The 72,089-nt window shown below is 39.5% G+C and overlaps 1 protein-coding gene across 1 annotated transcript; it reads right to left on the bottom strand.

Moving 5' to 3' along the window:
• Positions 1-39,689: 39,689 nt before the first annotated feature.
• On the bottom strand, positions 39,690-41,978 carry LOC149175119 (pectinesterase-like). Its single transcript, XM_089419520.1, has 2 exons — positions 40,827-41,978; positions 39,690-40,630 (listed from the first exon to the last, which is right to left on the bottom strand). Exons 1-2 carry the CDS (start codon positions 41,830-41,832, stop codon positions 39,945-39,947), a joined length of 1,692 nt encoding a protein of 563 aa, XP_089275646.1. The 5' UTR covers positions 41,833-41,978; the 3' UTR covers positions 39,690-39,944.
• Between the last annotated feature and the right edge of the window lie 30,111 nt (positions 41,979-72,089).

The raw sequence follows: 72,089 nt of genomic DNA, 5'->3' as shown, positions 1-72,089 counted from the left end.
CCTTTACAACCCCAATTCGCCAGGAAGTCGGTCGCGCGGTTCCTATTCCGCCTTACATGGTTAAATAATTTGTATTCTATCCTTTTTAGCAGACCCACTATCTCTTGGACAATTCCGGCAGTTCTCCAACTGCTGGTAATTCGTTCCCAATCTCTTCCATTGCTAAGTTTCTTCAATATTTCGATCGCGATCTGAGAGTCACCAACTATTTCCAAGTTTGTATAACCATTTATGATTGCGATTCTCAGCCCCTGGTGGATCGCCCAAAGTTCAGCCTCATTATTCGTCATTTCCCCGCCCCATTCAGCATAAATCCACCTTACCTTCTTCTGACTATCGCGAAATATGCCTCCGAAACCAGCATTGCCAGGATTCCCTTTCGATGCTCCATCAAAGTTTAATTTGATGAAGTTATCTCTGGGGTAGATAAATTTATCTTAATTTTGGGCTCACGCGCTATGCCTGATGTCCTGCTTATGATACACCATCTCATACTTTAAGTTTAAACTGTTCAGGATCATCTCCTCTATTTGATTAGCCTTCCAGTCCTCCACGTCCCATTTCTCCACCAAGATTGTTTCCCTCATTAGACTAACCGCTCGTCTCCATATAGTTTCCGAATCTTTTATTTTGTCCTGGAATATCCGACGGTTCCTTTCTTTCCATATCATCCATAGCACGAAGCCTGCAATAAGATCCCAAGCTCTGCTAACAACTTTACATTGGAATTTCTCCTTGTTCCATTGGAAAATTATTGCGTTAATGTCTCTGGGAACTATCTCAGATTTGCCGAATATCTTTCTTGTATCCATCCATAATTTCTTAGTGAACGAACAATTAATTAGGAGGTGATTTCGGGTCTCCTCTTCGTTTTTACAGAGACAACATCTTGAGGGTCCACTGAAGCCTTTTTTTTGAATTCTGTCCCAAGTTAGGATCTTGTTCTTAGCTGCAAGCCATATGAATAGGGAAACTTTCGGCCACCAGTTTCTTCCCCAAATAATTTTCCATTCGAGATTCTCCTCATTTATAGCCTGTGTGTCCGCTAAGTAGTATGCCTCTTTGACGGTGAAAGATCCTTTCATGGAGTTTCCCCATCTAAGAATGTCCCTTCCTGTTCGAGCTCTAATTTTCCTGGAATCCACCTCTTTCATATAAGCTTCTTGTTGCTCTTGATTTAGCTCGCAGTCCCATTCAATTGGTTCTATCCATTTTCTCCAGATTCCATCCAATTCATTATCTTTCCAATAGTCTTTGACACATTTTCGATTTCCCCCTATTCTTTCCTATAGCTGTTGGACCGTCTGAATTCTGTTCATTTTTTCCTTCTGCTGCCATTTTTCATCCCAGAAGTTGGCTTCCTCACCTCCTCGAATTTCCCAGAATGTATGGTTTTCTACTATATCTCTGTTCTGTCGAGCTAGATCCCAGATTGTTGAACCCTTGGGGGTTTCTCTCTGTCTCAAAATGTCCACTGTTGTGTCTGGCATATTGTATTTGAGTCTCCAAATGGCTTTCCACAGGTCATTACCCTCTCTTAACCATCGCCACCAGAGCTTCGCTCCTAACACTTTGTTGAGTTTTTCCGAGTCGCGTAAACCCAATCCTCCTTTTTCCTTCCTCTCTGTTAGGTGTTTCCAAGAAACTAGGGCCCATTTTTTCTGTTGATTCGCCCCTCCCCAGATAAATTTTCTCATGATCTCTCTAATCTTTGAACAGACTCCTAAAGGAGCCGCCATTATCGACAGAGGATATATGGGAATAGCTTGGAGGACTGATTTCGCCAGCACTACCCTTCCTGCCATGTTTAAAGTTCTAAAAGCCCACTTCGCTACTCTGTTTCTCAATTTGTCCAAAACTCCTTGCCAATTTTTCAATTTTTTGGATGTGAAGTCCAGTAAATTCCCCAGGTATTTCGTAGGCAGCTCTCCTCATTTAAAGCCCATCAGTCTTGTAAGATGAGTTTTAATCTGTTCCATAGTGTTAAATATAAATACACAGGATTTGTCTCTATTAATTTCCAGTCCGGAGGCTTCAGCGAATAAGTCCAAAATCCTCTTCAGCTGTCTCACTTCTTTTACAGTTGGTTCCCCAAATAACATAATATCGTCAACGAATTGCTGATGGGTTAAGGGCAGATCATTACCCCATAGCTTCAAGCCCTTGATTTTGTTCGCTGCTCGTTCTTTTTTAATATATCTACCAAGGCCCTCTGCTGCCAATATGAAAAGAAACGGAGATAATGGGTCTCCCTGTCTAATTCCTCTAGACGCATTAAAAGTTTTTGAGGGGGTTCCATTAACAAGTATGGAGAAGTTTGGAGTTGTAATTAGACTATGAATCCATTTTACCCATCTCTTACTGAAGCCAAAACTTTCCAGGACTTCTTCCAAGTATTTCCAATTCAGTCTATCATATGCTTTCGACAGATCTAATTTAATCATCATGCCCTTTTGTTTTTTCATTTTTAATGAGTGGATAACCTCTTGGGTTACTACTAGACCATCTAGGATTTGTCTACCTTCTACAAAACCCGTTTGTTCAGTAGATATTAACTTGTCCAACAGGGGTTTCAATCTTTTGGCGATCAAGGTTGTTATTATCTTGTAAATAACATTACACAATGCTATGGGTCTAAAACCCTTGGCATCTTCTAAATTATCATTCTTAGGAATCAAAGCATAGAATGTAGAGTTAATGGCAGGCCATACCTTCTGATTCATCCGAGATTCTTCTATCAATTCTAGGATTTCTCTTCCCAGAAAATGCCATCCCGCTTGGTAGAATTCGATCGTGAAACCATCTGGACCTGGAGCTGTACCTTTTTTCATGGATTTTACTACTTCTTCTATCTCCTCTAAGTTGGCAGCTCTCATCAGAGCGTTATTTTGGTCTTCTGTAACTAATCGTGGAATGGCCGAGCATATTTCCTTTATTGCTTCCGATCTGTCCACTAGAGGCTCAGCTAGGATATCTTTGTGATGTTCCACCAGCACTTGCTCAACTACTCTTTCGCCATTCTGGTCTTTGATGGATAATATCCTGTTTCTTTGTCTGTGTTGAATCATTGCCTGATGGAAGAATTTTGTGTTCCTTTCCCCTTCCCTTAACCATTTTATTCTTGACTTCTGCCTCCATAGAATTTCTTCTTGCTTTCGCCTTTCCTCTAGTTTTCCAAGAATTATCCCTTCTTCTCTAATGCTCTCCTCTGTCCTGCCTTCTGTTATTATCTTTTGTTGCAGTGATTCCATTTCTCCCTCTAGTTTTTGTTTGTCCTCCATAATGTTACCAAATTCCTCCTTATTCCATTTCTTGATTCTCCCTTTCAACTCTTTATGTTTCAGTTGGAATGTATGCATCTTACCGTGGGAAGTAATTGATCTGCCACAAAATATCAGGAATCACTCATCTACCAATCTACTTTTGAAGAGAGGTTCAAAAGTATGTATTTAATTTAAACGGATGGTCAACCTATTATATAAAATAGATTTTTAACATTTAATTTATTTTAATTTGAAGTTTATACTAAATTTAAAATAACCAATTAATTAAAGTATAAAATTTTAAAATTTATGTATTATTTAAATATTAATATATTTAAATAATACATAAATTTTAAAATTTTATACTTTAATTAATTGGTTATTTTAAATTTAGTATAAACTTCAAATTAAAATAAATTAAAGGTTAAAAATCTATTTTATATAATAGGTTGACCATCCGTTTAAATTAAATACATACTTTTGAACCTCTCTTCAAAAGTAGATTGGTAGATGAGTGATTCCTGATATTTTGTGGCAGATCAATTACTTCTCACGGTAATTTGGGCAAGATTTTGCATAAAAAAAGGATAAGAATAAGATGTAAATAAATATACTTACCAATAGTTACTTCCCACTATTATTTATATAGGAGTAAAATTGTAAATATGTATGCCAAATCAAGGCTATATAATTTGCTTTGCCTATCAACAAATATTAATTTAAAATTGACCAATGCAAGTTAAAATGTTTTATGCAATTTGTTTTTAGAGCATAATTATAACTTATAAGCACTAAAATGTCTTACAACACTTATTTTAAATAAATTATTAATTTTCCTTTCAATACACTTACGTTAACCATATTCAAATTTTAACCTCTCCTTTGATGTTCTCTTCTTCTACTTCCAAAGTATATTTGTCTACTTCTAAAGTAAAGTACCCTCAATCCACACAAAATTTTAATACTCAAATAAATATATTAAAATCAAATAGTTATATTTTTAACCCTTATTACGAAACTTCCACATTGAATAAAGATATAAGGTGTTGATTGTACAATGTGAGCTTCATATCTTTTAATGTGCAACAAAATCACTTCCGTTAGAAATTTCTCTTCTTAACCTTACTTTTTAGGTAGAAATTTCTCTTCCTCCCCTTACTTTTTAGGTATCATGTATTTTTGGGTTTGACGAATCGATAGCAAAAGCAAGAAAGTCCATTTTTATTAATTTTCTTTTTATAAAAAATTCTACCTCACCAAACCTATTTCTAAAGGTTATTAGAAATTTTCCATGGATTTTCGATGATTATTGTGTCCAATCAATTTAGCCCTGATAAGATCAGGATATACGACAAAAACATAAATTGTCAGCCCATGAAGTAAAAGTATGAATAGATTTGAGTTTGTGCCCCATCAAAGGCTAGAATATAGATTACATAATGTTGCATTGCCATCGAATGCTACACTAGAAATTAGCAGGGAATAAATGTAGTTAAAGGGTTTGTCGAAATAATTATGTAAATGTCAGGAATATACACAACAGAATATGCCGAGTCCTCAGGAATCCATAAATTTGTTTCAATCCTTCCAAGCATACCACTTGTCACTCTTGGTTTTTAATTTAAGCTTGCATTGAAGGGCACCGCCTGTATCCATGCATCATCAGAGATAAAAACCACATCACCAGGGATAAAATTAACCACAGTGAAATTTTGAGCATCAGAAATGTTCATGGTGTGATAGCCAGGCCATTGAACTCGCCCTGCAGTTCCTGCCCCTCGTCCCCAATTCATAAATTCGCCATAATACAGTGTGGTCAAGCCAAAGCCCCCAGACCATTCTAGCCAACCTGCAGGATCGACGACATCATCGATATATGATTTCATATAAATTGTGCGAGAGTACTGTTTCCATGGCCTCCCCAAGAATGTTTGGAAAGACGTGTTTACCGGAGCCAGATCAAGCGCAGCAGAGACGGTGCAATTTTGAATAGAGATTCTAGTGTTTTGATTGGGATAATATTTTTTTTTGATGTGGAAGGCCCACACTACATGTTTTTTCTAATATTGGAATATGTGCTTTTCCACTCAGGTTATTACTTTGCTTTTATTAATTTTTATTATATGGATTTTGACAAGAAGTTTACATCTGCACTGAAATTCTATGACAATGCCACTCCCAAAGTTTACACTGAAATTCTATCACAATGCCACCCCAAAGTTTATAGTGCAGTGGAAAATGTAGTTACACAACAAGGTATCTCTCGCTGTTCAAGTGACAATAAATACCATTTGTAAACAAAAATAATCGCATTGTAATTTTTTTGTTGTAGATGGGTAGATGGGTGATTCTTCATATACTTACCAAGAATTAATTCCTACCATGATTTATGTAGGAGTAAAATGTAAATCTGTAAACATTTTAATTTAGTAGTGCCGCAAATCAAAACTATAGGATTTGATTTGTCTATCAACTACTAGTAATTTAACATTGACCAATACAAATTATAATGTTTATTCAATTTTTTTTAGAACATAATTCTAACTTGAGTAGTAAGCACTAAAATAAATGTCAATAAATGTCACTTTGCTTTTCCAAATCCTTAGCCATTGTCTTTGCCAATTTCCATAGCCATAATAATAGGATGTTTTTCCCAACATTCAGCTTGGAATATGTATCTTGTGACCATGGTTATTACTTTGTCTTTATTAACTTTTATTACATTGATTTTTTGACCACGACTTTACACTTGCACTGGAATTCTATGGCAATGCCCGCCTCAAAGTTTATACTGAAATTCTATGACAATGTCGGCCCCAAAGTCCGCCTCAAAGTTTATAGCAGTAGAAAATGTAGTTACACAACAATGTATCTCTGGATGTTCAAGTGACAATAAATTCCATTTCTAAACGAAAATAATTGCCTTGAATTTTTTTGTTGCAATAGATATATTGGTAGATGGGTGATTCCTCATATATTTATCCAGAATTACTTCCCATCATTATTTATGTAAGAGTAAAATTGTAAATCTTTAAACATTTCAATTTAGTGCATGCCAAATCAATGCTATAGGATTTAATTTGCCTATCAACTACTATAAAGTTAACATTGACCAATACAAATTATAATATTTATGCACATTTTTTTAGAACATAATTCTAACTTGAGTAGTAAGCACTGAAATAACCTACAACACTTATTTTAAATAAATTATTAATTTTCCACTCAATACATTTACATTAATTATATTTAAATTTTAACCTTTTCTACTTTGATATTCCCTTCTCCTACATCTAAAATAATAATACTATTATTGTAATGATTATTAATACACAATCCACTCAAAATTTTAATAGTCAAATAAATATATTAAAATCACATAGTTATATTTTTAACCCTTATTACAAAGCTTCCACGTTGAATAAAGATATAAGGTATAAGGTGTTGATGGTACAATGTGACCTTAATGTTTTTAATGTGCAACAATATCACTGAGAAATTTTGCTGCCTAGCCTTACTTTTTAGGTCGAAATTTTCTTCTTAGCCTTACTTTTTAGGTCGAAAATTTTCTTCTTAGCCTTACTTTTTAGGTATATCATGTCTTTTTCGTTTGATGAATGGACACAATCCACTCAAAATTTTAATAGTCAAATAAATATATTAAAATAAAATAGCTATATTTTTATAGCATCACTTCCGTGAGAAAATTCTCTGTCTAGCATTACTTTTTAGGTAGGAATTTCTCTTCCAAATCTTACTTTTTAGGTATATCGTGTCCTTAAAAGTCTGAGACCCTCCTGGGACGCTTATAGGAGACTTAGCCCATAAGAATCAGGTCGACGGGCTGAGCAAGGTGGTACCATTCACTTGTCATCGTCAAAATTTCGAGTGGTCCCAAATTTTTTTTTTTTCACAGTAATGACAAGTGCACCGAATCTGTGCATGGTACAAACCAGAGCTCAAGCTATGGCCAATGAGAAGATAGACACCCTTGAAAAAAAGTTGGAGGAATTAACGAAGCAAATCCAGTCCTTAAATGACACAATCACAAAGGGCAAGTCGAGGGTACAATCGGAGGCATATGCTTTTAATGAAAACCATGAGGGCGAATCTAGCCATTCTCTCCACTTCTATGGAAACCACCAACAGTCCCATCCTTGACCACCCAAGCTGGACATGTATAAATTTGATGGCTCTCATCCGACCATATGGCTATCACAAATGGAGCAATATTTCACATTGAATCACATCAGAGATGACGAGACTAAGCTAAGTGTGGGAAGCCTTTACTTGGACCAAGAAAGATGGCAATGGTGGCAGTGGCATCAATGATGCTATGCAAGGCCAATGACTTGGCAGATATTCTCAAAAGTCCTTTCTGATCATTTTGACCATAAATCTAACTTTTTGGGTTGTCTTACTAAGCTCCGACAGACACGCACAGTGCAAGAATATATTAAAGCGTTTGAAGCATTATCCTTCCGCACAGGAGGTCTAGCAGATGAATTCTACTTGGAATGTTTTATCAGTGGTCTCAAAGATGCCATACAATCCCACGTCTGGATGCACCACCCATTCACATGGCTGGCAACGTGCACGACAGCTCGTGAAGTAGAATGCGTGTTAGTGGCCCAGTCGACTCGTCCAAATTTCATAGCCAAGGGACGCCCCACCTAGGCTTCGAGCACTACCCAAACACTTAAGGTTCAAAAGGTGTCACCAGCGGAAATGGCGGAAAGAAGAAAGCAAGGATTGTGTTACTACTGTGATGACAAATACTCCCCGGGGCATAAATGCAAGGAACCCAAATTCTTTCAAATTGATGCTACTGATCACAGTTCATCTGAGGAAGCTCCACCATTTGAGGGACCAGAGGAGGAAGATGAGGACAACCAGCAGGACAATGAGCTCCCAGCTACACCAGAAGAACCAATTATCTCGCTCCATGCTTTGGCAGGCATTTCTTCTCCCCAAACTCTCAAAATCAGAGGTTTTATTAAACATCGCCCTGTAGTAGTCTTGATTGATAGTGGCAGTACGCATAACTTTATCCATCAAAGGGTCGTTGAAGCAGTGCATTGTTTTGTCAGAGTAGTCTCTAATTTCCAGGTCTAGATTGCTGATGGGGGGACAATGAAATGTGACGGCCGTTGTGAAAATGTCAAACTTCAGATGGGGGATTATCACCTAAAGACCCACATGTTTGCCATCAACATGGGTGGGTGTGACATTGTCTTGGGTGTTGAATGGCTCCGCACACTCGACCCAATCACAATGGATTTCCAGGAGTTATATATGAGCTTTAAGCAGAATGACCACATGCATACCCTCCGCGGACTCCAAGCAGGTGCTCCTTCTATCATCAGCTCGCATAGGATGGAAAAGTTGTTAAAAAAGGGCCACCATGGAGTTATAGCCCAATTTAATGCCATCCAGGCCTTCGAGCCCACTTCTCTTCATATTCATCCTGAGATGCAACAGGTCTTAAATAACCATCTGCAGGTCTTTGACAAGCCTCATGAGCTTCCACCCTCGAGAGGGGAACATGATCATAACATTAATTTGGTCCCAGGGGCACAACCACCAAATGTGCGCCCATATAGATATCCTTTCGCCCAAAAGAATGAAATTGAAAAAATCATCAAGGAGCTTCTGGAAGCCGGTGTCATTCGTCCTAGCATTAATCCGTATTCATCGCCTGTGGTCATGGTGCTAAAGAAATATGGGGAATGGCGTATGTGTCCAGACTTCAGAGCCCTCAACAAGCTGACGGTCAAAGATAAATTTCCCATCCCGGTTGTTGATGATTTGCTGGATGAACTAAATGGAGCTCAATTCTTTACTAAGCTCAACCTTTGCTCGGGCTATCACCAAATTTGCATGAAAGAAGTAGACATTCCAAAGACTGCTTTCCGAACTCATGAAGGCCATTATGAATTCTTGGTCATGCCATTTGGTCTCTGTAATACCCCATCCACTTTTCATAGCCTCATGAATCACCTGCTCAAACCATATCTCAGAAAATTTGTCCTTGTTTTCTTTGATGACATCCTCATCTACAGCCTCACCTGGTAAAAACATCTTTAGCATGTAGACCTGCTCTTGCAACTGCTCCGAAAGCATAAATTATTTGTCAAATTGTCCAAGTGCTCTTTTGGCATGAAAGAAGTTGAGTATTTGGGCCACATTGTGGGGTGTGAAGGTGTCAGGGTGGATCCCAAAAGATCCAGGCAATGCAGGATTGGACCCAACCAAAGACCTTGAAGATTTTGAGAGGATTTTTGGGTCTCACTGGATACTATCACAAATTTGTCCGCAATTATGGTTGCATTGCTAGACCCCTCACTCACATTCTCAAGAAAAATTCATTCCTCTGGAATGATGAAGTGCAACAGGCATTTATAGCTCTCAAACATGCCATGTGTTCCACTCCCATATTGGCAGTACTCGACTTCACCAAATCTTTTGTGATTGAATGTGATGCTTCAGGTACAGGTATTGGGGCTATCTTAATGCAGGAAGGTTGACCCTTGGCCTTCACTAACCAACAACTAAGTGGGACAAATTTGGGACAATCTACCTATGAGAAGAAGATGATGGCCATCTTACATGTAATGGATACCTGGCGACCATACTTATTGGGGTGGCATTTCCAAATCCACACAGACCATCAAAGCCTTAAATATTTTTTGGAGCAACGCCTATCCTTGCCACAAAAAAATAAATGGCTAGCCAAAATGTTGGGATATAATTATGAGATAATTTACAAGAAAGGGCGTGAAAATGTCGTAGCGGATGCTTTATCACACCAATTTGAGGAGGAAAGCACCCTGCTAGCAATCTCTCTTCCCATTCTAGAGTGGATTGAAGAGGCTCGCAAGGAATGGTTTTCACATCCTTCGCTCTCCCAACTCATTAATAAATTGCAGGCAGATCCAAATTCCACAACGGGCTACTCTTGGTAGGATGAGATTCTTCGCTACAAGGACAAAGTAGTGATATCACCAACATCCACCCTCAAAAGTCGCATTTTGGCAGAGTTGCACTCATCTCCCACTGTAGGCCATTCAGGCTTTCAAAAGACTTATGCTCGCACTCGGCGTTCATTCTTTTGGACATGCATGAAAAAGGACATTCTTACTTTTGTAGATAAATGTGATGTGTGTCAATGCCACAAAGGAGAAACAGTAAAATCCCTAGGCACTTTACAACCATTTCCCATCCCTGCCTCAATCTAGATGGAGGTTTCTATGGATTTCATTACTAGTCTTCCGAAGTCAGGCAACAAGTCAGTCATCATGGTGGTTGTGGACAGACTTTCTAAGTATGCTCATTTTTGCACCCTACCCCACCCTTTTACACCCGCTTTGGTGGCTCAATCTTTCATGGACCAGATCTTCAAATTGCATGGCATGCCCACTTCCATTGTGTCTGATCGTGACTCGATCTTCACCAGTAACTTTTGGCAGGAACTCTTCAGGCTACAACGTACCCAACTACAACTCAGTACTTCCTATCATCCCAAAACTGATGGTCAAACTGAAGTAATCGACAAATGTCTGGAGACCTACCTCAAGTGTTTCACCTCAGAAAAGAAACATCTATGGGTACAGTGGTTACCTCTAGCCGAATGGTGGTATAATACTAACTATCATGCCACCACCAAGATGACTCCATATGAAGCAGTTTATGGTCAACTCCTACAGAATCGTGCAACCATGCTTGCCTACCTCAAATATAATCTCCATCAAGCTCAAAATCGCATGAAGCAACAGGCAGACCAACATCGTTCAGAGTGCACATTTCAAGAAGGGGATCAGGTATTCTTGAGGCTGCAACCATATAAGCAAACATCACTCAAAGACAAGGGTTTTCAAAAATTATCTCCAAAATTATATGAACCGTATCAAATACTTCAGCACATCGGAGAAGTAGCCTACAAGCTAGCCTTGCCAACCACTGCAAAAATCCATCCAGTCTTCCATGTCTCATGCCTCAAGAAAGTGGTTGGGAACAATTGCAGAATTCAAACTAGTCTACCGAAACTGGAGGAAGAAGTTTCAATCTGGCTCCAACTTGAACAGGTTCTTGACACTCAAGAATGACACCTGCGCGACTGCACGATCAAGGAAGTCCCCGTCAAGTGGAAAGACACCTCTCCAGAAGATGCAACCTGGGAACCAGCCACTGTTTTTCAGCAGTGTCCGTAGCTTCAGCCTTGAGGACAAGGCTATTTTTATGGGGGAGGGCATGTTACGGTCCAACCCTAACCCCCTTATTTATGTAATAGGGTTGAGTCATAGTTATAGTTAGTTAAAGAGTCAATAAAGCCCATATTAATAATTGTAAGTGGCTGACCCGCATTTAAAGAAGGGACCACAGTTAGTTGCAAATGGGCCATGGTATTAGATAGATGGTATTAATAAGAACCATGGTACTGACCCATGGTATTGCATGTATGAATCCTATAGAAAGGATAGAGACTCCCCATTGAGGAGCATCGTGTCTTATTTTGCAATCGAGCCCTTCTCTATTGGAGGTTGCCCCCTCGAAGAGGCAAGTGAACGTTGCTTTCCTTTCTGAATAATAAAATACATGCTATTATTTCTCATTGTTATGTGTTCTTGGTTATATTTCTTCCCATATTTGGTATTCTAGTATCTTCTCACAGGTTAAGAGCATAACATAGGTTATCTCTGAGAAGAGATGTGGCGGATACATGCCTCTGAACTGTCTTAGAATGAGGCTCGAAGGCCTATTTATTGTTGAGAAATAATGGAAGACCCTAAACATCCAAAAGCCTAACCCTAGGAGATGAAGCGCCAAACTATGGGCCCCGTTTTGGGTAAAGTGGTACATCAACTTCCCGGGGTCATAACTTTTGCATATGATCTCCGTTTGACGTGCACAATACCTCATTAGAAAGATCTATCCGAGGACTACAACTTTGGGAAGAGAAACATTGATCCATCGCCCCATGTTGCTCCTAGTTTTCCCAAAAAACGTCGTTTAGGGCCTCAAAATGGCTCCGGAAGTTTAGGACCCGAAAAACTGCTAAAAATAGTAAACTGTGCTACAATTAAGGAAACTGAAAAACTGAAAGAAACAATGGTGGGGGTCTAAGTGGAATTGGTGGGTGGCCACAAATATCCACCTGGATCACTCAATTCGGTCACCGCTCTCCCGTTCCTTGTGACTTGCTCTCTAAAATATAGAAAGAGCAAGTTTCACTGATTTAGTTTATTTTTTTCTTAAATTTATTAATTTTAAGATTAAAATAAATTTAATTATTTTTTGTTTTTTAAAGTATTTTCCATTTGTGAGACTAATCTATGATTTAAGAAAGTATGACTCAATTGTAATACAAACCACATTCATCTTCCACACCAACACTTAACAATGTGAATTTTTTTGGTATTTCTTTCATATGTTTCTGAACATGAACTTACAAAATAAAACCTTAAAACTCATAACCCTCACGAAATTTCACCTAAATCTAATGTACTAAATCAAACACAACACAAATTTATTGATTATTATTTATATAAAAAATATATAGTGGTTTAAATCTTTTAATACCTACAATGATCACTAATGAATCTTGTAAACAACCATAGTCGGTCATTCAAAACTTTCAAGGATAGGTTGCTCTTTATGAAATTCCATGGATGATAGGTAAAATATATGCTTCAATCATCATACTAATATAAATGATGACGATGCTGGAAGAGGCAAAGATGTTGAAATAATATTCTCTGACTATGTGCAATTGTTTTAGTTTAATATAGTACATCTTATATGAAAACATGGAAGATTCATTGAGGCACTCGCTATCGAAGTACGGAAAAATGAAAATTGGAAATGGCAATGCCAACAAATGAAAATTGGAAAGACAAGGATAACTCCACGATCCATACAATGTATGGAGATAAAATATCATCTAACTATAGTTGGGCATTAGAACATGTTACTATTTTATATAAATACTTATTTTGTAGTATCTCATGTGAAATGATTATCAAAAATATCGGCTATGATACTTTGTATGTTACTATTTTATATAAACAATTATTTTGTAGTATGGCATGTGAAATCATTGTCCAGAATATCGACTATAATACTTTATCTTACCTATAGAATGCAATTGTAATAGCTCCCATAGAGCCTTCTTTCCCACATTAAGGGGACAAGAAAATCCATTAGAAATATGTTTACTACACTTCCGAGTTTCTAGGTATTTGGTTGTGTATTTATATAAGGAGGTGGACTTGCACTAAAATTCTAAGACAAGGTCTACCCCAAAGTTTATAGTGCAGTAGAAAATGTAGTTACACAACTTGCTATAACACCCTCCTCCCACATCTACCCAATTAACCATCCCATTGTAGTAAACATGTGACGAAGAGTTACTATGATATCATTCTACTCCCCATTTAACAGTTAAGGAAGTGGAACCGATGGAACATAGACAACCAGACCTTCTACACATGCAACAGAACCCATGAAGCCATCTAACCCATCCAAGTGACCAACCCCTGAGAAAAACTGATATTTTGCTGCCTTAAAGCCCCAGTCACTCCCTTGACATCGGCATGCATGCGACTAGGACCCTCCAATCACACCCAGAGCAAGGCATGTGTGTGACTGGGGACTTTTCCAGGTAGTTATGTGCTAGCGAGTCCAGATTCTATGCCACATTTTCAGGGCCAGGACTCAGGCCATTGTCCAGAACTTCATGAAACTTCCAAAAAAGAAAGTTAACATCAAAACAATGATAACAATGAAAATACTTGAATAAGCACTTGACTAGACCCCTACTAGCCATGACAGGCATTTCGTCAAACATGTCAAAAATATGCTTTCTACAGGTTTAAACAATAGATCTGAGCATATGGGTCTCATACCTATCTGAGAATCACTAAGAAGCATTTATGCCTCATCAGAATAATTGAATTACCGTCTATTAAGCCATATATTCATTGTAAATTCAGTGATTAACCAAAACATGATGAGAGTCGTACACTATTACTGTCATAAAATTCATTCATAACCAACATATAACCAACTGAAATATCAAGGATATAACAACCATATAAGCCACACATACAAAAGTATATTTACCCATAAAATACCAAGGAGAAAGAGAGCTCTTATTGATGAATGAAAATGCCAACCATGTTCGAGACTTCCACATTCCACCAGACCATAGATTGGTTGAACCAAGTCTCTCTTCATCCAATCACCCTCATGCCATATTCCAAGCATGAATGTGGGTTTTCATAGAACAAATCCATCAAAATTAAACCAGGGTTTCCAAAGGCCAAACCACCCTAACCATCAACGAGTGATTCCACCTCACAGTTAAACATCACTAACCATCACCATATTGGTCTCTACCCAAGCTGTCTAGGGCTCCAGAGTGTTTGTTCCAACCAAGGCTCCAAGACTAATAACTCAACCCACAGTTGTTGTCGGGCTCTAGAGCATTTGTCCAACTAAGGCTCCAAGGCTAGAATCTCAACCCACTAAGGGGTGCAGATCGTTTGTCCAAACAAGGCTCCAAGACTAATAACTCAACCCAAGTTGTTACAGGGCTCCAGATCATTTGTCCAACCAAGGCTCCAGGAACTAATAACTCAACCCATAGCCAAAGGAATATGATAACCAACTAGAAAGAAGAAGGGAAAGATTACCACAACACCATGGCTTTCCAAGAAATGGCAAGGCTAGGCAAAACCCTTGTCAATCCAAGCAATCCTCCATGTCAATGATAGATCATGACCAAGAAACCACATGTATAGGCCATGCATGCCAAAACTAGTCAGGAAAGCATACATACAACTCGGTACCTACAAGCAAAACTCATTGTAGTTGTTGATCCCAATGTTCTCTTACACGTTTCTTCTCATTCTTTGCCTTCTTGCTCCAAATCCCAAGTATGCTGCACTCCTCCAGGAGTGCTCCAGGAAAGCTCTAAGTGTTTAAGAGTATGAGAGAGAGAGATAATATAATGAGAGCTCCAAAACTAAACGAATCAAAAGCCATGAATTGATGCTCAGAAGCCTTTTTATTAATGAGGCCTCTATTTTCTTCATTTTCCATTATTTTCCTTCATTTTCCTCCTCACATGCAACCTGTGACTTTTCACCTTCATTTTCTCCTAATTTCCATTATCTTCATAAATAAATGTCAATAAATGTCGCTTTGTCTTTACAAAGCCTTAGCCATTTTCTTTGTCAATTTCCATAGTCATAATAAACCGAATGAACACCCACACTAGAATGTTTTTCACAAAATTTATCTTGGAATACGTGTCCCGTGACCATGGTTATTATTTTTCTTTTATTAACTTTTATTACATGGATTTTTACCATGGCTTTACACTTGCACTGAAATTCTATGACAAGGCTTGCCCCAAAGTTCATAGTGCAGTGGAAAATGTAGTTACATAACAATGTATCCCTCGGTGTTCAAGTGACAATAAATTCCATTTCTAGACAAAAGTAATTGCCTTGCAATTTTTTGTTACAATAGGTAGATTGGTGGATAGGTGATTCCTATATTTTGTGGCATATAAATTACTTCCCACCAATATTTAAGCAAGTTTTTGCATAAAAAAATTATAGGAATAAGATGTAAATAAATATACTTACCAAGAGTTACTTCCCACTATTATTTATATAGGGGTAAAATTGTAAATATGTAAACATTTCAATTTAGTAGTCTGTGCCAAATCAATACTATAGGATTTGATTTGCCTATCAACTACTATTATTAATTTAACATTGACCAATACAAATTATAATGTTTTATGCAAAAAAAAATTTAGAACATAATTCTAACTTGAATAATAAACACTAAAACTTAAATAGTAGACACTAAAATACCCTACTACACTTCTTTTAAATAAATTATTAATTTTTTATTCAATACATTTACATTAACTATATTCAAATTTTGGCTTTGATCATCCTTCTTCTCTTCCTAGGTATGCAATTTTCTTCCTAGTATGCAATTTAATAATAGTAATGATTATTAATACACAATCCACTCAAAACTTTAATAGTAAAAAAATATATTAAGAAGCTTCCACATTGAATAAAGATATAAGGTCTAAAGTGTTATGGTACAATGTGAGCTTCATGTCTTTATATGTGCAACAAAATCACTTCCGTGAGAAATTTCTCTTCCTAGCCCTACGTTTTAGGTAGAAATTTCTCTTCATAGCCTTACTGTTTAGGTATATAAATCACTTCCGTGAGAAATTTCTCTTCCTAGACTTACTTTTTAGGTAGGAATTTCTCTTCATAGCCTTACTGTTTAGGTATATAAATCACTTCGGTGAGAAATTTCTCTTCCTAGACTTACTTTTTAGGTAGAAATTTCTCTTCATCGCGTTACTTTTTAGGTATATCATGTCTTTTTGGGTTTGATGAATCGATAGCAAAAACAAGAAAGTCCATTTTTTATTAATTTGTTTTTTTTATATATATATGGTTAAAGACCATCCTTTGAAATTTCCAAGGCCCGGAAACACATAAGATTCTACCTCACCAAACATATTTTTAAAGGTTATTAAAAGTTTTCCATGGATTTTCGATCATTATTGTGTCCAATCAGTTTAGCCCTGACAAGATCACGGAAATACGATAAAAAGTGTGAGCCCATGAAAGAAAATTATGAATAGACTTCAATTTGTGCCCCATGAAAGGCTAGAATGCAGATTACATACTGTGTCTTCTTATTGATGGTCCTTGGAGAATTTTGTAGCACCTAGCACCTTGGTGTTGGAATATTAATTCCAACTGCCGTGCAGCGTTGTCGGAAGCTGCCTGTAAACAGCAACTGCAAAGCCATTGAAGAAAACCACGAAGACTTCTTCGCACCGTTTTTTGCGATAAGTGGTATTTCCTGAAGGGCCTCCGACACAATCCGCTCCAGCCACGCGTCCACTGTACAAACACAAAACTGCCCATCTCCCGGACATTAAACTTCGATTAAGTTGTGTCGCTGAAGGATGCGAAATGCGTCCGATTTGGTCAACGCACATGGATCCGCCCAACCTGCCAGAACGTTATTTTTACTTTTATCACCGGTTTCATTTAATGCATTTATTGAATTGTCATAGTTTTAGGTAAAAGCTTTAAAGTTTTTCATACGGCATGTATTTTTTTTTTGTTGTTAACCCATATGGAGTGTATGCGTTGACTTGTATTGTATTGCACACGGGGATGAAAAAAAGCAGAGCACTGCAGTGCGAAAGAGTATGTATTATGTATTGTAACAAGGGATGAAGAGATGTTTTTGTAGCAGCAGATAAAGACCAGGAGATGCACAGAAGTGTAAACCTTGACCTTGTGTAATGAAGTGAAAAGGGCAGCACAGAAGTGTAAAAAGAAAAAGGGGTTTTGCAGCAGCGAGAATGAAGAACCTGAGGTTTGCACAGCAGTGCAAGGTCGAAGATTTGTAATGAAAGAAAGGGGGAACGCATATGTATATGCAATTTTTATGTTATGAGTTAACTATTGTGTGATGCAAGGCATATAACGCACAACAGTGCGAAACATAAAAAAAAGGGTTTGAAATGTAATGGCTGTTGGTTTCTCAAACGAAGGGAAGCAAGAGCGAATGAAGAATCACTGTGTGAGTTTTATTTTTGAGATTGAAATGTAATGTAAGAAATTTTTATAGCATATGTAAGAATTTTTTTTACAGTTGTAAATGTAAAAGCTTTTTTTACAGCAATAAATGTGAAAGAAGATTTTACACCGCAGTGTAAAAATCATTTGTAAAAGAGGCAGAGTATTTTGTTTTTGCTGAAAGTTTTTGGTGAATCCCTCTGTGAGAGAGAGGAAGAAAATTGTATTAGGCAGCTTATAAATTAATACAAGTTTATTTCCGCTGAGAAACTCTGCTTTGTTCAGAATTTTTTTTTAAGCTTCTCTGTGCAAAAGATCCTGTGGCAGAAACAGAGTATTTCCTCTGTTCAATATTTGTTTGAAATTACCAGAAATTTCCAACATTTGACTCGAACCGGACCCTGTTTGAGAAATCCCTCTACCGTGACTATGGTCCCTGACAAACTTGAAAAATCTCATGGCTCTCCTTTCCCAACAGACGGTGCTTAGTCATGACATCAAACACAAAAACATGGTTGCATGGAAGTAAAGAAAAACAGAATATATATATATATATATATATATATATATATATATTCGAAACAAAAGGAATTACGTAGATGGTTTCTCATAGCCTCTCACCTTGGTTCTACATTTGGATTGGCCACCCTCTGACATTGCCGATGGATTATAAAAAATAAAAATAGAAAACCGTGGACAGAAGAGGAATCTCATCCTCTGCCATGTCAACCTTCTAGAGGCTTCTAAAACATTTAAAATTACATAAAAACAAAGGTTTTTGTGTCCGCTGTTCAAAATTGCCACGTTGTAGTTCTAGAATCGTTTGGAAGCAAATTCAGTTGGGGGTGGAGGTGTTGATTCTCGGCTGGAGCTAACCAGCCTGCCATAGGGCATTAAATGCTCGGTTGGATAACCCGATAACACGCGCGCCCATTTCTTATTTATCTCGTCTCCCCGTGCGCGCGTGTTATCGGGTTATCCAGCCTGCATATAACCGGACATTTAATGCCCTATGGCAGGCTGGTTAGCTCTTGCTTCGATTCTCCTACATTACTTTCAATGTCGTTATCATCATTCTGTCCCATAGAAGGCATGTGTTTTACAACAAGATCGTAGAGAATTTCATTTAGATGTGTATCTGTATTTTTTGAAAATGGTTATATCTTTAATTTGTTTTTTAGTTTTTTTTTTTTTTTTTTTTAAGATATAATATCATTTTAAATTTATTTTTAAAAAATGCATATTAGATATTAGTTTAAACTTACATATAACTGTGATCAAATCCATCCCATACTTTTCAAGAAAATTTTAGATTTAGTTTACAATTTTTGCTATAAGATTTTTTATTGGGAGAAATTGTTTTTCCATAGGTCAATTAAGGTTTGATTTAGAATAATTTAAAAAAATATTAAGCTCTTTTTTTGTTAAGTTATTTGTGTCTTCGAAAGATGATTATAGGTTTAACTTTTGGCATAAGAAACCTAACCCAGGGGTATCTAAGCCTTCAAAATCACCCAAGGATTGCACTTGGCCTAAGCCACACGAGTAGTTAACATCACTGTATTTTTACCCAAAGAGTTTCGAATCTGCAACCTTCAAATCGTGAAGTGACTTAACAATACACCCATCACCATCTTTTATATGCGTCGTGAACAATAGTTTATTTGGAATAATTTTTTTTTTAATTTCAAATTTAGAAATAAAGGAATATTTTTAAATATATTAATATTTAAATAATATATATTTGGTTATTTTAAATTTAGTTTAAACTTAAAATTAAAATAAATTAAATTAAATGTTAAAAATATGTTTTATATAATAGGTTGACCATTCTTTTAAATTAAATACATACTTTTGAACCTCTCTTCAAAAGTAGATTGGTAGATGAGTGATTCTTGATATTTTGTGGCAGATCAATTACTTCTCACCATAATTTAGGCAAGCCTTTGCATAAAAAAGGATAAGAATAAGATGTAAATAAATATACTTACCAATAATTACTTCCCACTATTATTTATGTAGGAGTAAAATTGTAAATATGTATGCGAAATCAAGACTATATGATTTGATTTGCCTATCAACAAATATTAATTTAACATTGACCAATACAAGTTAAAATGTTTTATGCAATTTGTTTTTAGAACATAATTATAATTTAAGTAGTAAGCACTAAAATACCGTACAACACTTATTTTAAATAAATTATTAATTTTCCATTCAATACACTTAGGTTAACTATATTCAAATTTTAACCTCTTTTCCATTTTGATGTTCTCTTCTTCTTCTACCTCCAAAGTACGTTTTTCTACTTCTAAAATAAAATATGCTATTTAATAATAATAATGATTATTAAAACACAAACCACACAAAATTTTAATACTCAAATAAATATATTAAAATAAAATAGTTATATTTTTAACCCTTATTACGAATCTTCCACATTGAATAGAGATATAAGGTATAAGGTGTTCCACATTGAATAAAGATATAAGTGTTGATTGTACAATGTGAGCTTCACATCTTTAATGTGCAACAAAATCACTTCCGTGAGAAATTTATCTTCTTAACCTTACTTTTTAGGTAGAAGTTTCTCTTCCCCCTTTACTTTTTAGGTATATAATGTATATTTGGGTTTGATGAATCGATAGCAAAAGCAAGAAAGTCCATTTTTATTAATTTTCTACTTATAAAAAAAATTCTACCTAACCAAACCAAACATAAGATTCTACCTCACCAAACCTATTTTTAAAGGTTATTCGAAATTTTCCATGGATTTTCGATGATTATTGTGTCCAATGAATGTAGCCCTGATAAGATCAGGATATACGACAAAAACATAAATTGTCAGCCCATGAAGGAAAAGTATGAATAGATTTGAATTTGTGCCCCATCAAAGGCTAGAATACAGATTACATACTGTTGCATTGCTATCGAATGCTACACTTGAAATTAGCAGGGAATAAATGTAGTTAAGGGGTTTGTCAATATGTAAATGTCAGGAATATACACAACGGAATATATACTCCCGACTCCTCAGCAATCTATAAATTTGATTCAATCCTTCCAAGCATACCACTTGTCACTCTCGGGTTCTAATTTAAGCTTGCATTGAAGGGCACCGCCTGTATCCAGGCATCACCAGAGATAAAATTAACCACAGTGAAATTTTGAGCATCAGAAATGTTCATGGTGTGATAGCCAGGCCATTGAACTCGCCCTGCAGTTCCTGCACCTGGTCCCGAATTCATATATTCGCCATAATACAGTGTGGTCAAGCCAAAGCCCCCAGACCATTCTAGCCAACCTGCAGGATCGACCACATCATCGATATATGATTTCATATAAATGTGCGAGAGTACTGTTTCCTAATATTCAGCTTAAAATATGTGCTTTTTCACTAAGATTATTACTTTGCTATGTGCTTTTTCACTAAGGTTATTACTTTGCTTTTATTAATTTTTCTTACATGGATTTTTGACAAGAAGTTTACATTTTCACTGAAATTCTATGACAATGCCAGTCCCAAAGTTTGCACTGAAATTCTATGACAATGCCCCCTCAAAGTTTATAGAGCGGTGGAAAATGTAGTTACACAACAAGGTATCCCTGGCTGTTCAAGTGACAATAAATACCATTTGTAAACAAAAATAATTGCCTTGCAATTTTTTTTTGTTGTAGATTGGTAGATGGGTGATTCCTCATATACTTACCAAGAATTAATTCCTACCATTATTTATGTAGGAGTAAAATTGTAAATCTGTAAACATTTCAATTTAGTAGTGCCCCAAATCAAGACTATAGGATTTGATTTGCCTATCAACTATTATTAATTTAAAATTGATCAATACAAATTATAATGTTTATTCAATTTTTTTTAGAACATAATTCTAACTTGAGTAGTAAGCACTAAAATAAATGTCAATAAATGCCACTTTGTCTTTCTAAATCCTTAGCCACTGTCTTTGCCAATTTCCATAGCCATAATAAACCGAATGAACACCCACACTAGGATGTTTTCCCAACATTCAACTTGGAATATGTGTCTTGTGACCATGGTTATTATTTTGTCTTTATTAACTTTTATTACATTGATTTTTTGACCACGACTTTACACTTGCACTGAAAGTCTATGGCAATGCCCGCCCCAAAGTTTATACTGAAATTCTATGACAATGTTGCCCCCAAAGTCTGCCCCAAAGTTTATAGTGCAGTTGAAAATGTAGTTACATAACAATGTTTCCCTGGATGTTCAAGTGACAATAAATTCCATTTCTAAACAAAATAATTGCCTTGAAATTATTTGTTGCAATAGATAGATTGGTAGATGGGTGATTCCTCATATACTTACCCAAAATTACTTCCCACCATTATTTATGTACGAGTAAAATTGTAAATCTTTAAACATTTCAATTTAGTAGTGCATGCCAAATCAATGCTATAGGATTTGATTTGCCTATCAACTACTATAAATTTAACATTGACCAATACAAATTATAATATTTATGCAAATTTTTTTTAGAACATAATTCTAACTTGAGTAGTAAGCACTAAAATAACGTACAACACTTATTTTAAATAAATTATTAATTTTCCACTCAATACATTTACATTAACTATATTTAAATTTTAACTTTTTCCACTTTAATATTCCCTTCTTCTACTTCTAAAATAATAATACTATTATTGTAATGATTATTAATACACAATCCACTCAAAATTTTAATAGTCAAATAAATATATTAAAATCACTAGTTATATTTTTAACCCTTATTACAAAGCTTCCACATTGAATAAAGATATAAGGTATAAGGTGTTGATGGTACAATGTGAGCTTAATGTTTTTAATGTGCAACAATATCACTTGTTGGTTTCCCGTTAATGGCGGTTTTGAAGGTCAACGCTTCCAGTGTGTTTCGTAGCATGTCCTTAAATCTAGCGATGTGTCTGTTTACTAACACCTGCGGGTTTTGGTGTAACGGCAATCGTGACTCCAACAAGTGGTATCAGAGCCAGAGGTCTCGAGTGTTAAATTTGTAATTTTAAACAGCGCGGCAGTTTTGGTAAAACCGCCCCGGTCTCCCCGCACCGCCTTTGGCAAAACGCTGTTTCCGTATGAAGGGCTTCGACACAATCAAACTCCGCCACGCGTCCCTTGTACAAACGCCAATACCGCCTGCTCCCCGGCCGTTAAAGATCGTTTTGTTTGCGCGAGGTTGGCTTGCGAAATCCGTTGGATCGGGTCAGCGAGCTGATATCTACACGAAGCTGGGAGGACGTTAATGGCATCGATTTCCGCCGTTCGATCTGGGCGTTTGCTCTCCACCGTTGATTTCCGATGCTGCACCCCGCCGCGTCAAATCAAAGTTTCTTTTGTCGTTTTGTGTTGACCGCCGTAGGTGATGAACTTATGGTTTTTAATGTTTTTACGTAGATTAGGTGGAGGCGCCTTTAATATGGTTATGGGCATATTGTTATATATGTTTTTTTATATATGTTTTATATATGTCGTAGAGAAAAGTCTACGTGCGGCAGTTTTTGTGTATTGTGCCTGCGCACGATGTGTGTGTGATATTTTTTTATGTGTGTAGTCCCCGCGTGCAGCGGTGTATGTAATCTTTGTGGTATATGTTGAACGCACAGCAGTGCGAGATATCAAAAAAAATGGGGATGTAATGTTTTAGCTTGCCATTGTAAAACAGAGGAACATCATGAAATTCCTTTTGTAATATCCACAGCAGTGGAACCAGAAGCAAGTGAGACAGAGTTCTCCCGGTGAATCCCTCTCTGTGCAGAGGATGAAGTTTGTATCAGTTCTTTTGTTTTAAATCAATAGAAGTTTTTTTTGTGACTGTGTAATGGACTGTTCTGAGTTAATTAGTTTTTAAAAGCTTCCCTGTGTAAAGATTCTGGACAGAGGAAACAGAGCACTGTCTCTGTGGTGGTTATTTTGTTTGTTTTTGGTATTTTCCCATCAAAAATATCCAACAGTGGTATCAGAGCAGGTCCAGGCTCTTTAAAGAAGTTAAAGAAGCTGAAGGGAGAAGGTTGTTGCTGCAGCAAAACTTCTCAGGCAGACAGAAGACTCAGACAACGAAGGATTCAGGTATTTTTCATAGCTATCTTGTTTGTTACTGAAGAGACAGTCAGTGTTTTAAATACACAGTCAAGGAATGGCTAGCACAAGCACTGGTATGGGTATGTTTAATACCCAGCTCCCACAGTTTAATGGGAAGAACTATGACTACTGGTCAATAACTATGAAAGCCTTGTTTGCTTCCCAAGACTTATGGGAAATAGTTGAGGAAGGTTTTGAAGAACCAGCAGATGAAACTGAGTTCAATGCATTAACTCAGGGAGAGAAGGATCTGCTGAAGAGCAATAAGAAAAAGGATTCAAAAGCCCGTATGTTGTTGTATCTAGCAGTAGACCAGAGTATGTTTCCAAGGTTAGCAGCAGCTAAGACAGCAAATGAAGCATGGCAAACCCTCAAGACAGCCTATCAAGGCATGGAGAGAGTGAAGACGACAAAACTACAATTGCTGAGAAAAGATTTTGAGAATCTGAACATGAAGGAGTCAGACAACATTGACTCATTCTTCACACATGTAATTGGTTTGGTCACACAGATGAGAACTCATGGAGAAACCATTGAAGATAGAAGGATTGTGGAGAAAATATTGAGGGTCTTACCCTCAAGGTTTGATGCCATAGTCACCACCATTGAAGAGACAAAGGATCTCTCAAACTATTCAGTTGATGAGCTACATGCATCACTGATAACACATGAGCAGAGGTTGAGTAGGAATGAAAACTCATCTCTTGAGCAAGCCTTCAAGACCCAGATGTCCTTTGGAAGAGGAAGAGGTCAAGGCAGAGGAAACAAGAGAGGAAGAGGCAAAAGCCAGAACAGAGGTGGAAGGAACAGCCCATCAAATGCACAAGGAAGAGGCAGCAATCAAAATCAGAACCAAGGCCAAGGCAGCAGCCAACAAAGAGAACAATATCATGCTCAAGGACAAAGGTATGATAAATCTAATGTTCAATGCTATTATTGCAAAAAGTATGGACATTATGCAAGTGATTGTAGAAAGAAACAACATGATATGAACAGTAGACAAAATGCAAATGTTACAAGAGAAAACAGCAGTCATGAAAATGTCCTGTTAGCTTGTAACATGGCTGAAACACATAGTGAAGACATATGGTTTTTAGACTCAGGTTGCAGCAACCATATGACAGGGAACATAGTCTTCTTTTCTGCCCTAGATAAAAATGTGAAATCAGAAGTCACACTAGGAACTGATAGCAAAATTTATGTTATGGGAAAAGGAGAGGTAAAAATATTTACAAAGCAAGGAGAAAGGAAAACCATAGCAGATGTATACTATGTCCCCGGAATGAGATGTAACCTCTTGAGTATTGGACAGCTTGTCCATAAGGGGTACAATGTTTTCTTTAAAAATGATGTATGCACCATCATGGATATAGCACCCAGCAAAAGATGCATTGCTGAAGTAAAGATGACAAGGAACAGGATGTTCCCTCTCCGGATCAGGGCAGACTTGAAGAACAAGAAGGAAATGGCAGCAGTTGGTGGGCCCCAGTATTGTAGCAATAATGCTACAACTCCTGGAACTCCCTTCTTTAATTTTATCAACCCGGTAGTTCGTAACAAACTTGGAAGCGACGGTGCTGTATGCACAAGTACTAGCTCTTGTCGCAGCTGTCACTTGGTCAGCTGGCACAAGTCCGCTAGGGCTCAAGCCAACTTCTATATGCTCTCAAAAGAAGCTTTCTAAATGATGGACGAAGGCTATCTCAAAGGAAATTAATCTACTTTGCAAAAATGAACTGAAAGCCAACCAAAACATGGAAACCCTAGTAAACCCTAATCTGACTAGTCTAACCTCTATGATGCAATAGTGAGAGTGCAAATGTCTAAAGATGATGCCATTACTTCTAGTGATGTGAAATGAATGAAATTAAACTACTTGCATCTGAAAAGACATGTTTTTGTATTTTTTTCTTAAGTGGATGGAGTGATTGTGATTTTGTTCTTATTAGGGTTTGGTTGTGCAGAGGTGGTGCAGAGGGAAGGAAAGCTTGGGAAAGGTCAGGGAGGCTAGGAGAGGTCCGAAGGGATCCTTAGCATCAGTCCACAGAGGTTCCTCACGTTCAGATGCTCAGCAACCGAGTGTGTGGGCTCCTACAGGATGTCTGCAGGGGATCCTACAGGAAACTCAGGAATTTCTACAGGAAGTCTGTTAACTTCTACAGGATGTCCTATCGTGGGAGTTTTGGGTGATGGTGAAGTGATGGAGTGGTATAGGGGAATATGTAGGATGGAAATGAGGTGGTAATGGCTCAGCAACAGTGAGGTGAGGAGATGAGGGTGAGTGTAGAGGCATATTTGTCTTAGAGGAAATAGAGGGAATGGAAGGCAAAAAACAGGGGATATGAGTAGTGGGGTAGTTGAGGAACAAAGGGCTTCGTTGGAGGATGGATAGTTGGTCTGGGCACGGTTAGGGAAGGTAGGAGAACGATGGAGTAGCGTTGCACGGTGTAAATGAGACAAATCATCCAAGTCCTGCAAGTAAAAGTTATTAACTTATGCCAACAGCTTATTAAACCAATGAACAGCAATGTATTCGTGAAGGAAACTGATATATGGTACTGAAGCAATGAAGCATTCCAAGAAATTGACACTCATGGACACTTCTATCCATCACCAAGACTGAGTTCAAGAGAGCATTAACATGTAAGCAACCATTTTTGAATGGGCAGCACAGTCTGCGATCCCTGCCTCTAGAAAGAGGTGGATCATGAGCATACAGTCAGCCTGTTCTTTTTTTTTTAGCTATTATTCACTCTAATCTACTCAGCCTACTTCCAAACAACTACAGCAATTCTAACTGATAAAACCAATCTGTTTAACTTCTACAGGAAATCCAAATCAGCAACTGTTTAACCACTACAGGAAATCTAAATCAGCAGCTATACTCGAATGCATGTAAAGGAAAATGGAAACGAAATGCTAAAGGAACAATATTGATACAAAGGAAGGAGGCCTGAGCTCTCAGGTTGGGCCCAACCCCGAGAGCTTTAGGCTCCTTTAAAAACTTAGAATTTGATCCAAAACTACTTGCTTTTATTCATAATCAAAAGTCTAATGTCATGCCAAAACTGGCTTACAAAGAGCAAAAACCAAATTGACTAACTAGCTGCTACGAAATGACTAACCACTAGCTAAAAAAATGACTACCAACTAGCTAACCCCAAAATGACTAACTGAAATGAGGTCTCAAGCCCTCTTATTTATACAATTTGAGGACCCAACAGTCCTCCTAAAATTTAGGGACTTGGCTGCCCAAGACTGGTAGTTAACAGCAGTCCAACTTGACTTGCTTGGCTGCCCTTGTGCTCATTGATTTGGTGGCCTTTGAACTCCAAGCTGATGGTGGAGAATTCGAGGTAAGGGCCCATAAATGAGGGGGACACCTTCCTACAAATCCTCTAGCTTGTTCTCCCACGAATTTGGCTGCCAAGTGCTCATTAAGACCTTCAATTTTGTCTCCAAGTTGACCAAAAAGGCTACACAAAGCACCCATTAGACTTGTTGGCATAATGACTAACCAAATTCACTCTATTAACATAAAAATAATCAAAAACATGCAATAAACAAATGAGAATGGTGGACTAAGCCAAATTAGGAGGTTGAATGAGCCCAAATAATTGTACATTTTTGGGGCTCATCATCACCCCCCTACTGAAGGTGTTGCTCATCCTCTGAGCAACCAATCTCTCTCCTTGTCTTTGATGGCCCTGGTGGCTTCCTTGGCTAGCATCTCAGCCGATTTCTCCTTTGGCTTCCCTCTTTTCAAACTTTCCTGTAGAAACTGTTCGCTGGCTTCCTGTAGAAACAGTCCTCTGTCTTCCTGTAGAAACAGTCTGCTAACTGTTCTCTGTCTTCCTGTAGAAGCAATCTTTGAGTCCATCACCTTGATTTTCCTGTAGAAGACCCTGTTTTAGCCAATTTCGGGCTTCCTGTAGAAGCCCCTGTTTTGGTAGTTTTCGGGCTTCCTGTAGAAGCCCCTTTTTCAATGATTTTCGGGCTTCCTGTAGAAGACCCTTTTACTGTTTTCGGGCTTCCTGTAGAAGCCTGTTTTTGCTTTCCTGTAGACACGGGTGTCACCACCTTTGCTTGCTCTGCTGCATGGGTTTTGCTTTTTGGTTTGGTTGCAGGTGCTGATGAGGTACTTGGGCTGATGTGGACCACCTTAGCTTTGTCCGTTCTGCTCTTCAGCCTCTTTTCTCTTGCTGACAAGATGGGTGTGTCACCTTCTTCTTTATCATCCTTTTTCTCATGCTTCCTCTTTTGTTCTTTCTTCTGCACTGTGGTCGGGGTCTTCTGGCCTGTTTCTTTCTTTCCCTCGGCGACTGCTTCTTTTTCCTCACTGCCTGTTCCTTTTCCTAGTGAATTCTCGGCCTTGGTATGAGTGTGCAAGTATATTCCTGTAGAAGGCTGAACCATGATTAGATTATGTCCAGACCTTGAAATTTAAACGGCCCCTCTGAAAAATGGTAGCTGCATGCAGAGCCTCAGTCAATCTTCACTGATAAGTATATTGTCCGCACAAACCGAAGGCATGCATAGAAATCTATTATACCGGTCAGAACAAAAAATGAGTATGACATGATGGGCATGTAGCCAAAATATGAAATTCTAGAAACAAGTTTTGTCATCTCCAGCTTGGTGAAGAAATAGAATGTGGCATAGAGAAACAAGTAAAATGCTGAGGAGCCTGCAGTCACATAAGATCGCCACCACCAGTTGTAATTTTCACTGCACAATTCGAAGTAGCACAAGATAATGGTGATCTCTACATATGTAACAATGAGGATCAAAAAGACAATGAACAGGAACCCAAATATACAGTAGAAATGATGCAGCCATATTGAAGTTAATCTGAAGAACAGTCCAATGAATATAGCTCCGAAAGGCAGCATGCCTCCGATTGGTATTGAAAAAAAATGGGCTGCATATCAAGCTTGCTCTAGAATCTGCCTGGGGATTTGATTGGTCTTCACTGGATCTTCAATTGTAGGCTCATTGTAGCCAAAGTAACTGCTGGCACAGAAATTCCAAACCATAAAAGGACTGAGGCAAACATAGTCTCGAAAGGAACTACACCAGCTGATTCTTTCCCCATAGCGGTGCATTGAGAATAAAGAAAATGCAAAAGGCAATGCATAGAAACAAGAATGTGGTTTCAACGTGTTCCTCCTCTGTTCTGTGCTCTTGAACATCTTAGATAGACGTGACAATGCATACCCTGCAAAGAAACCCATAAACACCCATAATAGTAGCATAGCTGTCATTAAACTTCCACGGCTCAATGTTCGCATCATGATCATTGCAACAATTTCGGAGAGAAATAAAACAATCATCAAATGAGTTGATGATAGAGAACCAATTAACTGATTGTGCACACTTTAGTTAAGGACGTGGAAAGTGCAGATGAACAGCAGTTCATGAGTTTCAGCCAAGCCGTCTTTAATTTCTCCGTGATTTGTGATGAGGTGGCAAAAACATGTGCGCTAGATTTTTCAAACTGCAGTGATACATGTCTTCTTCTCTTTGTTAATTAATTGACATCATGTTCACTGGAGTTCAACACATCTACCATTAACTGTGTTTTCCAACTTCCACGTGAATGACCGATCCATGCATGATGCGCTGATGATCCCTGGATGAGTGCAATCATACTTGCTACCTTTCTAACTGAATCTCACCATCTCATTCATTCATGCAATGCTTTAGATTAGATCTATGCAAACAGATGAACAAGGTTTAGTCACGTACCTGAAGTCAAACGGCTGCCTGTGAAGCTTCTTGCTGCTGCATGCTCTGATCCTTTGATTGCATGAGGCTTGGCTAATGATTTTTGATTGCTTTCCCTTGTGCAGGTGTCCTTTGGCCGGATCTGAGCGGCATGCAATCGTTTCCACGTTCAACTCTGCCCGTTCAAGCTGCTGCTGCTGCATGGTCACAAAACCAGAACTTATTTTTGCCATTTCTCCCAAACGATAGATCGGATTGATCTGAAACTCGGTGAGCATGTTCCTACCATCATTATGCATCTCCCATAGTAAATTCGTGATCAATGGATGCACGGATTTCGAGAAAAATGGAAAATGGCTGAAGATTTCAGAGGTCAATTTCTCGGAAACCCTGCATCGGAATCAGCTGAAACTGCTTGGGTAGGCTACTATCACCCATGTGCATCTCCCCATGAAACAGGTTTTAAAACGGATGCACGGATATGGAGAAAATGCAAAAATGGCTGATGGTGATGGAGGCTGATTTCTTGGAAACTGTGCACCGGAATTGCATGAAACTGCTCAAGCATGTTATCATCAACCTTGTACAATTCCCCATAAAACGGTTTGTCAAATGGATGCATGGTTTTCAAGTTATGGCAAAAACAAATTCTGCTCTATGTGTTTTTGCTTCAAGGCACTTTGCATTTTGGTTGCATGGGATGACAAAATGAATTTTGGTTGTGATGCAGGTATAGAGATGATGGAGGAGGAGTTGGAAGACTGCATGAGGACTTCTGAACCCTTGAGGAAGCTACCATGTTCGCCAAACCACTTTTTGAAATGCATGCCTAGTTTCCCACAATTTCTACAGGAAGTTCCTGTAGAAGCACAATGAGAAGCACAAGGAGGTGAAAAAATGATGGATGAAGGCAAGGGATGGACACACAAGTGCTTGTAGGCCTAATCAACAGATTCCCACCATCAGATTCACTTTTGAAATTGGATTTGGCTCGTCCAAAGGTTCTACAGGATGTTTCCTGTAGAAATACAGAGCTTCCTGTAGAAGGCACAAGAAAGAGTCCTTTGACCTTGATTTGAGTGCTCCTCCTGTCATGAAACGTCCTTCTTTAACCTGCAATGTCATTGCTGCAACATGAAATGATTCAATGGAGATTAGCTTTATTTTTCTTTTTCTTTTTCTCTTTTTTTTTTGAAAAACAACTAGGGTGCCTCATGGAGGTTTTCACCCTAATTGCCTGCCTTGGGCGCCTCCAAGGGAGGTTTTCACCCAAAGATCTTATTCTCTTTTCTCTTTTTTTTTCAACCCATTGACCGCCTCATGGAGGTTTTCAATCAATGAGCCAATCTAAGGTGCCTCCGAGGAGGTTTTCACCTTAGATTTCTATTTTCCTCTTTTTCATTTTTTCTCTTTTTCTTTTTTCTCTTTTTTCTTTTTTTTCTTTTTCTTTTTTCTACCCTACACTACTTGAAAAACAAACTCATTTTCAAGTATAAGAATACTTCCAATGGAGCCATGTGCACATCGAGATTAGAGACAAAACGATGTGAAGGCTCGAAATGCATGCTTTGATAGGTATCTAGATCTCAGAGACCAAATGATCTGACTTTGAAGGGATCAAACATAGCTGAGGAAGAGAGTACCGCTGCAACTTAGTGACGATCTGAAACAATATCTCAATATAGCTCTGATATCCTTGGTTCTTTGGCTGATCTGGATCATGTTTCATGTCACCTTCTGACATGACTTTCTCATCTTCCTCTTTTTGCTGATCTTTCTCTTGAGTACATGGAGGATTTGATGGTAACCATGAAGGATCTTTCTTTATCTCTGCTTCTGATGTCTTCTCTTCATCAAGTGCAGCCCATGATTCCTCTTTTGAATCTTCTTTTGCCTTTGGTCCTTCAATGTTGTCAATAGATTCTCTGCTTTGCAACACTCTTCCTGAGCTTTGGTGAAGATCATTGGGCTCAAGAGGAGTTGTTTGGATATGTTGTGCCTCAGATTTGCAATGGGGTTGAGCTGCTCCATTGTGTGGCTTTTGAAATGGTACGGGTAGTTGAGTGGAAGTGTGAAATTGAGATGGAGGTGGATGGCATTGTGGTTGGGTAGGCATTTGGGGTTGCCTTGGTGGAGGAGGAGGCGATGGTTGTGGATGAGCAGGTGGTGGAGGAAAATGAGCGGGATGAGAGTTGTACTGGGGGCTCCACTCCTGATAAGGTGCATTCCACTGAGGCTGTGGATGAGCATAAGAGTGAAATGAATGAGCAACTGGTTGGGCATAATATGGATCTGTGAAGGAACAAGGAGAATATAACCAAGGAGGAGGTGTAGACCAGGAAGGATGAGCAGGGGGACCCCCAGAAGGCATGAAAGTGGCTTGATAGGGGTCATAATAGGTCTCGAATGTCCCTTGCACTTCCTGCTGATAAGATCTAGGTTCATGTGGCCAACTTTGGTTCATGTAATAGAGTGATTCAGTGGCTCCTTTGGCTCTCTGATATGCAGCTTTGAATCTGGGTAAGGAAGGGCACTGATCTGTAGGATGGTATTCTTCACAGATGAAACACACTTCTAGGGAGTGCATTGGACATTCATTCCTAGGATGCTTTCTAGTGCACCTAGGACAAAAAATGACCAAAGCCCTCTTGGCTTCTTCTTGCTTCTTTTGGATCCGCAAGGTATCCAGTTGCATGGCAAGAAACTGCCTCATATCACTCTTGAAATCTTTGATCTGATTTTCAAATTCATCTTTGGACAAGATGTTGCTCCCAACATTTCTACTTGTAGCCATTTGCTCCAGAGGAATGTTTTCTTCTTCTTCTCCCCTAGAGGTTCTTCAGATATGTCTTGATGTCCACCCAGGGGTTCTTCAATCACAGCCATCGAAGAAGAGAGAATCTTGGCTGTGTGAAGCAGTGGGGGTGTTGTGCAATCATTTTTCTAACTTATCTCTACTCCTACAAGGCATGAAATGAAATCTTTTTGGTTGATTTTTGTTTTTTTTTTCTACTTCTACTTGCAAAATTGAAATAGATTGAACTGCGACTAACTATCTTGCTAAAATGAAAATGCGGAATTGAAATGAAAGCATGAAAGGACTAATCTATTTTGCTCAAATGAAATTGCATGAATGAAATGCTAATCTACGCTTGCATAATTGAAATGCTAATCTACGCTTGCAGAAATGAAATTGTGGAATTGAAATGCTAATCTATGAAAGCGGGAAATGCTAATCTATGAAAGCAGGAAATGTCTATGCTACTTTTGCAGAATGGAAATGAAATAAACTACTTAGCAGAAGGTTGTAGTAGAAAATAGAAGAATAGCAACAATCACCAATACTCTGCCGCTTCCCCAGCAACGGTGCCAAAAAGATGGTGGGCCCCAGTATTGTAGCAATAATGCTACAACTCCTGGAACTCCCTTCTTTAATTTTATCAACTCGGTAGTTCGTAACAAACTTGGAAGCGACGATGTTGTATGCACAAGTACTAGCTCTTGTCGCAGCTGTCACTTGGTCAGCGGGCACAAGTCTGCTAGGGCTCAAGCCAACTTCTATATGCTCTCAGAAGAAGCTTTCTAAATGATGGACGAAGGCTATCTCAAAGGAAATTAATCTACTTTGCAAAAATGAACTGAAAGCCAACCAAAACATGGAAACCCTAGTAAACCCTAATCTGACTAGTCTAACCTCTATGATGCAATAGTGAGAGTGCAAATGTCTAAAGATGATGCCATTACTTCTAGTGATGTGAAATGCATGAAATTAAACTACTTGCATCTGAAAAGACATGTTTTTGTATTTTTTCTTAAGTGGATGGAGTGATTGTGATTTTGTTCTTATTAGGGTTTGGTTGTGCAGAGGTGGTGCAGAGGGAAGGAAAGCTTGGGAAAGGTCAGGGAGGCTAGGAGAGGTCCGAAGGGATCCTTAGCATCAGTCCATAGAGGTTCCTCACGTTCAGATGCTCAGCAACCGAGTGTGTGGGCTCCTACAGGATGTCTGCAGGGGATCCTACAGGAAACTCAGGAATTTCTACAGGAAGTCTGTTAACTTCTACAGGATGTCCTACCGTGGGAGTTTTGGGTGATGGTGAAGTGATGGAGTGGTATAGGGGGATATGTAGGATGGAAATGAGGTGGTAATGGCTCAGCAACAGTGAGGTGAGGAGATGAGGGTGAGTGTAGAGGCATATTTGTCTTAGAGGAAATAGAGGGAATGGAAGGCAAAAAACAGGGGATATGAGTAGTGGGGTAGTTGAGGAACAAAGGGCTTCGTTGGAGGATGGATAGTTGGTCTGGGCACGGTTCGGGAAGGTAGGAGAACGATGGAGTAGCGTTGCACGGTGTAAATGAGACAAATCATCCAAGTCCTGCAAGTAAAAGTTATTAACTTATGCCAACAGCTTATTAAACCAATGAACAACAATGTATTCGTGAAGGAAACTGATATATGGTACTGAAGCAATGAATCATTCCAAGAAATTGACACTCATGGACACTTCTATCCATCACCAAAACTGCGTTCAAGAGAGCATTAACATGTAAGCAACCGTTTTTGAATGGGCAGCACAGTCTGCGATCCCTGCCTCTAAAAAGAGGTGGATCATGAGCATACAGTCAGCCTGTTCTTTTTTTTTAGCTGTTATTCACTCTAATCTACTCAGCCTACTTCCAAACAACTACAGCAATTCTAACTGATAAAACCAATCTGTTTAACTTCTATAGGAAATCCAAATCAGCAACTGTTTAACCACTACAGGAAATCTAAATCAGCAGCTATACTCGAATGCATGTAAAGGAAAATGGAAACGAAATGCTAAAGGAACAATATTGATACAAAGGAAGGAGGCCTGAGCTCTCAGGTTGGGCCCAACCCCGAGAGCTTTAGGCTCCTTTAAAAACTCAGAATTTGATCCAAAACTGCTTTCTTTTATTCATAATCAAAAGTCTAATGTCATGCCAAAACTGGCTTACAAAGAGCAAAAACCAAATTGACTAACTAGCTGCTACGAAATGACTAACCACTAGCTAAAAAAATGACTACCAACTAGCTAACCCCAAAATGACTAACTGAAATGAGGTCTCAAGCCCTCTTATTTATACAATTTGAGGACCCAACAGTCCTCCTAAAATTTAGGGACTTGGCTGCCCAAGACTGGTAGTTAACAGCAGTCCAACTTGACTTGCTTGGCTGCCCTTGTGCTCATTGATTTGGTGGCCTTTGAACTCCGAGCTGATGGTGGAGAATTCGAGGTAAGGGCCCATAAATGAGGGGGACACCTTCCTACAAATCCTCTAGCTTGTTCTCCCACGAATTTGGCTGCCAAGTGCTCATTAAGACCTTCAATTTTGTCTCCAAGTTGACCAAAAAGGCTACACAAAGCACCCATTAGACTTGTTGGCATAATGACTAACCAAATTCACTCTATTAACATAAAAATAATCAAAAACATGCAATAAGCAAATGAGAATGGTGGACTAAGCCAAATTAGGAGGTTGAATGAGCCCAAATAATTGTACATTTTTGGGGCTCATCAGCAGTCACCCAAGAGGCCTTCCAAAGCGTGCCAAAGGATGAAAATTGGTTATGGCACTTGAGATTCGGGCATCTAAATTTTGGAGGTCTAAACCTATTAAGCAGAAAAGGAATGGTAAGAGGATTACCATTGATAGAGAAGCCGGATAGCCTTTGTGAAGGTTGTATATTGGGCAAACAACATAGAGAAAGTTTTCCATCAGGGAAAAGCATAAGGGCAAAGGCACCCTTAGAGATCATCCACTCAGATTTATGTGGACCGATGCAAGCTCCATCATTAGCAGGCAGCCTATATTTCTTAACATTCATTGATGACTTTACAAGAAAAACTTGGGCATATTTCCTTAAAAACAAAAGTGAAGTGTTTGAGAAATTCCAAAATTTCAAAGCACTTGTGGAGAACCAAAGCGGGCTGCATATAAAAGTTTTGAGAACTGATAGAGGAGGTGAGTATATCTCCAATGAATTCCTAAAGTTTTGTAGAGAAAATGGAATTCATAAACAGTTTACAACTCGGTACACCCCACAGCAAAATGGAGTTGCTGAAAGGAAGAACAGAACCATCATGGAGATGGCAAGGAGCATGTTGAAGGCAAAGCATTTGCCAAATGAGTATTGGGCTGAAGCTGTACATTGTGCAGTTTATATTTTGAACAGGTGTCCTACAAAAGCAGTGATGAACAAAGTGCCAGAAGAGGCATGGAGTGGGAGAAAGCAAGGAGTCACCCACATGAGAGTTTTTGGGTGTGTGGCCTATGCACACATTCCAGATAAGCTAAGGAAGAAGTTGGACAGTAAAGGGGAGAAATGTATCCTTGTTGGATATAGTGATGAATCCAAAGCCTACAGGCTGTATATCCCATCTACCAAGAAATTTTTTGTAAGCAGGGATGTTCAATTCATTGAGGAAGAAGCTTGGGATGGAAGCATAGAGAAAACAGTGAATGTTAAAAACTGTTTGTCTCATGATGAGGATGAAGAGGAGGTGGCTGAAATGAATCCCCAAACAGCAGCACCAACACAAGAATAGCAAGGTACACCATTGAGGATCAATGAGAGTGCTTCTCCAAGCACACCACAAGGAGGAAATTCAAGTGCATCTTCAAGCACTTGCACACCAAGTGAAAGAGGTAAGAAATTTAGAAATCTAAGTGACATTTATGATGAAGGAATGAATTCCTTATTTGCCTTGTATTGTCATGTTGATGATCCTATTCACTTCGAAGATGCAATTAAAGATAAGAAATGGATAGAAGCTATGGATGAGGAGATGAATGCCATAGAGAGAAACAAAACATGGGATTTGGTTGAGCTACCAAAAGGCAAAGAAGTCATTGGTGTGAAATGGGTCTAAAAGACCAAGAGCAATGTTGAAGGCAAGATTGAAAGGCATAAAGCAAGGCTGGTTGTCAAAGGCTACAAGCAGCAGTATGGAAGAGACTATGAGGAGACTTTCGCACCGGTTGCAAGAATGGAAACCGTGAGAGCAGTGCTGTCCATAGCATCACAAAATAAATGGAAAGTCTACCAAATGGACGTGAAGTCAGCATTCCTAAATGGAGTGTTAATGGAAGAGGTTTATGTGGAACAACCTCTCGGATATGAGAAGAAAGGAGAAGAGCACAAAGTGTGCAAATTGAAGAAAGCTCTTTATGGGTTGAAGCAAGCGCCAAGAGCATGGTACAGCAGGATAGATTCATATCTATTGGATAATGAATTTGACAAATGTGAAGGAGAACCCACAGTCTACATCAAGGAAAAGGATGGTAAAATTTTAATTGTTGTCTTGTATGTAGATGATGTTATTTTCACTAGAAATGATATTTATCTTATTGAGAATTTTAAATCAGTCATGAAGGATGAATTTGAAATGACTGACATGGGTTTGTTGAGATACTTCTTAGGCATAGAAGTAGATCAAAATGAAAAAGGAATTTTTATATCTCAAGCAAGATATGTAAATCAAGTTTTGGGCAGATTTAACATGCAAGAGTGCAAGGCAGCAATCACTCCCACAGTGATGGGATTAAAACTCAGCAGAGAGGACAGCAGCAAGGATTTTGATCCTAGTTTGTACAAAAGTGTTGTAGGCAGTCTTATGTATTTAACAACAACTAGGCCTGATATTATGTATGTTAGCTTAATTTCCAGATTCATGGAGAGGCCAAAGGAGGCACATTGGCAGGCAGCAAAAAGAATTTTGAGGTATGTGAAAGGTACCAAAAGGTTTGGAATTTTATATCATGCCTCAGAACATTCAGATTTGGTTGGATACACTGATAGCGATTGGGCTGGAAGTGTAGATGATCGGAAGAGCACCTCCGGTTATGTTTTTAATATGGGTTCAGGAGCCATCTCATGAGCTTCTAAGAAGCAATCCATTGTAGCATTATCTACAGCAGAGGCCGAATATGTGGCAGCCACAGCAGCAGCATGTCAGGCAATATGGATGAGAAGAATGTTGAGAAGCTTAGGCCAAGAGCAGGCAAAAGCAACAGTGGTCTTTTGTGACAATAGCTCAGTTATTGCTTTGTCAAAGAATTCAGTGTTTCATAAGAGAACGAAACACATCGATACAAGGTTTCACTACATAAGAGAATTGGTGAACAATGGCGAAATCGTCCTAGAACATCGCAGGACTCAGGAACAGGTTGCAGACATCTTGACAAAGCCACTGGTTCAGAAGAGTTTCGAATTTTTGAGAAAATGCTTGGGAATGACCGAACGTGCAGCTGTTAAAATTAAAGGGGAGTGTTAAATTTGTAATTTTAAACAGCGCGGCAGTTTTGGTAAAACCGCCCCGGTCTCCCCGCACCGCCTTTGGCAAAAGGCTGTTTCCGTATGAAGGGCTCCGACACAATCAAACTCCGCCACGCGTCCCTTGTACAAACGCCAATACCGCCTGCTCCCCGGCCGTTAAAGATCGTTTTGTTTGCGCGAGGTTGGCTTGCGAAATCCGTTGGATCGGGTCAGCGAGCTCATATCTGCGCGAAGCTGGGCGGACGTTAACGACATCGATTTCCGCCGTCCGATCTGGGCGTTTGCTCTCCACCGTTGATTTCCGATGCTGCACCCCGCCGCGTCAAATCAAAGTTTCTTTTGTCATTTTGTGTTGACCGCCGTAGGTGATGAACTTATGGTTTTTAATGTTTTTACGTAGATTAGGTGGAGGCGCCTTTAATATGGTTATGGGCATATTGTTATATATGTTTTATATATGTCATAGAGAAAAGTCTACGTGCGGCAGTTTTTGTGTATTGTGCTTGCGCACGATGTGTGTGTGATATTCTTTTTATGTGTGTAGTCCCCGTGTGCAGCGGTGTATGTAATCTTTGTGGTATATGTTGAACGCACAGCAGTGCGAGATATCAAAAAAAATGGGGATGTAATGTTTTAGCTTGCCATTGTAAAACAGAGGAACATCATGAAATTCCTTTTGTAATATCCACAGCAGTGGAACCAGAAGCAAGTGAGACAAAGTTCTCCCGGTGAATCCCTCTCTGCGCAGAGGATGAAGTTTGTATCAGTTCTTTTGTTTTAAATCAATAGAAGTTTTTTTTGTGACTGTGTAATGGACTGTTCTGAGTTAATTAGTTTTTAAAAGCTTCCCTGTGTAAAGATTCTGGACAGAGGAAACAAAGCATTGTCTCTGTGGTGGTTATTTTGTTTGTTTTTAGTATTTTCCCATCAAAAATACCCAACATCGAGTTTGAAACACACTGGGCTTGCGTTGGGGGGAGATTGTTGGCTCCGTGTTAATGGCGGTGTAGAAGGTCAACGCTCCTCGTATGTTTCCTCGTGTGTTTCATAGCATGTGCTTAAATTTAGCAATGTGTCTATTTACTAACACCTGCGAAAATTTTAGTGTAAAGATAATCGTGACTCCAACATCACTTCCGTGAGAAATTTCGCTACCTACCCTTACTTTTTAGGTAGAAATTTCTCTTCCTGCCTTTCTTTTAGGTATATCATGTCTTTTTGGTGTGATGAATGGATACAATCCACTCAAAATTTTAATAGTCAAATAAATATATTAAAATAAAATAGTTATATTATAATACCATCACTTCCGCGAGAAAATTCTCGTCTACCAGGTTATCCGGAATTTCCCTTCCGAGTCTTACTTTTTAGGTATATCATGTCCTACTTTTTAGGTAGGAATTACGCTTCCAAGTCTTACTTTTTAGGTATATCATGTCCTTTTGGGTTTGATGAATCGATAGCAAAAGCAAGAAAGTCCATTTTGTATTAGTTTGTTTTTTATAAAAAATAAGCATATATGGTTAGTGACAATCCTTGGAAATTTCCAAGGCCCACAAACACATAAGATTCTACCTCACCAAACATATTTTTAAAGGTTATTAAAAGTTTTCCATGGATTTTCGATGATTATTGTGTACAATCAGTTTAGCCCATGAAAGAAAAGTATGAATAGACTTCAATTTGTGCCCCATCAAAGGCTATAATGGAGATTACATTACTGTTGCATGGCTATCGAATGCTACACTTGAAATTAGCAGGGAATAAATGTAGTTAAGGGTTTGTCAAAATAATTATGTAAATGACACAAATATAGACAACAGAATATATGCTCCTGACGCTTCAGCAATCTATACATTTGTTTCAATCCTTCCAAGCATACCACTTGTCACTCTTGATTTTTAATTTAAGCCTGCGTTGAAGGGCGCCGCCTGTATCCAGGCATCACCAGCGATAAAATTAACCACAGTGAAATTTTGAGCATCAGAAATGTTCATGGTGTGATAGCCAGGCCATTGAACTCGCCCTGCAGTTCCTGCCCCTGGTCCCGAATTCATATATTCGCCATAATACAGCGTGGTCAAGCCAACGTCCCCCGACCATTCTAGCCAACCTGCAGGATCGACGACATCATCGATATATGATTTCATATAAACTGTGCGAGAGTACTGTTTCCATGGCCTCCCCAAGAATGTCTGGAAAGACGTGTTCACTGGAGCCAGATCGGGGGCAGCAGAGACGGTGCAATTTTGAATAGAGATTCCAGTGTTTTGATTTGGATCATCTCTTCCTTGAGCCGTGAAACAATTCTTTTGATTATCCATCGGTTTCCTAGCTAGCAGTTTGCAGTTTTGAAACACCGCTCCAGCATTGCCGAAGATAAAATCAACTGTGCCGTAAATCTCACATTCCCGGTAGAATTGTCGAAGGGAATGTGCGTAAAGAGTGTCTTGGTAACCTTTGAAGCTGCAGCGGTAGAATGTTGATAGATCCGAGGAAACGCGGAGAGCGACAGCCTGATGCTTCTCTGGGCCCGCCGTGTTCTCGAAAGTGATATCCCGAGCGAGAAATCCTTGTCCAACTACAGCTGTAAAAAGAATCATTTTCCATGTGAGCGCGAGAAGACAAGAAAGATTTAGATTCTTGGAAACAAAATTGGAATAACGCTTCCCCATGCTAAATTGAAATTCAAAAGTGGATTACCAGGGTCATACGAACAGACCTTCACCGACACAAGAAAAATAACAAATTAACGACATAAAGAAACGAGTAATGCAGCTTACCGACTGTTGCAGAGCGGTAAGTAGTCCATCCGTCCACAACGCTTCTATTGCCGGTAATCACAGTGGCATTTATGCCATCTCCTACCAACATAATATTTGTTTTGTGTTTGGGCACCTCAATGTATTCTTGGTAGACGCCCTTTGTAATATGTATCACATATCTATCTAAACTTTTGTTTGGAGCAGCATTCAGCGCGTCAGTAATTGTGGTATAATTACCACTGCCGTCCTGAGCCACCGTAACGACATTGTCGGCTGCTTCAGAGGTTTGAAGAAGTCTCTTTCGGTCTGAAGCAGCCAACCATGAAGGGAATCCATCATTTGCAAATCCACTATCTGAAAGAATTTTATCATCATCTAGATCAACTTGATTGCGACTCTCATGACTCGTTGGATTGGAGAACAGGCGCCGGTTATGCACAGGAGGCTTCTTGGAATCTTTGCCAATAACAGGAATCTTTTTGACAAGAGCCAAAGAATTGCTCACAACTCGTGACACACCAAGCACAGTCTTAGTCAGTATGTTTTGCAGGATTCCGCTGCCCTCCTGGAGACTTTCGACGCAGGTAGCCTGATTAGTAAGAGCTGCGCTAAGCCAAGTCTGAATGTCAAGTGCCTGCCGCCATTTCAAGGTATCAGCAGCAACATTTGTCTGAGACTTGCTCAGGTGGTCCAACGTTAGATCGTTCAACTGCATACAATCTTCTAGAGCATAAAGTTGTCTTCCCTTGAATGCCCACGATCCCAGGCGAGAAATTATTTGAAACAATTTCTGCGCTTCGATAACGCTAAGCCTGATAGACGTCCTGGCGAGATCTGCCGAAGTTGCCTGCAAGGATCCCGGAAACATGCTCGACATTGTGGAAACGCAGAATTTTGGATCCAACGTCGCGTCGCAGGCAGATTTCAGAGAAATGGAGTGCGGCTGTTCATTGCTCTCAATTTTAACGAACATAAGACATATGATAAAGAAAACCAAAGCCGTAAACCCAAATCTAAAAGCCATTGCAGAATGCACTTGTCTTTTAACTCCACTTTAACTTCACTGAATCACTAGATTGATGTCTCTCATTCTCTCAGACTCTCACACATATATATAATATGATTTCAGTCACCAGTGTTTGTAACGTGGCGTCGACGGTGGCAATTTCTAGGGGATATCGTTAAATAATTACATGTATTGGAAAGCCCAACGCGGTCAGTTGTTTAGAATTTGAAAAATGCAGTCTTAGAAATGTAAAGCAAAAGTAGTTCGAATAAGTTGCCGACACAAAGCATAGTGGCCGTATTCAGTTCAGGCTGGAGTGACATTCTTCTACAACTTTACAAACTGTAAAGCACTGCCCTGGGCCCACCGACGAAAAAGGGAACCGCCGCCTGCATTGTACTTGTAAAATAAGGTTCCGAAACAATGCTGAAAGCGACATAAAGTATTCAGTACACGCGGAACTGCTGCCATATCTACGCGTGATTATACTTTCGACACATGAAAGTAGAACCAGTAAGTCAAAAGACCTCAACTACCGCTGTCATGTCTGGTAATAGATTCTGACTTGCGTATTTGGATTTGGTTTACTAGAAGCCATTCGAAAAAGCCTGTGTGATTTTGAACCCCACAGCATACCAAAACCAGAGGTTTCCACCTCTTGGAATAAAGAAACACGTTCAACTTTTAACTTAGAGTTTTTCTCAAAAGCATTTAGCTTCCACAGCACAAGAAGCAAGGTAACATAGCCAATTTATAAATAAAATATAATCACTTTTCATAATTATTATATATTTTTTTAAAGATAAGGTCATCTTTGTGATGTGTGCTAATGCCAAGACCAAAGTCACTATCGCTTTTATTTTAAGAATTTGGCCCCATGGTAAGGAAATTACATTCCTTACCATGAGATGCAAGCATAAACATAGATAAGCCATTTTCTTTCAAGGTTCGGTCCCATAATGTTATATGTCAAAACCATTTATAGTCTTTATTATAAATTGCAAACTAAACCCAATTTATAAATAAAGAAATAATTCTTTTAATATATCTATAATTGGATAAGTTGGTATGAGCTGGCTTTAAGATCAAGTTAACCAAAACTTTAACAACTTTTAAGGATTTAGTTCCATCATGGTATATGTCAAAAGCATTATTATTCTTTACCATAAGATGTAAGTTAACATGGAAAGTTCATCACTCCGTATTGGGTGATAGCGATTTGTGATCCCATCAGCATAGAACAGACAACACATTCCACGCTCCATTAGTGGGCACACACCGTATAAAAAGAAAACTCCATAATTCCGTTTGCAATGGTAATGAATGTTTCCAACTAGGTTTGCTATGGTATTATGGCACTCAAAATCATCGATACATGTTTAATTTATGATTATGCCAGCTTTAGAATTTGTTCCCATGTTAAGTCATGAATGCTTTCCCTCGCTTTTTTTTTTGCATTTTATCGGTTTTTTGTTTTTTTCTCTCCTTTTCTATTATCGGTTTTTAATTTAGGTTTTCTTGGATGTCGACTTACTTTTCATGTAGTCATGGTTTGGTAATTCTTTCATCTCTGAAATCTTTCTGTTTCAATTCTCATTAAAATTCAATTTTGGTATTTTATGTTATGAATTTTGTGCCTTAAAATGATAAAAAGCTAATAATTACAAAGTGAATTCACTTTGAGGGAGAAATTTTCTTTTAGAATGGATACATTTTTTAAGAAAATATGTGATGATCCTACAATGAGGTTCCATTAATATATATAAGAGAGACAAAGGGTACATTTTTAATAGAATGGTATAATGAAAAGTTCTAGCTGACATAACATTATAATAATAAAATATAATAACTCGATATCCAAGGCTTAGTAAGGGCTTTTAGGGTTAACATGGGGCTTATATAGAGTTTAACGTGGCTTTCCCCTTCAAACAAGTTTTTTCTGCAACACTTGACTAATTGTGAGTGTTTCCGCATGAGCAACTCTTCTTCCCCTATCACCTCTTCCACTAGGACATTCTTCCATTTGATGAGGTACTAAGTGATTACTCGATTCTCATATGCTTAATCCTTATTTCTGGGATTGTTTTTAGTACTAGCATGATTTCCCCTTCTTCATTAATCTCTAATAAAATAACTTGGACCATGATCTTGTTATCAATTAACTTCTTTAATCAAGAAACATGGAAGACTAGATATATATGTGAAGATGGAGGAAAATCCAATTGTAAGACACACTTCCAATCCTCTACAACACCTTATAGGGGCCATAATACCTCGGTGCTAATTTATTGACCTTCTTTTGTCAGTTGTAGCCTCACAACTACCCAATCTCCCACTTCAAATTTCCTTTCATTGTAATGTTGATTTGCTTGTTAACTCATCCTATTTTGTGCTACAACCAAGTTGTACTTCAATAGTTTGAGAACCTCTTTTTGGTGCCCGATGTGGTCCTCCATCGCTTGAGCCTTTATAGTCACTTTCAAGGCTTATATGATGGATGGAGGATGATATCCGTAAAGTGCCATAAATGGGGACATTTTTTATAATGTATGGAAGGATGTGTTATACCACCATTCTACCTAGGGAAACCACTTGACCCATTATGTTTGTTTATCAAATGTAAAGCAACATAGATATCCTTCCAAAAAATTATTCACAATCTTAGTTTTCCATCAAATTGAGGGTGGTAAAATGAAATGTGAGCCAATTGAGTAACCAAATAAGAAAATAGTTCAGTCCAAAAAATTCTAGAGAAAATTAGATCTCATTCACTTATAATAATCTTTGGTATTCCATGTATCTTTTGGACATTTTTTATGAATGCTTATCCCACTATACTTGCTTGAAAAGGATGAGAAAGAGAGCAAAAATAGGGATATTTTTTCATTCAATCTACCACTACCATAATGACAATATTTCCTTACAATTTAGGTAAACTTGTATTAAAATCCATTTAAACTTCTTCTTAACATTGGATTGGTATGGATAACTGTTTAGGAGCCTTGGAGTCTTCATTGTCTCTCCCTTATTCTGTAGGCACACTACATTTAGCCACAAAATTTTTCACATCTACTTTATGACCTTCCTAAGAAATATCTTTCTTGACCCTATGGTATGTTTTCAAGAACATTGAATGTCCTCCTATGGGAGAAGTGTGTAATTCTAAAAAGACATTTTGTTTGAGTTGAGAATTATTACACAAGTTTAAGCAATATTGATACTACCAAAATTCATTCTTCCACATAAATTTTTCTACTACATCAGGCTCCTACTTTAGTTGCTAAATGATCTTTCATACCTTCTCATATTGATTCTATTCTATCATTGCTTCTTCCACCTTCCATGTCATTCTCTTTCAATGAGAGTGCATTTGCCACAATATTTTGTTTACCCTTTTCGTAAATAATTTCAAATTCATAACCTAGCATCCTTGTAACCCATTTTTGTTTTGCATCTAAAGATATTATTTTCTCCAATAAGTACTTAAAACTTTCATGATCTATTTTTACTTTGAAGTGTCTTCCTATTAGATATGGATGTTATTTCTTAACTACATTTAGTATGGTGAACATTTCTTTTTTGTAGATGGTTTTGAGTAAGTTCTTTCCTTTAATTCCACTACTTTCAAAGGCAACATACCTTCCTTCGTGCATAAAAAATACCCCAATGCCATAGCCTAAGGCATCACACTCTATGTTATAGCTCAAAATGACACCCACAAGTCTATCATAACTCAAAGTGACACCCCCTTGGGTCTACTGGGTAAGCAACCCAAAATGGAGCCTAAAATGCAAGAGAAAATCCATGGAAACCCTCTCAAAATTTTATTTCTTCTTCTTTAGTGCTTCTAGAACACTATGAGGGAGAGTTGCAATGTTGTTTTTACTCAATAAAAGAGAGTTGAAGTAGCTAGGGCTGGCAGAGCGAATGTATAAGGTTGGAAAAGGTAAAGAATGATCAAATTTTGAAAATAAGGATGAAAGGACCATATAAAACATGGAAAAAAAAGTTTCTATATATGCTTGATCACTCCTCAAATCCATATATAAAAGTAATGCTCTCCATCGAGCAAAGAGAGAAAAGTCAAAAATAATAAAATGCTTTCAAATTGGGAACCCACTTCTCTTTACAATAAGTGTATGAAATAATGAAGCTTGATTGTGAGCTATGGTGAGAGGAGGAGCTTGATTGTGAGCTATAGTGAGAAGGATACAACATTGTAACTCCTATTGGTATAATAAAGGGATCATGATTCCCCCACCTGCCCAACAAAATGTTATTTCTATATTATTGTTAATATATGCTTCTAAGTTATTTATGATACTAATGCTAATGTGGTTTGTAGGGATATAGATATAGTGTTTTTTCTTCATTTATGTGGAAGTTGCAGGTGCAGGGAACTCAAGGGATAAGATATCTAGGAGATTTGTGATAACCATTTTTTCCACCTTATGTCAATAAAAGGAACCTAGTTTCAACCCTCTTCAGTTGTTGGTTTGAATGTGTATCTCTTTTCCCTTATCTATGCTCTATTAGTAGCCCATTTCTCCCATAAGACTAAAATTATATAACCCATAACACCATTGTAGTCATACAGTCTGCCATTTCAATATATAGCTTGCCTTCACCCTAGGAGTGATGGTAACAACCCCGGGTTAAAATTTCATGTAATAAAGATAATAAAGGAAAAATAATAAGACCAAGGTCACGGGACACGTATTCCAAGATGAATGTTGGGAAAAGAACTATAGTGGGTATCAATTTCGGTTTAATATGGCTAAGGAAATTGGCAAAGGCATTGGAAAAGACAAAGAGACACAAATTTCCATGAGAGGGAAATTAGAAGGAAAAATTAAGGAAAATGATGAAAATAGAGGCCTCAATGATAAAAAGGCTTCTAAGGATCAATTCACATCTCTTTTTAGTTTAACCTTTTGTGAGTTTTGTTTTGGAATTAGTGAGAAAGAGACAGAGAACATCAAGTGGAGAAAGCCAACAAGAAAGCAAAGGAAGGAAAAGTATAAGAAAGGAAAGAAAGCAGAAGGTTGGATCAGTGGGTTTAGTAGAAGGATTTTGCAGGTAACACGTTGCATGTGTGATTTCCTAGATAATGTGTGAATACATTGCACATGTATTTATTTATTTGGCTCATTTGATGTCATTGACATGCGTTTTTCTAGGTTTGACATTGGTTTCATCCTTGCCTTGCCATTTCCTATATAGCCGTGAACTGTTGGGATTCATTTTTTGGTTAAGCATTGGATTAATAGAAGGTTTTGGATCGAGAGAGGTGGTCTTAGGAAAATTCCCAAGGATTGGGGTTGGAGATGGTTTTCTCTTGGAAGCCCTCGATATGTGGGTGGAAACAGTAAAATTACTTAAGGGATGGTGAAGAAATTCAGAGGCATCCAAGCTTGTTTTGGTTTTGTGATATCTTGACCAGTTTTGGTGAGATCACAATAGTTTGAGGGTGAAGATGGTTTAACTTATGGATTTGCTTGGTTTTTTATGTCTTGGTTTACCCCATGAGATCCCACATTCATGCTTAGAATATGACATGGGGGTGATTGGCTGAAAGAGAGATTTGGTTCAGCTCAATCTATGGTAAGGTGGTACGTGGAAGTCCCTCACTTGGTTGGATTTTTCATATGTTAATAGAAATATTTTCCTATTGTGATTCATGAACATTTATACTTGTTATTATGTGGCTTTGATGGTTGTTCTGTCATGGTTAATATTCTGATTATATGCTAGTTATAAGCATGGTTCTATAATATATTCTAGCTATGACTCTTATTTATGCTTTGATAAGTTAATTAATAGTTGATGAATTCATGGGATAATAAATGAGCTTGAAGCTACTTGAGAGGGCATTATAACTTCTCGGTGATTCACAACTAAATAAAAAAATATACTCAGATATGCATTCATGACCTGTAGCTTAAATGTTAACCATGTGTTTGACGAAATTCTAGTATGTTCTAGTCAATCTATGTCAAGTTTCTGACTCAATTTTGTATCTTTAGCCTTGTTATTATTTCGATTATCATTTTGATAAGCCTCAAGACCTCATGCAATGGTTTGGAGGCTGGCCTAGAATTGTGGATCAGATCTTAGGACTGCACCCTCTGAACTGGAAATTTTGGGTTACAATTGCACTTAGGCAGTGTTGTGCATGTGATTGGAGGCCTATAACTACATCCAAGCAAGTTCATGCATGTGGTTGGGGCTCTAGGTTAGTGAATCAAGGTTCCAGCTCAGGTATTGACAACCTGGGGTGTTTCTTCAGCTCCTGGGTTATATATAGTCCCTGTAGGATGTTAGTTTGTGGTAAGCAAGTCTCACTTGCAGGCCCCACTTCCTTAACTGGAACTAGGAGGTTAAGTCATGTCATAGTGGCACTCTGCTTCACATTTACCCGGAGGGCTTGTAAAAGTGGGTAAATGTGAGAGGGGGTGGATTAGTATCAGGGCTTCCAAGTTCAAACACTTGGACTGGATGGGATAGATGCATGTTGTTTGCATGCATTGCTATAGTTATTGTTGTCATGCATGAGGTCATTATATGCAGTTAGTGTTATCATGCATGATGTCGATATGTTGATATATATATATATATATATATATATATATAGATATATATATATATATATATAGATATATTGTTCTAATATGGATTGATTTGTGCAGACGAGATAGCTTCCTTGAACTTCACTAAGGTACGTTTGATTATGTTTTTATTTAGGTTATCTGACATGGCATGTTTGAAGGAGATATAGGATAAGAGATGTCAAGTGGAATGGTGGATTATAGTTCATGTGAATCTCCTTATAGATCAGATGAGAAGCAAAAATATGAGTACTCTCATGATATAGAAAATACCTTGAGAAGTTTAAAGGTAGGAATCAATAATTGCAAAGCAGATAATGACAGGATCATTCAGTCACAGGAAATACTTGCGATGGCATAGGAAAAGAAAACAGAGGTCAATGTGGTTATCCTTCATAGTTTATCATATTTTCATAAATAAGGGAAACCACGAATCGGTTATTTACAGGAGGATAAGACTAATCAGGCTTATGGTAGCAGGTCTCATGGTGGGCACAGGTCGGACAAGGATGACACTGTCAAAGGTGGCAGATGAATAGATACACTCGACAAAAGAGGTAGTGGTTATGGGTTCTATACTAGTTTTGGTTCCAATAGACATCATGGTCATCATCGTTATCATCCTTACAGGAGGAGTGAGAAGGGATACTTATGAGATGAGTTCAATAAAGCCAAGCCTCCCACATTTGATGGAGAGTAGAAGAAATTGAAATATGTAGAAGCATGGTTGTTGGAATGAAGAAGTTCTTCGAGCTGCATGATTACATAGAAAAAAAGAAGGCTAGGATAATTATTTTCAGTCCCAAAGGAAAGGCATACATTTGGTGGGAATATGTGAAGCTAGTTAGAGGCATCAATATAGAGGAGTTGGTTTGGCATGAGTTAAAAAGACTCTTAAGGAAGAAGTACTTGTCATGAAGGTACTATGATGGAAAGGCCAAGGACTTTTACAAATTGAAGATGGGATCTATAACATATGAAGAGTACAAGACTAATTTTATGGAGTTGTTAAGGTATGTGCCTTACCTCAAGGATAAGATGAAGAAGGTTCCTAGATTCATCAATGGACTACCATTAGCATTCAAGTATCAGATTGAGTATTATGAGCCTCGGTCATTGGAGGAAGTCATTGGGAAATTGAAGCACTGTTATGAGAAATCGAAGCATAAGACTGAGCCTAAGAATGAATAGAAAGGAAATGATAAGACTAAAGGAAAATGGCCTTTGAAGTGGGAAAGGCCTCAGGATGGAGGTGAGAAATAGAAGCTCCTTACAATAATTTCAATACAACAGATAAAGGGCATGGATCTCAGCCTAGCGAGAAGCAAAATAAGGGTTATGGCAGAGAACCATTATAGTGTTGGATTTGTAGAAAAGATCACCATAACAAGGACTTTTTGTTTTATCAAGGTGGTAACCCTCAAATATGAAATGCTCAAGAGGCACAAACTGTTGGGCATGTTGGTCATAACATTCCTCAGATCTATGCAACAATTCATGAAAAGAAAAATATCACTAGGCATCCATTATTGAGATGGAAGGTAAGCTTTGTGATCGAGTTGTTTCCATTTTGATTTATCCTGGATCTAATTATAGTTATGTTAATCCTTACTTGGTGGATAAGTGAGGCTTGAGTAAAGAAGTGCATGCAGAATCTTGGTTGGTGAAGTTAGCTACGGGCACTAAAAAAATAGTTCATCATTGGGTTACAACTTGTCCATTTGAGCTAAATGGTATGCCTACATCAACACATCTAAATGTGCTTCTTTTGGGATTTTACAATATGCTTTTTGGTATGGATTGGTTGTATCTTCATAGAACCAAGGTAGATTGCTACAAGAAGGCTTTTGAATGTTTGGATGATTATGGAGAGAAGAGAATCTTGCAGGGTAAGAAGAAACCTACATCGGTGAGAATGGTTACAACTATGCAGGTGATGAGCTCTAGTATTGTAATAAGGATGTTGTAACTCCTAGGTCTACCAAATTTACTTCATCAACTTGGGGTTCGTACAAACTTGGAGGTGACAGTGTTGTATACATAGTAGATGCAATGGCCTACTCTTGTCACTTTTCAACTGGGGCGATAGACCTATAGAGTTTTTCAAATCAGTCTTCTATTGACTAGAAAGAGTCTGACTACCAAACAAAAAAGGGAAAAATATTCTTAATGCAGAAAGGAAATGTTGCCTACTCTAGGAAATGAAAGTGCTGAATTGGAAAGTGCTATAAAGTGACATGAAATCATCTAGCTAAGCATCTACACATATTGCTTGCAAAAGAGACCTAACTTAACCTTGCATCTAACATCTAGTTATCTTGACTAAATAAGCATGGAAATTATCCTAAAACTACTGTGACTATTGTATGCATGTACTAACTAGAAATTGCATAAAAGCCTTTTTTATTTTCAATTTTATGAATGTAAATGCTAATTGAACCAATTTGATCTTTGGCAGGGGAGACATGTATGGGGAAACAAGTCCAAAATGGTGTTGAGGGTATGGAAGCCAAGTGGAGGCCTAAACTAAGCTCAGATGATCTTTGCTCAATTCAGACTTAAAATAGGTTGTTAAGGGGTTTCCTGTAGTACTACAAGATGTCCTATTTCTACTACAGGATGTCCTGTTTTACTACAGGAAATATGTTAGGGTCCCACCCTAACCCCCTTATTTATGTCATGGGATCACGTCATAGTCAAGAGTCAATAAAGCCCATATTAATATTTGTAAGTGGTTAACTCGCAATTAATGACGGGACCACAGTTAGTTGCAAATGGGCGGTAGTATTAGATAGATGGTAAATGGGCGGTAGTATTAGATAAATGGTATTAATAAAACCCACGATATTGGCCCGTGGTATTGCATGTATGAGTCATATATAAAGGGTAGAGACTCCCTGCGAGGAGCATCGTGTCTTGTTTTGTAATCGAGCTCTGCTCTATTGGAGGTTGCCCCCTCGAAGAGGCCTGTGAACATTTCTCTCTGAATAATAAAATCATTGCTATTCTGTGTTCTGGGTATATTTTCTTCGCATATTCTGTGTTCTCGGTATCTTTTCTCCGCTTGGGTATTGCTTTGCAGGTTAAGAGCATAACAAGTGGTATCAGAGCACTTTCCAGGGCTCGGTGGGATCTCCAAATTTTAGCAAATTTTTTTTGGCTAGAGACGTGTTCCGGCGTCTTTAAACCACGGGATCTGTCGTTAAGCGCATAAACCTGCGGATTTGGGGAGGCATGCATGCAGGAAATACAAGAGGTGGTCACGTCTGTTGGACTCCCTTGTAACCCCTGTGAGTACCCCTTCGAGTAGTAGCGCATTAGACAGAACCGCGCACGGACTGTCTTCCACGTACCCTCTGGGTATATAGGAAGCCCCCTAGCTCCCTTGAAACCTCGCCATAGATAAACCTTCGGCCGTCTTGTGGCTACAGTACACCGAGAACAGCACTCGGAGAGATTACTCGCCCGTACGATAGGGTAGTCGGGTTGTACGGCTAAGGGTACGGTCGATCCTCCTTAGTTAGAGCCCTGAAACATTGGGCCGAGTACTACTGTCAGACCCTTATGTATATTGCGATCTGTAGCACCTGACACTCCCCAAGACCATAGTTCCCTTTCTATCGGGGGATCATACATCATCTATTCCAGATCAGCAGCAGCAGTTGTTCCACCATTCAGATCTCTCAGATCCACCAGATCGGATATTCCATATCAGCAGCAGCAGTTGTTCCACCATTCAGATCTCTCAGATCCACCAGATCGGATATTCCAGATCAGCAGCAGCAGTTGTTCCACCATTCAGATCTCTCAGATCCACCAGATCGGATATTCCAGATCAGCAGCAGCAGTTGTTCCACCATTCAGATCTCTCAGATCCACTAGATCGGAGTAGTTATGAAGGGTTCCTGTACCTGGATATAATTTTCGCAGGACTTTTGGCGGCATTGACATTTTGAGGATTTGGCGATTGCAGTATTGATCAGGAAGGAGTAAAACTCCGTTAGGAGTTTTCAAAAAAAAAAAAAAAAAAAAGTCTGAGATCTTCCGGGGCGCTTATTGGTGACCTAGCCCATCAGTATCAGGACGACGAGCTGAGCAAGGTGGTACCATTCAATTTCTTGGTAAAAATTTTTAGGCGGTCCCAATTTTTCATCAGGTTGGTGTATGGTAGAAACTCGCGCCCAAGCGATGGCCAATGAAAGGATCGACAAAATTGAAAACCATGTGCACTCCCTCCAAACTGCGGTGCACAAGATCGAACTTGAGCTTCAAGTAATGAGTAACCACATAGAACTTGAGCTTAAAGGAATAAGTAACCAGTTACAGGAGGCATTCCCAAAGGGCAAGAAGCCAGCCCACGAGGAGGCGTATAATGGCCATGAATACCATGAGGGTGAGTCTAGCCACTCTCCTCATGTTTGGCACTCCCATCCACCACCCAGTCAGCGACCTCCCAAGTTGGATATGCAGAAATTTGACGGTTCTCACACGTCCGCATGGCTAGCACAAATGGAGCAGTATTTCCAATTGAATCATATCACAGATGAGGGGACTAAGCTTATGGTGGGCACCATGTACTTGGACAATGAACGATGGCAATGGAAGGAATGGCATCAGCGTTGCAATGGACATTTTCAGAATTGGGCCCAATTTGCCAAAACTCTTCGCAATCGCTTTGAACAGGAAGACTCTTTTTTGGGGCGTCTCACTAAGCTCCGACAGACGGGTACAGTGGAGGAATATATTACTGCTTTTGAAGCCTTAGCCTTCCGCACTAAGGGTCTCACAGATGAGTTCTACATGGAATGCTTTATCAGTGGTCTTAAAGAAGCCATCAAAGCTCAGGTTCTACTCCACCACCCTCCCACATGGACAGAGGCTTGCCAGGTAGCCCGTAAGGTGGAACGTGCACTAACAGCCCAATCCAGCCGCCCCAACTTCCCCGCTAAAGGTCGTCCCTCACAGGCTCCCAATATGACTCAGACACTTAAGATTCAAAAGGTGTCACCTGCGGAAATGGCCGAAAGAAGGAAGCAAGGACTATGTTACTACTGTGATGAAAAATATTCCCCAGGTCATAAATGCAAAGAGCACAAGTTTTTTCAAATAGATGCCACTGACTACAGCTCCACCGAGGAAGATCCACCACTTGAGGAACCGGAGGCGATCGAAGAAGATAACCAACAGGAGATTGTATCTGATGAACCAATTATTTCGCTAAATGCATTGGCAGGAATTTCTTCCCCTCAAACTCTCAAAATCAGGGGTTTTCTTAAACATCGCCCAGTAGTAGTCTTGATTGATAGTGGAAGTACCCATAATTTCATCCACCAAAAGATCGCTGAAGCATCACATTGTTTCGTCCGGGCAGTTTCTAACTTCCAAGTCCAGATTGCAGATGGGGGCACAATGAAATGTGAAGGTCGCTGTGAAAATGTCAAAATTCAAATGGGGGATTATCAATTGAAAACCCACATGTTTGCAATACACATGGGGGGTTGCGACATTGTCCTCGGCGCGGAATGGCTCCGCACTCTTGGGCCAACACAATGGATTTCCAGGAGTTATATATGAGTTTTAAGCAGAACAACTCCACACATACCCTCCGTGGACTACAGGCGGGAGCCCCCTCTATCATCAGCTCGCATAGGATGGAAAAATTGTTTAAAAAGGGCCATCATGGAGTGGTAGCTCAATTTAATGCCATCCAGGTAGTAGACACCATGTCTCAGCCAATTCATCCTGAGATGCAACAGATTTTAAATAAGCATCGCACGGTCTTTGACAAGCCTCATGAGCTTCCACCCTCGCGAGGGGAACATGATCATAGCATCACATTGGTTCCAGGGGCCCAACCCCCAAATGTGCGGCCATACAGATATCCGTTCACCCAAAAGAATGAAATAGAAAAAATCATCAAGGAATTGTTGGAAGCAGGTGTCATTCGTCCCAGCATTAGTCCTTATTCATCTCCAGTGGTCATGGTCCTCAAGAAAGATGGGGAGTGGCGGATGTGTCCAGACTTCAGGGCCCTCAATAAGTTAACAGTCAAAGATAAATTTCTCATCCCAGTGGTTGACGATTTGCTGGACGAACTCAATGGGGCTCAATTCTTCACTAAGTTGGATCTTCGCTCAGGCTACCACCAAATTCGCATGAAGGAAGTCGACATTCCCAAGACAGATTTCAGAACTCATGAAGGCCATTATGAGTTCCTGGTCATGCCATTTGGTCTCTGTAATGCCCCCTCTACTTTTCAGAGCCTTATGAATCACCTCCTCAAACCATATCTCAGAAAATTTGTCCTTGTCTTCTTCGATGACATCCTCATCTATAGTGGCACTTGGGCGGCACATCTTCAGCATGTAGATCTACTCTTGCAACTGCTCCGCATGCATAAATTATTTGTCAAGATGTCTAAGTGCTTGTTTGGCATGGAAGAAGTTGAGTATTTGGGCCACATTGTGGGGCGTGAAGGTGTCAAGGTGGACCCAAAAAAGATCCAGGCAATGCAAGAATGGCCTCAACCTAAGACCTTGAAAAGCTTGAGAGGATTTTTGGGTCTCACAGGCTATTATCGTAAATTTGTCTGCAACTATGGCCGCATAGCGAAGCCCCTAACGCAACTCCTAAAGAAAAATTCCTTCTTCTGGAACGAAGAAGCACAACAAGCATTTACAGCTCTCAAAACCGCCATGTGTTCCACTCCTGTCTTAGCACTACCGGACTTCACCAAATCATTTGTCATTGAATCTGATGCTTCGGGAACAGGTATTGGAGCGGTCTTAATGCAGGAAGGGCGACCATTGGCATTCACCAGCCAACAACTAAGTGGGAGGAATCTGGGCCAATCTACCTACGAGAAGGAAATGATGGCCATCTTACATGCAGTCGAGACCTGGCGACCTTACTTGTTGGGGCGACGTTTCCAAATCCGCACAGATCATCACAGTCTTAAATATTTTTTGGAACAACGCCTATCTTCACCACAACAAAATAAATGGTTAGCCAAAATGCTGGGATATGATTATGAGATCATTTACAAGAAAGGGAAAGACAACAGGGTAGTAGATGCATTGTCGCGCCAATTTGAGGAGGAAATTACTCTGCTCGCAATTTCCCTCCCCATTCCAGACTGGATTGAAGAGGCTCGCAGGGAATGGTTTTCACATCCCGGGCTCTCCCAACTCATTTCTCAATTGCAGGTAGATCCTAATTCCAGCAAGGGCTACTCGTGGCAGAATGATATTCTTCACTACAAGGACAGAGTCGTAATATCACCAACATCCACCCTCAAAAGTCGCATTTTGGTAGAATTGCACTCATCTCCCATTGCAGGACATTCGGGCTTTCAGAAGACATATGCTCGCACCAGAAGATCATTTTTTTGGACCGGCATGAAACAGGACATCCTTACTTTCATAACAGAATGTGACGTCTGTCAACGCCACAAAGGGGAAACCATCAACACACCAGGCACATTATAACCATTGCCCATTCCGGCGTCAATTTGGACGGAGGTCTCCATGGATTTCATTACAGGTCTTCCAAATTCTGGGAACAAGTCAGTCATCATGGTGGTGGTGGACCGACTGTCAAAGTATGCTCATTTCTGCGCCCTACCCCAACCATTCACACCCACTTTGGTTGCTCAAACTTTCATGGATCAGATCTTCAAATTGCATGGCATGCCCACTTCTATTGTGTCCGACCGCGACCCAATCTTCACCAGTAATTTTTGGCAGGAGCTCTTCAGACTACAAGGCACTCAACTCAAACTCAGTACTTCATATCATCCGCAAACAAATGGTCAAACCGAAGCCATCAACAAATGTCTAGAAACCTACCTTAGGTGTTTCACTTCAGAAAAACAACACCTTTGGGTACAGTGGTTACCTCTGGCGGAATGGTGGTATAACACCAACTATCATGCCACCACCAAAATGACTCCCTATGAAGCAGTCTATGGACAACTTCCGCCTTCCCCTACTTCTTATCTCACGGGGTGCTCCAAAGTACAAGCCGTGGATCAACTCCTACAACATCGCGCAACCATGCTTGCCCATCTGCGTGAGAATCTTCATCAAGCTCAGAACCGTATGAAGCAACAGGTTGACCAACATCGCTCAGAGCGCCAATTTCAAGAAGGGGATCAGGTCTTTTTGAGGCTGCAACCATATAAGCAAACATCACTCAAAGACAAGGGTTGTCAAAAGCTCTCTCCAAAATTCTATGGACCATACCAAGTACTTCAGCGCATTGGAGAAGTGGCTTACAAGTTGGCTTTGCCACCTACAGCAAAAATCCACCTAGTTTTCCATGTATCGTGCCTCAAGAAAGTGATTGGGAACAATTGCCGTGTTCAAACCAGTCTACCTGAATTGGACGAAGAAGGGTCAATCTGGCTTCAACCTGAACAGGTTCTAGACACACGAGACAAGCACCTGCGCGGCCACATGCTTAAGGAGGTCCTCGTCAAATGGAAAGACACCTCTCCGGAAGATGCAACTTGGGAACCAGCCACTATTCTTCAGCAGTTTCCGCAGCTTCAGCCTTGAGGACAAGGCTAGTCTTAAGGGGGAGGGCATGTTAGGGTCCCACCCTAACCCCCTTATTTATGTCATGGGATCACGTCATAGTCAAGAGTCAATAAAGCCCATATTAATATTTGTAAGTGGTTAACTCACAATTAATGACGGGACCACAATTAGTTGCAAATGGGCGGTAGTATTAGATAGATGGTAAATGGGCGGTAGTATTAGATAAATGGTATTAATAAAACCCACGATATTGGCCCGTGGTATTGCATGTATGAGTCATATATAAAGGGTAGAGACTCCCTGCGAGGAGCATCGTGTCTTGTTTTGTAATCGAGCTCTGCTCTATTGGAGGTTGCCCCCTCGAAGAGGCCTGTGAACATTTCTCTCTGAATAATAAAATCATTGCTATTCTGTGTTCTGGGTATATTTTCTTCGCATATTCTGTGTTCTCGGTATCTTTTCTCCGCTTGGGTATTGCTTTGCTGGTTAAGAGCATAACAAAATAGGCTAAAAGCTATAGGGAGGTAGGAAAGGTGGAATAAAGTGTGGGAAAGGTGTCTGATGGGGGAATGAGGAGAAGACTTCGGCAGTGTAGGTGGAGAAGACTTGGATGAGGCTGGTGAGATGAGGTCTCCCTATAGATAAGAAACTCCTACAACAATATACACTCTTTTCTTCAGTTATGCACAACTTCATTTATATATGGAAAAGATGAGTTTAATTTAGGAAAATAAAGAGTTGTTAATGGCTAATGGCCAAGTCTATGAATGGAAGTGCTTTTAAACCACAGCAAATTGAAGAAACCAAAATGAAATTTGCATGTACTTCTAAGGAATTGAGAAACAATGATATATTCAACAAGAAATCCCGAGTTATGTAGTGATCAAACAATAAAAATGTTTTTGGGTTGTGAGAGTGGGACCCTCAAGCCATGATCGCATAAGGGAGATGAAGCAGATGCCACTACCATAAGATTTTCTAAATTATTTACTTTCACTATTGTACTATTGATCTATATTTTCACTAATTGAAGCAAACTAAGTAATCATCCAAATACTTGCAAATTAAACAAAACAGAAATCACTTCAACAACTAACTATGAATGTAGTCTAAGCATACATATACAAAAAGAGGAACCACTGCTGCTAGGGTTGGGCCCTAACCCAAGATCTTCAGCCCTCTGGGTCAACTCAATGCTGGATCAAGGGAATCCTTCTCATTCTCATCAAAATGTCAAAAATACATAAGCGTAATCAATCACAATGTTTTAGCTCGAAAATTCCTCTTGGCTACAAAAAAAATAAATTGAATCCTAATGAGGCCCTAGGCCTTCTTATTTATACAACTGAAGCTACCAACATCTTCCTTAAAATTAAGGAGTCTTGACTACCAAACTCGAGATTAAATTGTCTTCAACTATCACTGGCTTGGTTGCTAATGATCTTGGTGGGTTTGGCTGCTTGTAATTCCGAGCTAATGAGATCTGGTGGTGGAATATTAGAGTGATTGAGAAGTTAAGGAGGGAGATCCATTCTCCTAAAATCCATCTTGCTTGTCTACTTCGAGTTCCTACAATTAAATTAGCCAAAAATGGCTCCAAATTCTGCAATAAATGCACCTTAGGCCACATGAAATAACATCTCACCTTTACCCTTCTCACTAAGCACAATATAATAAAATATGTAAAGAAATGTGAGAAAAGTCGATTTTAATAAGGTGGAGAGTGGCATTAAAGTCCATATAATTTACCTATTGATGATCCTCATCATCACACCCCTACTGAAAGTGTTTCTCATCCCCTGAGAAACTTAATCTATGTCCATGTCTTTCATTGCTCTTGTGGCCTCTCTGACATGCTAGGCTTTTGTTGGTGTAGTCTCCTCTTGTGGATAAAATCCTGCATGCTTCTCTATTTCCTCCCACTGCTTTCTTTCCTCTTCCACCTTTCTTCCTTCTAACATACTCTTGTAGCAGCTACAATCACCCTCCAAAATTTTGTCTTAGCTTCGTTTTGGAGCCTCCCTATCAACCATCTTAGCATCATGTCTTTCACTATCAAGTACATAGGATACATTGGTTTTTCAGCAGCCTGTGCATGTTAGTTTGGTTCTCTATCCTCATAGGCTAGCATTCTAGACTAGGGCTAGTTGCAGGTTGAGCAGCTCCTTCAGAAAATTGCGCAATTATGGAGGGGAACCAGCCTTCCCTCCAGAAATTGTGCAAATCTACTGGGCAACCTATTGGGCTTAGAAATTGTGCAATCCAGTTAGACAGTCTTCCTCAGGAAAATTATGCAATCTAGCCTAGCACTGCAGCTCATTCCAGAAATTACTCAATTCTAGGAAGTAGTCACCTGCTAACCCCATAAATTGCACAATCCCTCTTGGACAATCAACCCAACTTAACCCAGAAATTGCATAATTTTGGGAGATAGTCACCTACTGTCCCCAAAAATTGTGCAATCCCTCTCGGACAGCTAGCACAGTTCCTCTCTGAAATTGCGCAAATCCTTCTCTCAGTCAAGTAGGTTGTTGCATGTGCCTTAAGGTTGACTCGTTCCTTCCGGGACCGAGCAAAACTGATTTGCATGCTTGGGCTGCTCTTCCGTAAATAGAAAAGGAAGCATGCAAAAGGAATACCTAGATCCAGGGAGCTATTTTTAGCAGCTGGAGGTTACATGCAAAGCTCATTTTAGAAACCTCTCACGAAGTGTCATTTTTTCCTACATTTGTGGCATGCACACCATAACCTTGATCTTATCAAAACTTATGAATTGGACGTTGCAGAGCTCATTCCTCACATCGATCTTACAACTTTGACATCCTATTAGTGCCTAAATCTACCTCAGGCTAAAGGCAGGCATGTCTAGGGTAATATCAAACCACGTTTAACCTGGTAGCTAGCCCTACCAGGTCGGGAGAGGGCTCTCTCCTTATCAATCTCAATTAAAATATGGCAACTTGGGCTTGAGATGACTAAATTTAATGTAGATTTTAGGCTAGGTATAAAAGCTTAGAGGATTTGTTTCAGGTCAAAAACAACAAGAGAAAGGGTGATTGGACAATGGAATCAATGTCAGTTTTTGCCGGCAAACCTAGGGCAAATTAAGTGCCATGTTCAACCAAGTGAAGATTGTAAATGTGAGAAGTATGAGGGAGAAAGCCCACTACCCTACAGGCATCAGACAAAGGATGAATATGCAACAACAACTTTAGATGAAAGAGAATCACGAGGTTGCTCAACAAAGCATCTAGCCAAGGATGAATTCTGCATAAGACAACCATTACAACTAACAACAAAATCATCACGAAAGGAGCATCATTACGGATGAATTCCTAACATATTACTTAGATAATGCTGTAACAAGGCAGAAAAAACATAATGTGTAAATGAATTACAGGAAAAACATACTAAACATCAGCACCGTGATGAATCCCAGATCCAAAGGGCAAAAGATTGCTTTATTAAAATGATATTCAGGAAAAAATTTACACAAAGCCAAGACAGCCTCTCTGCTGCCAAAATCGAACCTCTACACTATGAAATTCATAAAATTTATACATTTAGCTCATCCATGTATTAAGGGAATTGAGCTCAACCATCTTCTTCAAAATAGAATCAGTTACATTAAACTTGGACCGAATTTCTGAAAATAGGTGTTGAAGATGAACTTGTATCTCCTAAACCATAGCACCTGTTACAAAACTGAAAGAGGTTTTTGTAGATAAGGTCATTTTGGAGAAACTTTTCTCTCAAATTTTGGAAATTCGTTTCCATTTGCTTGGAATCTGTGCCAAAAAATCATCTCTAAAATAGAAAATCATTAAAAATTTAAATCTGTGAAAATGAGCTGTAAAGATCTAGTCACATATCCAAATTCATGACACTTGTGAATAAACTAAAAGAGGTTTCTATTATATGGCTTGTGGTTAACAAAAATCTCCCTGGGTTTTTCAAAATTACTTTCCATATTTTGTAAAATGGCACCGCACTAAAATGACTAAAACAATAAAATAAATAAAAAAAAATTCTTTGTTTTAATGTAGGCTCTAAATATCACTACATATCTCCCACATAGTAGCACATGTGCATAAACTGAAGGAGGTTTTTGTTATTTGGTATGTGGTGGACAAAAACCTCTTTCACTTTTGAAAAATGCCTTACAATTATATCAGAAAATGATCTTGTAGTAAACTTGTCGTTGTGTGCAGCAACTGACCACAATACATGCATAACCAAGAATTACTCATTCATTTCGATCATATCTTCTGATCTAGAAACCGGTTACGAGAGTGTGATATACCGTTGGAGATATTTTTCTGAGCTTCTTCTAATGGAAATACTTAGGATATGATTTGCACTGAAGATCATGTGTAAAACATCTCTGAAAACCAGACATAGTAAGAGCCCATTTTGATCCCTGGTGACAGGCTGTGAAGACTGGAACTAACACATCCCACATCACATCCTGGAGTCTTCGACACCTTCAACTTAGTTATTTCAGGTTAGGTCTACTTTCATGTCTTATGCTTGCACTTCTGTCACTGTTTGTGTTTCGCTTTGTGTGAGTGTTGTCTTCTTGATTTCAATGAGTGCTTGTTGTCATTTCAATGTATGGTAGCTCGTAGAATCAACATTTCAATTTTCATTTGCATCTCACTATTATCGCATGCATGACATTTTTTTTGCACCGACATTTTTTGTTGCGGCGACTCGATTCACACACATGCATGCTTTCCCATTTCTGAATCCTACACTTACTATTTTCATGCATTATCATTCACTCTTGTTTACACTCACTTTCACCATGAATTTAGACTTCTCTGCTTTCAGTTTCCCGTCGGAAGGTCTGGGATGCCTTGGCCCAGACCTTGCCTTGGCCAGCTAGCATTGTGCATTTCTAGAAGTGAAGGCTCTTCCTTCCCTCCAGAAATTGTGCAAGTCTAGTCTAGCATTAACCTCTAGGGTTGCATTGCACAATTTTGGAAGGCAGTGCCTTTTTGGCCCCAGAAATTGGGCAATGTAGTTTGCTGGTTTGCATGTCACTGCTAACTGAAATTGTGCATTGCGCAGTTTCAGATCTCAGCAGGCTAGGTTGGGCTATGCATTGCGTAGTTCCAGCAATCATTCAACCTCCTGATAGCTCGGACTGTGCCTTGCAAATTTTTGACAGTTAGTCTCCCAGCCTCTAGGTGAAAATTGTGTAATCTTCATAGACGGTCACGCAAGTGTGTTGCATGTCAGTCCTTCAACTTGTTTTGGTTTTCAACTGACAGATTTCTTGTCATGACTATTTCTATGTCTCCAGGTATCATAGGTGTTCGTCTACCTCTCAGCAGCATAGGTACAATGGCTTCCAGGAGATCATATTCGAAGACACCATTCATAGCACAACTGGGGATGCAGTCGATCAAGTATCTATGAACTTTCCTATCTATGAAGACATCAAGTTGTTCATGGACAAGGATATCAAGATGAAATGGAAACGGAATCACAATGAGAAACACCATCAGCACCAGCAGAAGGTAGCACACTTGCGTGCGACAAATGCAAGGGTAATGTTGTTGATAGCACAGAGGCAGAGCAAAGTTGCAAGTTCAAGCAAATCCACTTGTGATGAAAGAAACTTTGGAGACTAAGGCTATGAGGCAACGACACCACAAGAGGATTGCGTGAAGGCAGAGAGAGAAACAAAGAAGGGGTTGCAGGTGATGAAGCGTCAACTCATTGAAGAACAAGAGTTGCACAAACAAGAGAAGGAGTTGCAGTGGGAACAGGTACATCAGGAGGCACAACATGCACATACTGATGAAACTTCACCCATACAGGTTATGGACCCATCCAACAGCTGGCATGGAGTGGACAAGGTGAGAAATTCCATCAATCGCATGCAAGGGTGTTCAGAAGCATGGATGTCATTACACGCACGCATGTGATCCCAACCATTTGGTACACTCACCAAGGCAAAGACAAGAAGCAAGTCTGATTGGATCTAAACATGTATTTTGACAAGTTGATGTGCATGATCACCAGCACACACTTGGAGATCAACAGAGACACTATGCATTAGTATGTTGTTGGTCCAACTGCACTTAATATGATGATCCACATGTTACTAGAGGAGTTGGACAGAGGAGCCATATCAGTGTACCCAGATGTAATGGAGGCAAGAGTTCGCTTACAACACGATGTCACCATTGAGTGCGCGGACACCATCACGGACGACCAAGCTTGGCATCAGTTCGCCATCGTCGATCATCACAAGGATGTCAAAGAGTTGGTCTTACCACAACTGTCTGAGTGTTAGTGATAGCTTGCATGGCTTTCTCATGCCTATTTTGTCTCACATGGGTACATGTATAGATTTTATGTAACATCTTGTCAAGTGGAAGTTCAAGTATTGATAGTTGAATGTAACAGTCATAGAGTAATTGAAGGGTCATGAGGGTAGGTGAATAGTGAAAAAGGGGAATGTCAAGGGTCGCCCAACCCTTTGCTATATATAGTACCTCATAACTCATTGTGGAGCCTTTTGGTCAACCAAGCTTTCGATAGGAGTATCTTAGAGAAAGCTTGGAGAGTGTTTCAATGAGCCTTGGATTCTCCATAGTGGAGAGCTAGTACATCTCTTTGGAGGAGCAGGTGGTAGTGACTGTAGTGTTCCAGTATCGGGATTAGTGGTTGGTCATGGTTGTACTAAATGATTGTAACTTTCACTTCTTAATATAATAGAGCCAACACATTTCATGCATATGTTGTTATTCTATTTCAACTCTCTTGGTTACTCTAATGATATATGTATATGTTTTCTTACACATGCATGTATGAACTCTTTCTGTATAAGTATGTGTGAATATTACTAAGATGCACTTTTGGTTTAACCATCACTTTGGATTGTTAGCTTACTTGCTTTTCAGTTTGTGATGCATCTTCACTCATGTGTTCCTTTCCAAGCCACGTGCTTCCATAGGTTTCCAAGGGGCGCACTCACCTCACTTTTCGTGTGTTAGAATCATTCATGCACCTTCCTTGGCTTGTTGTGCATGTCACACCCTTGCTACAAATAATGACATCTTACTTTCCTTTGCGCGCAACTAGAGTCAAGGTGATACTGTACGACACATTGCCGGGACTCCTACACCAAATGGTATGAGGTCTAGTTGAAACTTCTTACTGAGGAGATCCACTGACATGTTGGTGGGTCCAACACCGTCAACATTTCTGGCGCTAGAAGGAGGTCCAAATGACAAGATGTGTCCTCTCATATTGTTTTGAATCTTTGCACATCCATCATCTATACTGTCACACTCATCCATCCGTGATTCTTTTCGTATGCCGAACGTCTCGACATCAAGAGGGAGTTTGTTGATCCCTTGTCTGAATTCACGTATGATGGTGAAGGAAAAGTAGCCTAGCTTGAGTACTTAGAATACTTCTATGCATTCCTTGCAGACGAGTTCTATGTAGAAGAGGCCATCGTGCTTCTTGTATACACACTTCGCAAATCCCCACTACGGTGGTGCTGGAGTCTTCCTCCCTACATCGTGCACTCACTTGAGAATTTCTGTGATCTCATTGAATCTACTTTCCATCATTTTGATCTAGAACCTCTTGACAAAAAAATGTTGCAACAACAAAAGACCTGGGAAGATTTGCCTATGGAATTTTTGATCGCTTCCGTGTGTTGCAGTTTCAAGCTCTGAAAAGTCAAATGAAATTCTAGTATCTCATGGATAGATTTGAGTACTATCTTACCAAATCTGTTAATCCTAAGAAGAAGTTCAAGCCCAAACCCCACTCAGCATACTTCGGAGCTGCAAAATCACAAAAGAATACGGTTACTATCACAAGTGACTATTCGCCGTCCCCTCATCAAATAACTCCACCACCACAGAGTGATGTGGGAGAATGGGCACACACATCCATTCAACTGTCACATCCTCCCAACATTGCTTCTCTCAATTGCCACGCATATTGGGTTGTGAATCCCATGGGTTGTTACATGTATTTCGTACCTCAACCTCCACCTTCATATTCTGATGATCCTTCGGATTGCACTGTCTTGTGTTCTCTGATTTCACACTTTACACTTGTTCTGAATGAGGATCAAGCCATTGATGGAGTTGGTGTTTCATAACCAACTTGTGTTGTCATTCATGAAGAGTATGACTATGAGCTTGAGCATCAATCCACGGCAAAGGATGACTCCCTTCTGTTTGAGCCTCCTCTATGTTTTCGTGACATCTTTGGTGATTCTGTCATCCCTGATTTCACATGTGTATCTCCGTCTACAGATGCACCCATTGTTGATCATTCGCAGAACACAACGAATGTAAGTCCATCATATGACAATGGAGAGGACCAATCATTCATTGAAAATCCACTTGATTTTTCATCTTCATTTTCTGGAATTGCAGAGGGTGAACATTATTGCTTCTCATCTACCCCTCTGTGTGATTCATCAAATCATGAGGATGCTGACAAACATCCTGAATTTTCTGATCTTGGTTATTGTGATCTCTCTACTTCTTCATTGGATCACGATGTTGATTCAACCATTGTTAATCTGTCTAAGACACTGGTCTCCGACGATCTACCTATCGAAGTAGTCGAAACCCCGAGGCTGTCGAGGAAATTTAGCTCAAGTTGATGGTTATGTCAGCTCATCGTTGTCGTGAGGTTGGTTTCACTTCCGATTAGGAAATTGTTCAAACACCTAAGGATCCTCATCACTCATCTGTATGCATTGAATATCAATCTCACACACATATTTTTCTTCCTCCACTTCAACTACACGATCCCATCGCTCATGCATTGGAGTAATCTTACATAGCAAGCACACTTGCACAATGTAAGTGGTCTACCTTTCTCACGTTTGCTTGCATGTCACAGTCAAGAGTATGCATATTATTAGCAGCTGCATGTACTATCACACAGCACCATGGTAGGTCCACGGATTGCATGTCATGCACTTGCACTCACTTATGTTCTGTGGATGCTTTTAAGCTTAGAGTGTGTTTATCTTCATTATTATATCTTTCATGTTTACTAGTTCGCACAACTGTGTTCTTCGCGAACCATGCCTTCACCAACATGGGTCGACCAATGCATCGATGGCTGCATTGGAAGTATCACTTCACGTGAGTAGACCCATGCACCGTTAGCTTAGGAATTGGAGTAGTGTTTACTTTTGGTTTGTTTTCCTGCCTTCATGTTTGCTTTTTAATTCATTCATTTGCTTGCTTTCCTGCTTGTTTCCTTACTGGCTTCACTTATGCATTTACTTCTGCGTTTGCTTTGTTTTGTTGTTTGTTTGCTTGTTGACATTCTTAGGTTAGTTTCGCATGAAACCGTGTGCAAATCTTGAAACAAGATGGGTTAAATACAAGAGGACTTGTGCAATTATCAATACTTGGTTATTTGTCGTCCTTCCATTGTATGAATAACTTGTTGTCTTCAGTCCATCATACGTCAATGGAAAATACATGTTGTTCGCAGTGAATCTTGGTGAAAACACAATGCTTTCACTCTAACTAGTGTCACCTACTCTAGTCATTTGTTTTTGGGTTAATTAAGAAGAGTAAGGTGAGGGGGAAAGCCTTAACAAACATGTCATAGGTATATATATAAACTACTTCTCTAAAGGAACAACCTCTTCTGCTCTCAATAAGTTGGGATCCCTCTTTTGCCTCTGAAATGAATAAGTGTTATGCGCATTTATGAAAAAATGAAAATTTGAAAAATTTCGAAAAAAAATGAAAAATAAATAAGGCCAAAGAAGAGATAGGCTTCCTATGCAAAGAGGTGATGCAAGTAACTTCGTCGGGGTACTGACCAGGATCATTGGCAGTGGAGCGATGCTTGTGTTCTTGCGTGACTCCACCAGGGTACTGTCCAAGCCTGCTGGCAGTGAAGCAACACCAGAGATGAAATTAAAACTCTGACAATCATGTATATTGTGCACCAAGATACCCCTCATCTCAATCAAAACAGTTGTGTTGGCTTGGCTTGGAATTTGTGTCGACCGACCAAGAGCTTGGTAGATGCTACATCTTACAATCAAGAAAGTGTGGAAACTAAGATGAACAGAGAACTGAACAATACTTCCGGAGGTGTTAGACTTGCTTTTTAGGAACAAGGTTCATTCAGAGAGCTAGAGTTCTACCAGTGTGTCACAAAGTGTTGTAGCGACTACAACCACCCTAAAAATTTTTGTGTTAGCTTCATTTTGGAGCCTCTCTATCAACCTTCATAGCATCATGTCTTGCATTGTCAAGTACATAGGATTCACTGGTTTTTTCGCAGCCTGCCATCTTGTGCATGTTAGTTTGCTTCTCTCCCCTCATAGGTTCGCATTCTGAACTCGGGCTAGTTTATGGCTGAGAAAGTCCCTCAAAAAATTGCGCAATTCTAGAGGGGAACTAGCCTTCCCTCCAGAAATTGCGCAAATCTGGTGGGAAGCTTGCTGGTCTCAGAAATTGAGCAATCCAATCAGACAATATTCCTCAGGAAAAGTGCATAATCTGGCCCAGCACTGCAGCTCATCCTAGAAATTGCGTAATTCTGGGAAGCAATCACCTGCTAACCTGAGAAATTGTGCAATCCCTCTAGGACAGCCAGCCCAACTCAACCCAGAAATTGCACAAGTTTGGGAGACAGTCACCTGTTGACCCCAAAAATTGCACAATCCCTCTCAAGCAACTAGTCCAGTTCGTCTCAGAAATTGTGCAAATCCCTCTCTGAGTCAAGCAGGCTGTTGCATGTGCTTTTAGGTTGACCAGTTCCCTCTGGGACTGAGAAAAAATGATTTGCATGTATGGACTGCTATTGCCGAAACAAGAAAGGAAGCATGAAAAAGGAATCCCTAGATCTAGGGAACTATTCTTAGCAGCTCGAGGTTACATGCAAATCTCATTTTAGAAACCTCTCACCAATTGTCGTTTTTTCCTAGATTTGTGGAATGCATGTCATAACTTCGATCTTATCAAAACTTATGAACCAGATGTTGCAGAGCTAATTCCTTACATCGATCTTACAACTTTGACATCCCCCATTGCATCTAGGAGTCTTCGACACTTTCAACTTACCTGTGTTTCTATCGCTTTTTGTGTTTCTCTTTGTGTGAGTGTTGTTTGCTTTATTTTAATGAGTGCTTGTTGTCGTTTCAATGTGTGTTAGCTTGTAGAAGCATCGTTTCAGTTTTTGTTCGCATCTCACTACTGTTGCATACATGAAACTATTTTTGCACCAACAGTCGTTGTTGCGGCGACTACATGCATGCTTTCTCATTTCTGAATCCTAAACTTACTTTTTGCATGCATTATCATTCACTCTTTTTTACACTCAGTGTCACCATGCATTCATACTTCTCATGCTTTTAGTCGCCCGACGGTAGGTCTAAATTGCCTTGGCCTAGACCTTTCCTTGCCCGGCTAGCATTAGGCATTTATGGAAGTGAAGGCTCTACCTTCCCTCCAAAAATTGCACAAGTCTAGCCCATAATTGACCTCTAGGATTGCATTGAGAAATTTTGGAATGGAGTGCCTTGTTGGCCCCAGAAACTGCGTAATGCAGTTTGCTGGTTTGCATGTCACTGCTAATTGAAATTGCACGTTGTATAGTTTCAGTGATTAGTAGGATAGGATGGGCTGTGCATTTCGTAGTTTCAACAATCAGTCGGTATCCCGACATCTTAGACTATGCCTTACGTAGTTTTGATAGTAAGTCTCCCAGCCTCCCATTAAAAATTGTGCAATATTCATAGACAGTCACACAGGTGTGTTGCATGTCAGTCCTTCAGCTTGTTTTGGTTTTCGACTGACAGATTGCTTGTCATGAGTGTTGTTATGTCTCTAGGTATCAAAGGTGTTCATCTGCCTCTCAGCAACATAGGTACAATGGCATCTAGGAGAGTAGAGTCGAAGACACCATTCAAAGCACAAATGGGGATGCAGTCGATCAAGTGTCTATGAACTTGCTTGTCTATGAAGACATCAAGTTGTTCATGGATAAGGATATCAAAATAAAATGGAAACGACACCACAGTGAGTAACACCATCAACAACAGCAAAAGGTAGCATACCTGTGTGTGACAAATGCAAGGGGAAGGTTGTTGACAGCGTAAAGGTAGAGCAAAGTTGCAAGTTCAAGCAAATACACTTGTGATGAAAGCAACTTTGGAGACTGAGGCTATGAGGTGATGATGCGATAAGAGGATCACGCGAAATTAGATAGAGAAAAATATAAGGGGGTATAGGTGTTGAAGCAAATACTCAAGGAAGAACAGGAGCTGCACAGATAAGAGAAGGAGTTGCAACGAGAACATGTACAGCAGGAGGTGCACCATGCACAGATTGATGAAACTGTGCCCATACAGGTTATCGACCCATCCAGTAGCTGGCATGGAGCAGACAGGTTGAGAAGTGTCGTCAATCACATGAAAGGGTGTTCAGGAGCATGGATTTAATTTCATGCACACATGCGATCCCACCCATTTGGCACACTCATTGAGGTGAAGACAAGAAGCAAGTCCGACTGGAGCTGAACGTGTATTTTGACAAGTTGATGTGCATGGTCACCAGGTTACATTTGGAGATCAACACAAACACTATGCATCAGTATGTTGCTGGTTCAGCTGCACTTAAGATGATGATGCACATGTTATCATATGAGTTGGACAGAGGAGCCATATTAGTGTACGCAGATGCAATGGAGGCAAGAGTTCATTTACAGTAGGATGTCACCATTGAGCACATGGACACCATCATGGGAAACCAAACTTGGCATAGTTTGCCACTGTTGAACATCACAAGGATGTCGAAGAGTTGGTCTTACCAAAACTGTCTGAGTGTTAGTGAAAGATTGCATGGCTTGCTCAAGCTTGTTTTGCCTCAAATGGGTACATGTGCAAATTTTTTGTAACGTCTTGTCAAGTAGAAATTCAAGTGTCGATAGTTGAATGTAATAGTCATAGAGTAGTTGAAGAGTCATGAGGGTAGGTGAATAGTCACAAAGGGGAATGTTAAGGGTCACGCCACCCTTTGCTATATATAGTACCTCATAACTCATTGTGGAGGCTTTTGGTCAGCCAAGCTTTCGATAGGAGTATCTTAGAGAAAGTGTTGGCTTTGTGGGGCCTCGCCCAGGTTCAGCATTAGTCAGCCAAACAAATCCCTACACTACTGGCCGTTTTAGCATCAGCCCATGGAGCACGGACCAAAGTCTCACCAGAATCAGTATGGGGGGATGTTGGAACCAAGTTTCCGCACACTGAGATGGTCATGATGTCGGCATTTACCCTCAGCCCCTACTTTCATGCAGGTCACTAAGCCTTAGGGCTCTATCAGTCTACCCTGTTATTCCGCCCTTCAGTACCTCCGTGAAGGTGTAGATTGACCTTCACACAGCCTTAACCCATGATCTAGGTACTTCCGCGTAGCTATGACTGCATACTGTATAGGTTCCCAAGTTATCTTAAGTGTTCTACTTATATTACTAAGCAATCACAGTTAGCGCCACGTAAACTGATATTCTTACTTGTGTTCAATTAACCAATATATTCACATATATTTACGCATCACATAAACATTGTAAATTAAACCCAAAACATAATATAAGTAGATGCATTAACAAGAACTAAATACACAGTAATTACGGAATACTTCTCTTTATTGATATCTTAAATTAATACAGACTCTATCAGCCCTGTGCACTCAGCTGTAGTGGTCTACGCACTCAGCTGTAGACTTCCACCCTAGGCCTCTGCGCACTCAGTTGTAGAGCCTCTACCTACACTAAGACCCAAGAACACTTAGACTCCAATGCTTAACTCCTCACTTAATTCTTTGCTATGAACTTAACTCCTAGAGCTTACTTACTTAGCTCCTTTTTATACAATCGCATGGTTTGCAGACCATGGGTGGATCTTTACAACCGACATTACATTTTACAAAATAAGGGTAGACAACCCTTTATGACTCTTGACACCTTCATGCTCCGTGACCACGAAATGTGAAGACTTTACAACTTTATTACAAAATTGTCCCAAAACATGGGCTTTTAGCCCCAAAAATGTCCTTGGGGGAACCCGTTCCAAATAGGCCTCCAACACAAACATGGTGACTCGCCCTTGAGTCACTCTACGGGCATGGAGATCTTGGCACAAAGACCTCCCAGCTCGACCTGTATGACGATAACCTCAGCAGTGCACTATGTGGCCGCCTGCTTCACTTCTTCAACCAACTGCTCTATCGCTCGTCCTGAACTATCAACCTGAAGCTTCTGCTGAGTTGCTTGTAGATTTGCAAGCTTTCCTTCAATAGAGGTTGTGACTGAATAAGCCTCATCCAACCAGGGCTTCAAGCATGCCTTCAACACTGCCTCTTTGTGTTGCACTGCATCTACCTATTCTTTCAGTGCTTTAGCCTCCTGTAGCTTCACCAGTCTCTGCGTGAGAGTGATGGGGTGTGCTGTACCTTTTACTTCGTCGTAGCGCTGCTGCAGTTCTTGTGCCTTTGTCTCCAGCCACTATACATTAGGGTCCTCCTACAGGCTCGCCAGGACCTCCAACGACTGTTCAAACAACCATGTACAGTCTGCTACTGGACTGTCAACTGCTGCTATCGCCTCTGTGATAGTAGATGCATGCTACTCCTTTACTTCTAGTGAAGTTGAAGGCTAGGCCTTTAACTATAAATCTACAATCTATAGGTTCATCTCCAGCTAAACCTTAGCCAAATCTATGCGAGCATCGCACACCCCTGTAACAATCTTGCGAAGGCGCACCTTGACCAGCTCTCCCTCGAGAATGGCCAACTCTGGGAGCATCTGGCATGCCTCCTCCACAACTTGAACTATGAGTTTGTTTCGGTCAGTTACCTTAGTCACGGCAGTGATGGCAGAGTCTTGTTGTAGGGCCAACTGCACATTTTTGATCTACTGTTCACTGATTACCTGCACAACACGCTATTTGCAAGCCCTCAGCTCCACAATCACACCATCCTGCAGTAGGTGGAGCACCTCACCAGGGAGTGCTGCCAAGTTCAACCCCACTCCCTTGAGGGCACTAACAGTGGGCCTGTCAGCTTCATTTTATGTGGTCAGTGCTCCATTCAGCAGCACTATCGCT

Source organism: Pinus tabuliformis, chromosome 4_1 (genome assembly GCF_031772625.1).
Source record: "Pinus tabuliformis cultivar Carrire ecotype Pingquan chromosome 4_1, CPIR1, whole genome shotgun sequence".
Taxonomy (NCBI): domain Eukaryota; kingdom Viridiplantae; phylum Streptophyta; class Pinopsida; order Pinales; family Pinaceae; genus Pinus; species Pinus tabuliformis.
This window is presented reverse-complemented; position numbering and strand designations above follow the sequence as displayed.

Excerpts from the sequence above, each read along its gene's own strand:
- LOC149175119 (XM_089419520.1), bottom strand. The coding sequence starts at position 41,832 with ATGGCTTTTAGATTTGGGTTTACGGCTTTGGTTTTCTTTATCATATGT. Across the intron at positions 40,631-40,826 it reads TTACCGCTCTGCAACAGTCG|CTGTAGTTGGACAAGGATTT; the intron begins GTAAGCTGCATT and ends TTCTTTTTACAG.